This window comes from Eublepharis macularius, chromosome 3 (genome assembly GCF_028583425.1).
Source record: "Eublepharis macularius isolate TG4126 chromosome 3, MPM_Emac_v1.0, whole genome shotgun sequence".
Taxonomy (NCBI): Eukaryota; Metazoa; Chordata; class Lepidosauria; order Squamata; family Eublepharidae; genus Eublepharis; species Eublepharis macularius.
The window spans coordinates 351206-423294 of record NC_072792.1 but is presented as its reverse complement, the minus strand read 5'-3'; the positions used below and the strand labels follow the sequence as shown (position 1 = coordinate 423294).

Below are 72089 nucleotides of genomic sequence, written 5' to 3'. Positions count from 1 at the left end.
GCTGGTTCATCTGGAGTTGGCTTATTTCATGACTTTTTCTTTAGATAAAATTTTTTAAAGCCTTTCTTTCTTTTCCTTCCTTCCTTCCTTCTTTCCTTCCTTCCTTTCTTAATTACAGTCAGCGACCAGAGAAGCAGTTTGAAGGTTGTGGAAGACACAGCACCCATGCCTCTACGAGAGATTACCCAAGATGTCTTGCAAACCCGCATTCGAGATAAAAACAAAGGGCAAAGGTAAGCTTTCCTGGAAAGCCATATCTCTCTATGTTACCTAGAAATGCACGAAGCCTCTGTTGAAGGGGCAACACCTTTTCTTTCCTGGTTATTCTCATATCCTGTTGCAACAAGAGGCCTCGTTGCTCAATTGCGCAGAGCATAAAGTGCTTCTTTTTGAGAAGAATAACTTTTTTTAAAATAGATGCAGAGGAGTTAGCCGTATTAGTCTGTGGTAGCAAAATCAAAGAGTCCAGTAGCACCTTTAAGACTAACCAATTTTATTGTAGCATAAGCTTTTGACAATCAAGTTCTCTTCGTCAGATGCATGGTACAGAAATTGGTCAAATATAGAAGAGGAAGGGGGAGAAGGGGAGGAGAGAGAAGATGTAGTTAGGGGGGAAGAGAGAGGGATGTAACCAAAAAATTCCTTTGCTAGTAAATGTAAACATCTCCTCTTGGTATGGAGATTAATTGGCTTGTGTGAGGCTTCAAAGGAGTTTGCCATGTTGGTTTGTGGCAGCAAAACAACCAGACCATCCAATTCCAATGTAGTATAAGCCTTCGATAACCACAGCTCTCCCCGTCAGATGCATCTGACAAAGAGAACTGTGGTCCCCGGAAGCCCACATCAGGTGCCACTGAGATGCATCTGACAGGGAGAGCTGTGGTTATCGAAGGTTTTTTTTTCAGTATTACCGAAACTTTTTCTGAATACTGAAAAATTTCAGTAATACAGAAACAGAGATTGCCAAAACGATTCGGCCATTGTTTTCAATGAGAAAACCTTCTCCCGGATTTCCGGGAGTCGGGGGGGGGGGGGTTCTGTCCAAATCACACCAAACTTGGTGGAGACCTTCTCCTAACTCTCCTCTAACTACCTCCCAAGTTTCAGAAAGATTGGACTTTGGGGAGCCATTTTATGCCCCCCCAAACAAGGTGCCCCCATCCTCCTACATTCTCCATGGTTCTCTATGGGGAAAAACAAGTCATCTTTCCAGGTGGCTTGGGGTGGCATTTTGCAAGCAAAATGCACCCAATTTTCAGGGGACCTGCTCCCACCTGTCCTCACACCGTCCACCAAGTTTCAGGCAGATTCCACTTTGGGGGGCCATTTTGTGGCCTCCCAAAAAGGTGCCCATATCCACCTCAACTCCACTATTCCCTATGGGGGAAATAAGAGAGGCTTGTGTGGCTAGGGGTGGCATTTTGCATGCAAAATGCCCCCAACCTTCAGGGGCCCATCTCCCACCTGTCCTCCCACCCTCCACCAAAGCTCAACCAGATCCCACTTTGGGGGGCCATTTTATGCCCCCCCCAATGGTGGTTCTCCTGCCACACCACTTTGTCTTTCTACTGTGGGGAAGACACACCGCAGAAACACATGGGATTGGGGCTGCCAATGGCCACAGCTACAGTCCACCTGTACCCAAACTGCCAAATACCACACCCCTGCTCCCCAAAACCTAACCTCCCGTGTCCTGTGGCTAGCCACTTTCTATTGATTCTTGTTATGGGAAAATCTCCCACAGCAGGAACCCACGGAATGTGGCATCTATGGCCACAGGCACAGTCCCCCTTTTAAATCCACCCCCACAAGCCCCACACTGACCCAAAGACACCCTCCCCAACATTCCCACACTGGCCACTACCCCAGGAGCAGGCTTGCCAGCCGCCCCTCATTGTTCCCTGTGATGGAAACTTTTAAACTCTCTTTCCCAGGGCAATTATGCACAGCCCAGGGGTGCCACAATGGTGGGCATATTCCTGAGTGTGATCTTGTCCCTGTGAAAGAGCACCTGAACCACAGACACCCTCTCCCAAATTGCCCCACCACCTAGAGATGGCAAAAATAACACAACTCCACATCAGAGAATCACCCAAACACAATTGCTGTCAAAAAAGGAGAAGTGAGTTGTGTTATTTTGTGTAGTAGACTGCTTTCATGCCCTGTTGTGCCCTCCTACTGTGTAATCTAAAGCAGTCAAAGAAATAAAGTGTTTTTGACAGCAATTGTGTTTTTGTGATTATTTAATGTGAAGTGAGTTGTGTTATTTTTGTGTAAGATACTGCTGGCATGCCCTTTGGTGTGCTACCCTGCTGTGTAACCTAAAGCTGTTCAAGAAATAAAGTGTTTTTGACAGGAATTGTGTTTTTGTGATTCTCTGATGTTAAGTGAGTTGTGTTATTTTTCTGTGTGGGGGACTGCTGGTGTAATGTGTCACAATGCTTTGCCTACTTGTACTTTGAAAGTGAGAAAATATTTTTTTAAAAACTTTATTAAGTGTGTGTTTGTGTTTTATTCTTTGTTGTGCAGTTGGTTCCCATCATAGGGAACAATGGGGCTGGCTGGCCATCCATCTCTGTAGGTGGTGGGGGAATTTGGGGGAGGGTGTCTGTGGTTCAGGTGCTCTTTCACAGGGACAATCTCAAACTCAGGAGTGTGCCTACCATTGTGGCACCCCTTGGCTGTGCATAATTGCCCTGGGAAAGAGAGTTTAAAAGTTCCCATCACAGGGAACAATGGGGGACGGCTGGCCAGCCTGCTCCTGGGGTAGTGGCCGGTGTGGGAATGTTGGGGAGGGTGTCTTTGGGTCAGTGTGGGGCTGTGGTGGTGGATTTAAAAGGGGGACTGTGCCTGTGGCCATAGATGCCACATTCCGTGGGTTCCTGCTGTGGGAGATTTTCCCATAACAGGAATCAATAGAAAGTGGCTAGCCACAGGACACGGGAGGTTAGGTTTTGGGGAGCAGGGGTGTGGTATTTGGCAGTTTGGGTGCAGGTGGACTGTAGCTGTGGCCATTGGCAGCCCGAATCCCATGTGTTTCTGTGGTGTGTCTTCCCCACAGTAGAAAGACAAAGTGGTGTGGCAGGAGAACCACCATTGGGGGGGGCATAAAATGGTCCCCCAAAGTGGGATCTGGTTGAGCTTTGGTGGAGGGTGGGAGGACATGTGGAGATGGGCCTCTGAAGGTTGGGGGCATTTAGCATGCAAAATGCCACCCCTAGCCACACAAGCCTCTCTTATTTCCCCCATAGGAAATAATGGAGAAAGGGGGGGGAGCTAAGAGCAGCATCTTTGGGAGGCCATAAAATACCCCCCCCCCAAAGTGGGATCAGCTTGGGCCTTGGTGGAGGGTGGGAGGACATGTGGAGATGGGCCCCTGAAGGTTGGGGGCATTTAGCATGCAAAATGCCACCCCTAGCCACACAAGCCTCTCTTATTTCCCCCATAGGAAATAATGGAGAAAGGGGGGGGAGCTAAGAGCAGCATCTTTGGGAGGCCATAAAATGCCCCCCCCCAAAGTGGGATCAGCTTGGGCCTTGGTGGAGGGTGGGAGGTCAGGTGGAAAATGGGCTCTTGAAGGTTGGGGGCATTTTGAATGCAAAATGCCAACCCTAGCCACACAAGCTTCTCTTATTTCCCTCATAGGGAATAGTGGAGTGGAGGTGGATAGGGGCACCTTCTTTGGGAAGCCATAAAATGGCCCCCCAAAGTGGAATCTGCCTCAATCTTGGTGGAGGGTGGAAAGACAGGTGGGAGCAGGTCCCCGGAAAGTTGGGTGCATTTTGCTTGCAAAATGCCACCCCAAGCCACCTAGAAAGATGACTTGTTTTTCCCCATAGAGAACCATGGAGAGTATAGGAGGATTGGGGGCACCTTGTTTGGGGGGGCATAACACGCCCCCCCAAAGTCCAATCTTTCTGTAACTTGGGAGGTAGTTACTGGAGAGTTAGGAGAAGATCCCCACCAAGATTGGTGTGATTTGGACAGAAAATGCCCCCCCCAGAAATCCGGGAGGTTTTCTCATTGAAAACAATGGCCGAATCAAGCCAAAACGTGAATACAGAAACGGCTTACCGACTCGGTATTCCCTGAATACAGAAACGGTTAAAACCGGATCAGGTTTACTGAAACAGGCAGGCCTTGCACACCCCTAATCTCTAGATGTGCCTGAGTTCTTGAGGGAGAAAACAGGCAAAAAAGCCTGTCTGCTTTTTCTCTGTCCTGCATCAGAGTTTCTCCATCTACTCCCACAGCGGCCCAATTGTCTCTTTTACTTCGCGTTTGCTTCTGACATATCTGTAGAAGTTTTTCTTATTGTAGCGAGCCCTCTGGGCCAGACCCAGCTTGTACTGAGCTTTGGCCTCTCTGATGGGTGATCTGCAGTACCTAGAAACCCTCATATACTCCTCTTTAGAGATCTGTCCTTCTCTCCATTTTCTGAACATTTCCTTTTTCTCCCTTAGCTTCTTTTCATGAAACTTCATAAAACTTCATGAAACTTCTTTTCATTCATGCGTTTCTCAGCATTTATGATTTTATTCCTCTAAACAAAGAGTCATCAGTTCTGGTTTTCTATGATTTTGTTGAATTTGTGTGAAGAAAAAAGTCACTTTTAGAGCAGGAAATAGCTTATTGCTGTCATTCTCCTCTCACCCCCAATTCTGCAGTATGAAGGTAGTGGAAGTCACACCACCCATGTCTCTACGAGAGATTGCCCAAGGCATCTTGCAATCCTGCTTCCGAGATAAAATCAAAGGGCAAAGGTAAGCTTTCCTAGAAAGCCACATGTCTCTCTTTGTGACCTAGAAATGCATGCGTACAGAGGCTCAAGGGAATGTAACTTACCCAATAACGTTTATCGCTATGACATGAAAAGCGTCACCATTTCTGCACATGAAGCCTCTGTTGAAGGGGCAACAGGTTTTCCTTCCTGCTTATCCTCATATCCTGTCGCAAAACCTCATATCCTGTTGCAACAAGAGGCCCTTTTGTTCAATTGTGCAGAGCATAAAGTGCTTCTTTTTGAGAGAGAATACTTTCTTTTCATTCGTGCTCTGCTCAGCATTTATGATTTTATTCCTCTAAACAAAGTGTGTCATCAGTTCTGGTTTTCTATGACTTTGTGGAAATCAGAGGCCTGGATTGCAGAGAGGAGTAGGTGTCCTGGTTCATGTGCAGTTGGCTTATTTCATGAATTTTTCTTTAATAAAACAATGCCAAAGCCATTCTTTCACTTTAAGAAAGTCCACAATCCCTTTTGGTATCTTCTTGAGGTGTTGAGTTTTCTCTGTGTGAAGAAAAAAGTCACTTTTAGAGCAGGAAATAGCTTATTGCTGTCATTCTCCTCTCACCCCCAATTCTGCAGTATGAAGATTGTGGAAGTCACACCACCCATGTCTCTACGAGAAATTACCCAAGGCATCTTGCAATCCTGCTTCCAAGATAAAATCAAAGGGCAAAGGTAAGTTTTGCTGGAAAGCCACATGTCTCTCTATGTGACCTAGAAATGCATGTGTACAGAGGCTCAAGGGAATGTAACTTACCAAGTAATGTTTATCGCCATGACATGAAAAGTGTCACCATTTCTTCTCATGAAGCCTCTGTTGAAGGGGCAACTCCTTTTCTTTCCTGGTTATCCTCATATCATGTCGCAACAAGAAGCCCTGTTATTCAATTGCGCAGAGCATAAAGTGCTTGTTTTTGAGAGATAATAGCTACTCTTCATTCACGCTTTGCTCACTATTTATGATTTTATTTCTCTAAACAAAGTGTGTGAACAGTTCTGGTTTTCTATGATTTTGTGGAAATCAGAGGCCTGGATTGCAGAGAGGAGTAGGTGTCAGTCTATGGAGTTCAAGTTACTCTGATTTCATCTCCCACCCCTTGCAGCAAGACATCCAAGGTCTCTTGAATTGAAGTTTATTGAGAGAGTATATATTCAAAGTACAGATATCCATATATAATCCAGAGGCTAGGATAGCTTCTGGCTGAACACAAGGCTCTTGCTAAGAATGACACATTAGTTACTTGTATCAGTATATCAAACCCTCCGTTTCATCCCCCCCCCTTTTTGCCCAGTTAGTCTAGGAGCTGGGGGATGTGAATGTAGCTGCTTCAAGGTCTCTGTGGCGAGCCACCTCTGATAAGGCTGTCTTGGGAACCACAGCTGCTCCTGTGAACCTGCATACAAAACAATACAATACTGGAAAAGTACAGCAGTAAGAAAGCAATATGGCAGTACTGTGGATAACAGACCTGACATTTCTGCCCCTCCAAAGGCCTCCCTTCACCCCCCAGCCCCCACCTTGTCTGAGTACTTTTTGTGAAATTTGGCAATGAGTCTTGGGGCTTTCACAAGAGAGGACTCTTTTTTTTTTTAGAAAATTTTTATTAGGTGAGAATATTAATATACAACTTTCAAATAGCATCTCATTATCCTTTCCCCCACCCTTTCCCTCCCCCCTTTTCCAAGACTTCCAACAGTTTTCCAACCCTATAGCCTAATCTATTCCCAATCTGTCCCCTTTTTCTATAACTCCTTATCTCATGTTTACTTATTCTTTTATTCAACTAAGCCCTATCTATTAACTTCAAAAATATTGTTATAAACTTAAAATCTGTTATCTGTTACTTTATATTAGCTCCACGTATATTTAAATTTAAACTAACTAACAGTCGGATAAAGTATCTACTTTAGTAATTCTAACAATATCTGTTAACTCTAAGTCCACTTACATTTGGGCTAACAATTAGCTAATACTTCACTTCATATGGTAAAGACTCTATCTCTTCTAATAACAAATCCATTCTAATAATTTTCAAATTGCCATAATTCCCCCTTTACATGCCACTTCTTTTCTAAATATGTTTTCAATCTTCCCCAGTCCGTAAAAAATTCCACTAAATTCTGATCTCTCAGCTTCCTTGTCATTTTATCCATTTCCACCATGTGCAGCAATTTATGCATCCGATCTTCAATAGTTGGTATTTCTTGTACCTTCCATTTTTGCGCATATAAAGTCTTGCTGCCGTTGTCATATAAAATAGTAATGTTCGGTACTGAGTAGGAACATCTTCCATGCTTAAGTTCAATAGCAATAGTTCTGGGTTCTTCTTTATTTGAATCTGCAATATCTCATTTATTACTTCTATAATATCTCCCCAGAACTGTCTGGCTATTTCACATGTCCACCACATATGATACAATGATTCTTCATGCTTTTTACATTTCCAGCATTTATCTGACATGTTAGCATTTCCAAGCGCAATCTTCTTTGGCGTTAAATACCATCTATAGATCATTTTATAAACATTCTCTTTAATACTGGTACAAGTTGAAATCTTCAGTGTAGTTTTCCATAAATATTCCCGTGATTCCATTGTTATTTCTTTATGACAATTAATTGCCCACTTCACCATCTGTACTTTAACCATCTCATCCTCTGTATACCACTTCAAAAGTATTTTATAAATCTTAGATATCTTCTTTTTGCTTTCTTGTAGTATAGTCTCTTCCAACTCTGAGTTTTCGCATTTAATTCCTTCTTTTGAACAATCCGAATTATGAAGGTCTCTGATCTGTCTATATTGGAACCATCCATAACAAGAAGATAACTCTTCCTCTGATTTAATTCTTATCATTTTCTGTTCCATAATCAATATCTCTTTATATGGTAAACATTGTTCTTCATTGTAGATAGCTCTCGGATCAATCACTTCAAACGGTACCACCCAAGAGGGGATGTCTTCACCCAGATATTTTTTATATTTTTTCCAGATCGTGAAGAGGCTCCTTCTGATATAATGATGCAAAAACATAGAATCAGCTTTTATTTTATCCTGTCGCAAGTAGGCATGCCATCCGAACAGCTTCTTATAACCTTCCAATGTTAAGAGCTTACAATCTTTCAGTGACATCCACTCTTTTAACCAAACTAAACATATTGCTTCGTGGTATAGCCTAATATTTGGCAACTGCAGTCCACCTCTTTCTTTAGCGTCACACAAAACTTTCATTTTTACTCGTGGTTTTTTGCCTGCCCACGCAAAGTCAGAGATCTTCCTCTGCCATTTTTCAAATAGTTTAGTGTCTCTAACATGAGAGGACTCTATCCACTCTCTATAACTTTCATCAAAGTCTTTCTATCTGATAAGATAATATAGTTTGTGTTTACGTTTGGAGTCCAATATCTCCTCCACCTCGTAATGTATTTGTCCATCAATGAGGGTAGGGTAAGGCACTGCCTTTTCTGGATGCCACTCATCTGGTAGCGGTGCTTTCTTTAGCAGACTAAAGTGGAAAGTAGAATGCATTTGGCGTAGGTTTTTGTGTAATTCCAATTCTACTGTCACCTTGTTAATCACTCTTTTGACAGGGAAAGGACCCATGTACTTCAGTCCTAATTTTTTGCAGGCTTATTTGCTCCTAAAGTATTTGGTGGAAAACATAGACTCTGTCTCCAGGTTGTAGTTTCCATTGCTCTGCACGGTGGCAATCTGCATATTTTTTGTAGTCGTCTTTGGCCTTTTTAAAGGTTTTTTGGATGACTACCCATTGCTCTGTCAGGGAGGACCACCATTCCCCCAGATCTCCTGGCTTTTGGATTTCTGAAGTGGTTTCAAAAAGTATGGCTTGCCCTTTGTATTTTTGCACTATTTTAAAGGGGGATTCTCCAGTAGAACTGTGAACGGAGTTGTTGTATGCATATTCAGCATAATGAATAAAGTCCACCCAATTATCTTCTTGGTAGTTAATGTAGCATCTGAGAAACTGCTCCAACACCTGATTTGTCTGTTCCAACTGCCCGTCGGTTTGAGGATGGTGGATGGAGCTTAAACCCTGTTCAATGCCCACCACCTGGAGTATCTCCCACCAGAAGTTGGCAACGAATTGTACGCCTCGATCAGAGATCACCTTGGATGCAAATGAATGTAGTCTGACTATGTGCTTCATGAACAAGCTGGCCAGCTTTTTTGCGGTAGGAATAGTGGTGCATGGAATAAAATGAGCTTGTTTGTAGAATAAATCCACCACCACTAGAATACAAGTGCACTCTTTCGAGGGCAGTAAATCGGTTATAAAGTCCATTGAGATCACAGCCCAGGGTCTAGAGGGGGTTTCCAATGGTTGTAGTAGTCCCGGAGGCTTCCCCCTCCTAGTCTTGGCCATTATGCATATAGGGCAGGAGGATACGTACTGGGAGACATCCCGTCTCATAAGTGACCACCAGAATTGTCTTTGCACTAACTGGGGGGGTTTAAGGTAGCTGAAATGCCCAGCTAACTTGGCATTGCTGAAGTACTTCCTTCCTTAAGCTTAAGGGTATGTAGAGCTTAGAGCCTTTATGCCATTCACCAGGCTCCGTTTGTTTGAGTTCTGCTGTGGGCGCTTCCTCCCCCTCTTTTTCCACCTCGCTTTTCACTTTCTCCCTCCATTCACTGGTATCAGGTTTCCCTTTATTTTGGTCATTTGTTGCTTGGCTACGGGTAGTCACCACCCCTCCCAATTGGGTGGGTGAGAAGACAGTGTCAATGATCTCCCTTTTGCTGTCATGTTGGGGCATGTGTGAAAGAGCATCCGCTAGGAAGTTGGACTTCTCAGGCAAATAATTCAGAGTGAAGTTGAATTTGGAAAACAATTCTGCCCTCTGAAGTTGTTTAGCATTGAGCCGGCGGGGGGTGCGGAGAGCTTCCAAGTTTATATGATCTGTCCAAACCTCAAACGGGTGGCGGGCTCCCTCCAACCACTGTCTCCACGTTGTGAGTGCTACCTTAACCGCAAAAGCTTTTTTTCCCCATACACTCCAATTTCGTTCCACCTCTGTGAATTTTTTTGAAAGATAGGCACAGGAGTGTAATTTTTTAGCTTCGTCCTGCTGTAACAACATCCCCACCACCACCCATGGCTGTGTCGCTCGTATCAACCTGCACAACGAATTTACGGTTCTCATCTGGATGCTGTAGCACCGGCTCAGAGGTGAACCTACGCTTTATCCCTTTGAAGGCTTTCTAGCATTCTATGGTCCAGTTTAGTTTTGCATGAGGTTTGTTTGCCTGTAATTCCTTACTCTTTGTGTTTAGCAAGTCAGTTAGAGGTAAGGCAATCTGAGCAAAATTCTCTATGAACGGTCTAGAAATTTGCAAACCCCAAGAAAGATTGTAGTTGCTTTCTGGTAGAGGGGGCCACGCAACTATTAACGGCTTGGACCTTTGCAGGGTCCATCTTCAGCCCCTGGCCCGATATGCGATAGCCAAGATAATCCAGTTCCTCTTTGTGGAACTCACACTTGGACAATTTGGCAGGCAACTTGTGTTTTATTAAAGCTTTTAGCACTCTGCAGACTAGCTCCGCATGGGATGCCTTATCTTGTGTATAAATCAAAACATCATCTAGATACATGATTACTCCCTTGTACAGATACTCATGCAATACATTTATGAGCGTCATGTACACACTCGGAGTGCCTTTCAGTCCAAAAGGCATGACTAAGTACTCATATTGTCTCAGAGGTCTATTGAAAGTGGTTTTCCATTCATCCCCCTCCCATATTCTTACATGAAAGTAAGCATCCATCAGATCTAATTTAGAAAAGACTTTACCTTGGGCCACCGTGTTAAGCAAATCTCGGATCAGGAGGATGGGGTAGGCATTGGACATGGAAATTGCATTAATCCCCTGGAAATCTGTGCACAGTCTTAATCCCCCATCCTTTTTCTTTACAAATAAGACGGGTGCCGCATGGGGGGGAGCTGGCAGGGCGGATGAATCTTCTTTCAAGATTTGTCAATGAATTTCCTCAATTCTTGACATTCTGCCAGACTCATTGAATATAGTTTGCCCTTGGGCAGTTTTTCCCCTGGCACAAGTTCAATGGCGCAATCCGTGGCGCGATGTGGAGGAAGTCCATCCACTTCTTTCTCACTGAACGCTTGCGCCAAATCTTTTTTTTTAATATACATTTTTATTGGATAGGTTGAAAAACAAAATCACTTCAATATCTTTCTCCTACAAAATACATATTTCATCCCAACCCTCTGTTCCCCTCCCCTCCCTTCTGACCCCCAACAGCGCTTATACCCTTTAATTCACATAATATTCTCTCTAATTCTATTATTTCTCATACTCTTCTAAGGTAAAGTTACAGTCAATATAAAATTCAATAGATTACATAGTACTCATCAAAAGTTGTCCATGGACCACAATTTAAAGATAATCTTTAAATTTTTTCCAGTCCATCAAAAATCATTTAGGCTTTGTTCTTTTAACTTTCTGGTTAATTTGTCCATTTCCACCACGTACAAAAGTTTTTGTATCCATTCATCAACTTCTGGTATCTTATCCTGTTTCCAATATTGTGCATACAACAGTCTTGTAGCTATTATCATATACCATAATAGTGTTCTATCCTTCATATTTAGTTTCCATATTAAGTCCTAGACAAGAAGAGCTCATAGAGCACCATGATATACCAACTAGTCACAATAAACCACAAATAAGGAAATTGAATGTTCTTTAGTCCAAGCAAAACATCATAATACAGCTACAGCTGCCAATACACATCAGGCAATACACATTAAGTCCATGTGGGGACACAGTGTTAAGTTTAAAGATCCACCTAGCTTCCCTCCTAAGTAAATCTCTTTTGATGAATTCAGGATTTTCAGCTCATACAAGAAAGTAAATATCAAATCCCTTCCATCATGTCCTGCTTGAGAAAAATGAGGCACTAAAGGAGCTTCTATAACCCTCTGCCGAATACGTGAGAGGTGCTCCTGAACTCTCAACCTGATGATCCGGGTAGTACTGCCAACGTACAATAAATTGCAAGGACATTTAATATTACATAATATTACATTCGTGTTGGACTATACACCTATGTCCAATATGATTTAAAAGGCAGTGTTGAAATATTGGCCGCTTTTACATCTACCTGAGTGCTCTTCACGTCCTAGAATAGCTTTCAGAAGGACGCGTAATCTTAAAGACATCTTAGTACATTCGAACATTCGTGAATCATCCTTCCCACGGATCACTAGACCTACTGGTTGTTTTCCGTGTGGTCATTGTTCAGTTTGCAAGTTGATGATGGACAACCGTGACGTTAAAGCAGCAGGGATCCAGTTGGGTGATTTTCCTACATGTAATACTGATAAGGTAGTCTATCTCATTAAATGTTAATGATTATTAACTAAATTTGATATTTCGGCATAGATAGGGGACCAAAATTGTTTTGCCTTATCACAAGTCCACCACATATGGTAAAAAGAACCTTCATGCTCCTGACATTTCCAACACTTATTTGACATTACATTGTTCATATTTGCCAATTTTTTCAGCGTTAAATACCATCTCTACATCATTTCTTTCCTGGTTATCCTCATATCATGCCGCAACAAGAGGCCCCGTTATTTAATTGCGCAGAGCATAAAGTACTCGTTTTTTACAGAGAATAGCTACTCTTCATTCATGCTTTGTTCAGCATTTATGATTTTATTCCTCTAATCAAAGTGTGTCAACAGTTCTGGTTTTCTATGATTTTGTGGAAATCAGAGGCCTGGACTGCACAGAGGAGTAGGTGTCCTGGTTCATGTGCAATTAGCTTGTTTCATGACTTTTTCATTAGTCAAACAGTGCCAAAGCCATTCTTCCACTTGGAACTTCCACAAAGCCCTTTCAGTATCTTCTTGAAGTGTTGAGTTTTCTTTGTGTGAAGAAAAAAGTCACTTTTAGAGCAGGAAATAGCTTATTACTCTCATTCTCCTCTCACTCCCAATTCTGCAGTTTGAAGATTGAGGCAGTCACACCACCCATGTCTCTACAAAATATTACCCAGGGCGTATTGCAATCCTGCTTTTGTGATAAATGCATAGGGCAAAGGTAAGCTTTGCTGGAAAGCCACATGTCTCTCTTTGTGACCTAGAAATGCATGTGTACGGAGGCTCAGTGGAAAGTAACTTACTATGTAACATTTATTGCCATGACCTGAAAAGCGTCACCATTTCTTGTCATGAAGCCTCTGTAGAAGGGACAACACCGTTTCTTTCCTGATTATCCTCATATCATGCTGCAACAAGAGGCCCCATTATTTAATTGCACAGAGCATAAAGTGCTTGATTTTGAGAGAGAATAGCTACTCTTCATTCACACATTGCTCAGCATTTATGATTTTATTCCTCTAAACAAAGTGTGTCAACACTTCTGGTTTTCTATGATTTTGTGGAAATCAGAGGCCTGGACTGCACAGAGGAGTAGGTGTCCTGGTTCATGTGCAGTTGGTTTGTTTCATGACTTTTTCGTTAGTCAAACAATGCCAAAGGCATTCTTCCACTTGGAACTTCCACAAAGCCCTTTTGGTATCTTCTTGAAGTGTTGAGTTTTCTCTGTGTGAAGAAAAAGTCATTTTTAGTGCAGGAAATATCTTATTACTCTCATTCTCCTCTCACCCCCAATTCTGCAGTTTGAAGGTTGTGGAATTTATGCTACCCATGTCTCTACGAAATATTATCCATGGCATATTGCAATCCTGCTTTTGGGATACATTCAAAGGGCAAAGGTAAGCTTTGCTGGAAAGGCACATGTCTCTCTTTGTGACCTAGAAATGCATGTGAACGGAGGCTCAGTGGAAAGTAACTTACCAAGTAACATTTATTACCATGACATGAAAAGCATCACCCTTTTTTGTCATGAAGCCTCTGTAGAAGGGACAACACCGTTTCTTTCCTGGTTATCCTCATATCCTGTCGCAACAAGAGGCCCCGTTATTTAATTGTGCAGAGCATAAATTGCTAGTTTTTTAGAGAGAATAGCTACTCTTCATTCACGCTTTGCTCACTATTTATGATTTTATTCCTCTAAACAAAGTTTGTCACCAGTTCTGGTTTTCTATGATTTTGTATAAATCAGAGGTCTGGACTGCAGAGAGGATTTCATGTCCCAGTTCCGGTGCAGTTGGCTTGTTTCATGACTTTTTCTTTAGTCGAACACTGCCAAAGCCATTCTTTCACTTGGAAAGTCCACAAAGCCCTTTTGGTATCTTCTTGAGGTGTTGAGTTTTCTCTGTGTGAAGAAAAAAGTCACTTTTAGAGCAGGAAATAACTTATTGTTCCCCTAGTGGGAATGAAGAGACAGACAACGATGTTGGATCTAAGGGCCACTTTATTAAATTAACCTCAACATTAACATTAACCAAAACTGCGGCAAGGTTAAAGCGGTACAGGTCAAGCCACGTGGTCATTCTAAGACCCCCGCCTTGACCTGCCTTGGCAAGCCTTGAAGCCCTGGGTGCGAGCCATTCCAATATATGGCTAGTATACCCGGACAGCCAGGCAAGGTGGTTCTCCCTTCCAAGCTCCTAATCCTCAGCCGTACAGCAGTGAAGCCGGACTTGCACACGGGTTTAACCTAGGCAGCCTGCCCACGCGCGCTGGCAGTCATGACAAGCAGTACCAGCCGCTCCTAGCAGGCCCCTCTTCCCCACACATAGGGAAGCGCCAAGAGTGCTCACCGGCCCACTGCCTAAAGCCCAACTCTATCCCGCCAACGCGAGGGCCAAGCCTCTGCTTAGGCCCTTGCGCCCCACTATTGGCCCAGCGCTAACCTGAGACCTTGCCTCAAGTCGTTGAGGAAAATCTCGTTGCCAGCCTCCAACAGGTGAACCCCATCAATACGATAGAGGCCTGCAACTTCAGCCCTGATCCTGGGGTGGGGTAGATAAACACCCAAACCCTCCCCAAGAGCCTTCTGAATGGCCCTATTGGCCTTCATCCTAGCCCTTTCAGTAGCATGCTGGTCCATAGCCTCACGCCACACCTTACGAGGTAACATGGCGGACCACGTTATAAGGATCCCAGGCCATTGCTGTAAAATCTCCTGCATGTCCCACTTGGCCTGCAGAGACAAAGCCCTACCATGAATGAACCCCAAATCGTTCCCCCCTAAGTGAATAACCAAAATGTGAGGAGTACGCCCCCAACGCTGCCCAAACAACAATGGCAACAAACCCGGCCAACGCAGGCGTCGGCGGCCCTGCCATTCAACTGAAGCCCATTTGCTTAAGCCAGGCTGGGACGCCACAGCAGACTGCCTGGCGTGATGAGCCACTCAGAACACCATACTGTGCCCGCTGATCAAAAATCTTCGTTTCTCTCGGCAAGACACAGAACCTAGGAAACATCAATTAGTAAACTCTCAAAAACGTTCAAACGAACGAACATAGGACCGATAAGCAGAGGACCTCCACCTGCCCACTACCTGAATGGCCTGTGCTAAATACCCCATTGCCGTGTCTGTAGATGCTGCCCCAATTCTAAATGAATGGGTTCCAAACTTAACCCCCGAGAACCTCAATTTCGCCAGTGCCCTCTGAGGGCCAAGCTACAAGTGACGAATGACACTTGAATGGCTAGTGGATTGAGTGGAGGGCAAGTGAACAGGGAGAAATACACTTGCCATTCAGGTGTCATTCGTCACTTGTAGCTTGGCCCTCAGTCACTGCCCAAAATTGGTAGCATGTCAGAGGGGAACCATCCTCATGACAAAATAAAACCCCTGTGTCAGCCTTCCTAACTCGCATATATCTACGTAGGGCACGAACCGGACACAAGTCCTGGTCTGTGCAAGTCCCTAGAATAACAGTCACCCCCTTCTGCTGCTGATCGGTTTTGGACTTTCTAATCAAAAGGGAGACCCCTGCTTCCACAAACTCCACATTCCTGACCATGAGAGCCCACTCAGACCTATCAGCCTTGGACTGGACCACCAACTCACTAATGCTCAATGCCCCCCAAAAGGCTGTAAGAGCAGCTGCGTGAAACAACCTAACCTCAAACTCCGAGCTACACACCGAAGCCCAGGTAGATATAAGCCCCTTTAAAACCGACAGTGATATAGGTTCCCTAGGATCCATGCGAGGGCCAACCTCGCGCAACCAACCCTCTAACATCTTCCTGACTCGGAAGTCCCCCGTGGCCTCCGAGAACCCCCGAGCCTTGCTAATAAAAGCTAACGCAGCAATCTGGCTCCGAGTGGACCTAACCACCAGTCCACGCCCCTTCTGGTACACGCAAAAGCGTATCAGATGCTAAACAGGTGTGGGCCAAGCCTGCTGCAGTCCCTCATTCTTTCTAAACCCCACGAACTGCCCTACTGCTCTGTCGTAGCTGCACCGTGTGCTGGGAGCCACCGCAAGCCTTATGGCCCTGAAGGCTTCGGCCTCCCAAGAAGCCATATGTCCGGGGGCATCCGTGCTGGTACCTGGCCGCCTCCGGCACAAGCTGCCAAAACCGCCCCATCTGTTGGCGAGACAAAGCGTCTGCCGCACCTTTGCTAACCCCTGGAACATGTTTAGCTTTAAATCAAATGTTCCTCTGTGGGCACAGCAACGTAAAGGCACGGACCAGCCTCATAACCCGCTCAGATTTAGAGGTTAAAGAGTTGGCAACCTGCACCACAGCCATGTTGTCACACCAGAAGTGAACAACATGGCTGGCCAACTCTTCCCCCCAGAGATGCCCTGCCACAAGAATGGGAAAAAACTCTAGAAAGGTCAGGTCTTTATCCAACCCCATGGCATGCCAATCAGGAGGCCATTGCTCGGCGCACCAGTGCCTACGGAAATACACCCCAAAACCCGTAGATCCAGATGCATCCGACATGATCTAAAGGTCTGCCTCTAAAAGCAGGTCCTCCTTCCAAAATGTAACCGCATTATTGCCCTCCAGGAAGTCAGACCGTAATGCCAAATCCTCCTGCATCCCCTTAGAAATCCTAAGGCGATGATGCGGAGCCCACAGAGCCGACATGGGCATCGCACAGCTGCCGCAAGAAAGCCCTTCCTGGAGCCACTGCCTTACATGCAAAGTTCAGGTGTCCCACGAGCTGCTGGAGCTCTACCAGGGACACCTTACATTTTGCCCTAAAGTCCTGAAGCCTAAGCTTGAGGTCCGAAACCTTGTCCGGGGGAAGACGGAAACACTGCTGCAGAGTGTCTATCTCAATACACAAAAACATTAATACTGGAGAGGGACCCTCCATTTTCTCACTTGCCAAAGGAACACCCAGCTCCTCGGCCAGTTGAGTGAAAATGCTCAGCAACCGGGCACACTGCCCAGTCCCAGCCTCCCCAGTGAACATAAAGTCACCTAAATAATGACAGGAATTGCGGCTACATGCCCTGTGTTGCAGTTCCCACTCCAAAAAGGAGCTGAAACACTCAAACGTTGCACAGGAAATGGAACAACCCATAGGCAGGGCACGATCCATATAATACTTCCCTTCAAAATAAAATCCTAGCAACTCAAAATCGTCGGGGTGCACTGGGAAAAGGCAAAAGGCCGACTTAATGTCGCATTTTGCCAACTCCGCTCCCAAGCCACAACAGCGTATCACCTTGACCGCCTTATCAAAAGATGTGTAACGAACCGAGCACAAGTGCTCAGGAATAGCATCGTTCACAGACTCACCTCTGGGAAAGGAGAGGTGATGAATCAGGCGGAACTCGCCAGCCGCCTTCTTAGGCACCACGCCTAATGGGGAAACCCTCAAATTTGGAACCGGGGGGGGGTGTCAAAGGGGCCCAACACACGGCCCTCAGCGCACTCCCTAACTATCTCACTTCTCACTACGTCCTCCATCCCCAACACTGAGCGCAAGTTTGAACACATGTCAGGGGAACGTATTCCCTGAACTGGGATTCTAAAACCGACAGAAAAACCTTGCAACAAAGACAACGCACCCTGTTTACGCGGGTGAGCCAGCCAAAGCCTCCTAAGGACCTCCAGCTCTATCGGGGGCTGGGTCCCTTTACCAGGAGCCTGCTGCTTACCGGCTCCGCCGCCTCCAAATCCCCTGCCGGCACCCCCTTGCCTTGCCTTAGGGCGGGAGCTGTAGGGGTGAAAACCAGCACAAGAGGGGCACTCGTGCTTGAGCCTGCAAGGCTTTCGGGAACATGCTCCCTTAAAAGCAAATTCCCAACATAACGGCCGGGGCTGAACTGGCTGCCCCGCTGCTGAGCGGGTATTAGACGATGTCACAGACGCCGACTGCTGCACTACATGCCTGCTGTCGGAACGATCCCCCAGGTTGGGTTTAGATGGTGACATCGCCGACAGCCACAGCTGCTGGTGAAGCCTATCCCAAGGTAAGCTGGGGTTAAGGGCCGCCCTCATCCTGAACTCCTCATCATAATGCATCCAAGCAGCACCTGAGAAGCCAGTGTAACCCTTGTATATAATGTCCAAATATTGGAAGAGAGCTGCCGCCCTATGCAGCTGAGCCCTCACTAACACCCCAGCGTAAATCAAGAAGCCCGGGAGCCAATTGTGCCAGGTCGTATCCACACGCCTCTTCTTAAGCCTCTCCTTATCCCTATTATCTAAGTCATCTTTGTCCTTCTTTTCCAACTCCTGGAAAAGAAGGGAAAAGATGTCAACATGCTCACCCTTAACTATCTTGTCACGTGTTGCTTGGGTTAAATGATCGCCCAGTGGCAGAGCCATGTCCCCAAAGGGAAGAGCATTAAAGGGGACATTGCCATATGCCAATGGGGCATAAGGATAAAAAACCCCAAGGACCCCCTTGGAACCCTGGCCATAACCCAGCCTGAGGCTGTCCCCGTGCAACATTCATTCCTCCTCAAGCCGGCTGCACCGAGGCACTCTGCTGAGCACCAGCCAAACCTGACCCAGGCCCTGCACCTGGGCATTGGGTACCTGACGCCCATGGCACAGGCAACTGCGGGTAACCTGGAGATGACTTTTGATTCCCAAGTGCCTCCGTGTGCCGCCAAGGCCCCCAAGGCCAAGGGAAAGTGTTCTGTGGTGTGACATCTTTACCAGTACCTTCCATGGGCTCCACTACCAAAGCAACTGGCGCAGGGTCCACCACAGCCTCGTACTCAAGATCCACCACCTGTTGTGCCGCACCATCACTCTGGCCCACTGACCCGCTGGTTCCACTGGACTCCCCGGCAGCCGTTCCTGTAGTACCTTATAAGGCAGAAAGTCGTCTTAGAATTTCTCTATTAACAGCATCCCTAGCTGCCCCTCTCACAGGCCTGGAGCGATCCCTACCAACCACAACCCCAGTAGAGACACCTTTACGCTGATCTAAGGCCGCCAGCCTCCTCAAGATCTCCTGCTAGCAAAAAGCCTCATTCTCGTCCTCTGAAGAGGACCCTGCAGTGACAGGCCTCTTCGCTGGGGCCTCTGCAGCTGGCCACTTGCCCTTTGAAGGGCCACCCCCTTTTTTGCGAGGCATCCCAGGCCTATAGCCAATACTTCCAAGCCCTTAAAACGGCCACCCGTATGCAGCCCAATGCAGCCCCAAAATGGCCGCTGGCTAATTATAATCAGAAAATTGGGGCCCAAGGGCCCACTAAGACACCTGCAACAACTTCTCCCCCAATATGCAGATTCACAAACCACCGTACCCCACGGCTCCCACATGTCTCTCTTTGTGACCTAGAAATGCACGTGTACAGAGGCTCAAGGGAAAGTAACTTACCAAGTAACGTTTACCGCCATGACTTGAAAAGCATCACCCTTTTTTGTCATGAAGACTCTGTTGAAGGGGCAACAGTTTTTGCTTCCTGCTTATCCTCATATCATGTCGCAACAAGAGGCCCCGTTATTCAATTGCACAGAGCATCAAGAGCTTCTTTTTGAGACAGAATAGCTAATCTTCATTCACACTTTGCTCAGCATTTATGATTTTATTCCTCTAAACAAAGTGTGTCAACACTTCTGGTTTTCTATGATTTTGTGGAAATCAGAGGGCTGGACTGCAGAGAGGAGTAGGTGTCCTGATTCATGTGCAGTTGGCTTGTTTCGTGACTTTTTCTTTTCTCAAATAATACAAAAGCCATTCTTTCACTTGGAAACTCCACAAAGCCCTTTTGGCATCTTCTTGAGATGTTGAGTTTTCTCTGTGTGAAGAAAAAAGTCACTTTTAGAGCAGGAAATAGCTTATTACTCTCATTCTCCTCTCACCCCCAATTCTGCAGTTTGAAGATTGAGGCAGTCACGCCAACCATATCCGAACGAAAAGTTACCCAGGGCGTCTTGCAATCCCGCTGTAGGAATAAAATCCAAGGGCAAAGGTAAGCATTCCTGGAAAGCCAAATGTCTCTCTTGCTGACCTAGAAATGCATGCGTACAGAGGCTCAAGGGAATGTAACTTACCCAATAACGTTTATCGCTATGACATGAAAAGCGTCACCAATTCTGCACATGAAGCATCTGTTGAAGGGGCAACAGGTTTTGCTTCCTGCTTATCCTCATATCCTGTCGCAGAACCTCATATCCTGTTGCAACAAGAGGCCCCATTGTTCAACTGCGCGGAGCATAAAGTGCTTCTTTTTGAGAGAGAATACTTTCTTTTCATTCAGGCTTTGCTCAGCATTTATGATTTTATTCCTCTCAAAAAGTGTGTCGTCACTTCTGCTTTTCTATGATTTTGTGGAAATCAGAGGCCTGAATTGCAGAGAGGAGTGGATGTCCTGGTTTATCTGCAGTTGGCCTCTTTCATGCCTTTTTCTTTAGTCAAATAATGCCAAAGCCATTCTTTGACTTCCAAAGTCCACAATCCCTTTTGGCACCTTCTTGAGGTGTTGAGATTTCTCTGTGTGAAGAAAAACGTCACTTTTAGAGCAGGAAATAGCTTATTACTCTCATTCTCCTCTCACCCCCAATTCTGCAGTTTGAAGATTGAGGCAGTCACGCCAACCATATCTGAACGAAAAGTTACCCAGGGCGTCTTGCAATCCCGCTGTAGGAATAAAATCCAAGGGCAAAGGTAAGCTTTCCTGGAAAGCCACATGTCTCTCTTTGTGACCTAGAAATGCATGCGTACAGAGGCTCAAGGGAATGTAACTTACCCAAAAACGTTTATCGCTATGACATGAAAAGCGTCACCATTTCTGCACATGAAGCCTCTGTTGAAGGGGCAACAGGATTTGCTTCCTGCTTATCCTCATATCCTGTCGCAGAACCTCATATCCTGTTGCAACAAGAGGCTCCATTGTTCAACGGCGCAGAGCATAAAGTGCTTCTTTTTGAGAGAGAATACTTTCTTTTCATTCAGGCTTTGCTCAGCATTTTTGAGTTTATTCCTCTAAACAAAGTGTATCAACAGTTCTGCTTATCTATGATTTTGTGGAAATCGGAGGCCTGAATTGCAGAGAGGACTGGATGTCCTGGTTTATCTGCAGTTGGCCTCTTTCATGCCTTTTTCTTTTGTCAAATAATGCCAAAGCCATTCTTTGACTTGGAAAGTCCACAATCCCTTTTGGCACCTTCTTGAGGTGTTGAGATTTCTCTGTGTGAAGAAAAAAGTCACTTTTAGAGCAGGAAATAGCTTATTACTCTCATTCTCCTCTCACCCCCAATTCTGCAGTTTGAAGATGGAGGCAGTCACGCCAACCATATCTGACCGAAAAGTTACCCAGGGCGTCTTGCAATACTGCTGTAGGAATAAAATCCAAGGGCAAAGGTAAGCTTTCCTGGAAAGCCACATGTCTCTCTTTGTGTCCTAGAAATGCATGCGTACAGAGGCTCAAGGGAATGTAACTTACCCAATAACGTTTATCGCTATGACATGAAAAGCGTCACCATTTCTGCACATGAAGCCTCTGTTGAAGGGGCAACAGGATTTGCTTCCTGCTTATCCTCATATCCTGTCGCAGAACCTCATATCCTGTTGCAACAAGAGGCCCCATTGTTCAACTGCGCAGAGCATAAAGTGCTTCTTTTTGAGAGAGAATACTTTCTTTTCATTCAGGCTTTGCTCAGCATTTTTGAGTTTATTCCTCTAAACCAAGTGTATCAACAGGTCTGCTTTTCTATGATTTTGTGGAAATCAGAGGCCTGAATTGCAGAGAGGAGTGGATGTCCTGGTTTATCTGCAGTTGGCCTCTTTCATGCCTTTTTCTTTAGTCAAATAATGCCAAAGCCATTCTTTGACTTGCAAAGTCCACAATCCCTTTTGGCACCTTCTTGAGGTGTTGAGATTTCTCTGTGTGAAGAAAAAAGTCACTTTTAGAGCAGGAAATAGCTTATTACTCTCATCCTCCTCTCACCCCCAATTCTGCAGTTTGAAGATTGAGGCAGTCACACCAACCATATCTGTACGAAAAGTTACCCAGGGCGTCTTGCAATCCCGCTGTAGGAATAATATCCAAGCGCAAAGGTAAGCTTTCCTGGAAAGCCACATGTCTCCCTTTGTGACCTAGAAATGCATGCGTACAGAGGCTCAAGGGAATGTAACTTACCCAATAACGTTTACCGCCATGACATGAAAAGCGTCACCATTTCTGCGCATGAAGCCTCTGTTGAAGGGGCAACACCTTTTCATTCCTGGTCATCCTCATATCATGTCGCAACGAGAGGCCCCATTATTCAATTACTTAGAGCTTAATGTGCTTGTTTTTGAGAGAGAATAGTTACACTTCGTCCACACTTTGCTCAGCATTTCTGATTTTATCCCTCTAAAAAACTGTGTCCACAAAGCCCTTTTGGTATCTTCTTGAGGTGTTGAGTGTTCTCTGTGTGAAGAAAAAACTCACTTTTAGAGCAGGAAATAGCTTATTACTGTCATTCTCCTCTCACCCCCAATTCTGCAGTTTGAAGATTGTGGAAGTCACGCCATGCAAGTCTCTATGGAAGATTACCCAAGGCGTCTTCCTATCCCGCTTTCGGGATAAAACTGAAGGGCAAAGGTAAGCTTTCCTGGAAAGCCAAATGTCTCTCTTTGTGACCTAGAAATGCATGTGTTCACCTTCTCAATGGATTCTTACTTACCCAGTAACGTTTACTGACATGTCATGAAAAGCGTCACCATTTCTGCGCATGAAGCCTCTGTTGAAGGGGCAACACCTTTTCATTCCTGGTCATCCTCATATCATGTCGCAACGAGAGGCCCCATTATTCAATTACTTAGAGCTTAATGTGCTTGTTTTTGAGAGAGAATAGTTACTCTTCATCCACACTTTGCTCAGCATTTATGATTTTATCCCTCTGAAAAACTGTGTCCACAAAGCCCTTTTGGTATCTTCTTGAGGTGTTGAGTTTTCTCTGTGTGAAGAAAAAAGTCTCTTTTAGAGCAGGAAATAGCATATTACTCTCATTCTCCTCTCACCCCCAATTCTGCAGTTTGAAGATTGAGGCAGTCACGCTACCCATATCTGTACAAAAGATAACCCGAGGCATCTTGCAATCCCGCTTTGGGAATAATATCCAAGGGCAAAGTTAAGCTTTCCTGGAAAGCCACATGTCTCTCTTTGTGTCCTAGAAATGCATGCGTACAGAGGCTCAAGGGAATGTATCTTACCCAATAACGTTTATCGCTATGACATGAAAAGCGTCACCATTTCTGCACATGAAGCCTCTGTTGAAGGGGCAACAGGTTTTGCTTCCTGCTTATCCTCATATCCTGTCGCAGAACCTCATATCCTGTTGCAACAAGAGGCCCCATTGTTCAACTGCGCAGAGCATAAAGTGCTTCTTTTTGAGAGAGAATACTTTCTTTTCATTCAGGCTTTGCTCAGCATTTTTGAGTTTATTCCTCTAAACAAAGTGTATCAACAGGTCTGCTTTTCTATGATTTTGTGGAAATCAGAGGCCTGAATTGCAGAGAGGAGTGGATGTCCTGGTTTATCTGCAGTTGGCCTCTTTCATGCCTTTTTCTTTAGTCAAATAATGCCAAAGCCATTCTTTGACTTGCAAAGTCCACAATCCCTTTTGGCACCTTCTTGAGGTGTTGAGATTTCTCTGTGTGAAGAAAAAAGTCACTTTTAGAGCAGGAAATAGCTTATTACTCTCATCCTCCTCTCACCCCCAATTCTGCAGTTTGAAGATTGAGGCAGTCACACCAACCATATCTGTACGAAAAGTTACCCAGGGCGTCTTGCAATCCCGCTGTAGGAATAATATCCAAGCGCAAAGGTAAGCTTTCCTGGAAAGCCACATGTCTCTCTTTGTGACCTAGAAATGCATGTATACAGAGGTTCAAGGGAATGTAACTTACCCAATAACGTTTATCGCTATGACATGAAAAGCGTCACTATTTCTGCACATGAAGCCTCTGTTGAAGGGGCAACTCCTTTTCATTCCTGGTCATCCTCATATCATGTAGCAACGAGAGGCCCCAGTATTCAATTGCTTAGAGCTTAAAGTGCTTGTTTTTGAGAGAGAATGGTTACTCTTCATTCACACTTTGCTCAGCATTTATGATTTTATCCCTCTAAAAAACTTTTTCAGCAGTTCTGGTTTTCTATGATTTTGTGGAAATCAGAGGTCTTGACTGCACAGAGGTGTAGGTGTCCTGATTCATGTGCAGTTTGCTTGTTTCATGACTTTTTCTTTAGACGAACACTGCCAAAGCCATTCTTTCACTTGGAATGTCCACAAAGCCCTTCTGGAATCTTCTTGAGGTGTTGAGTTTTCTCTGTGTGAAGAAAAAAGTCACTTTTAGAGCAGGAAATAGCTTATTACTGTCATTCTCCTCTCACCCCCAATTCTGCAGTTTGAAGATTGTGGAAGTCACGCCATGCAAGTCTCTATGGAAGATTACCCAAGGCGTCTTCCTATCCCGCTTTCGGGATAAAACTGAAGGGCAAAGGTAAGCTTTCCTGGAAAGCCAAATGTCTCTCTTTGTGACCTAGAAATGCATGTGTTCACCTTCTCAATGGATTCTTACTTACCCAGTAACGTTTACCGCCATGACATGAAAAGCGTCACCATTTCTGCGCATGAAGCCTCTGTTGAAGGGGCAACACCTTTTCATTCCTGGTCATCCTCATATCATGTCGCAAAGAGAGGCCCCATTATTCAATTACTTAGAGCTTAATGTGCTTGTTTTTGAGAGAGAATAGTTACTCTTCATCCACACTTTGCTCAGCATTTATGATTTTATCCCTCTGAAAAACTGTGTCCACAAAGCCCTTTTGGTATCTTCTTGAGGTGTTGAGTGTTCTCTGTGTGAAGAAAAAACTCACTTTTAGAGCAGGAAATAGCATATTACTCTCATTCTCCTCTCACCCCCAATTCTGCAGTTTGAAGATTGAGGCAGTCACGCTACCCATATCTGTACAAAAGATAACCCGAGGCATCTTGCAATCCCGCTTTGGGAATAATATCCAAGGGCAAAGGTAAGCTTTCCTGGAAAGCCACATGTCTCTCTTTGTGTCCTAGAAATGCATGCGTACAGAGGCTCAAGGGAATGTAACTTACCCAATAACGTTTATCGCTATGACATGAAAAGCGTCACCATTTCTGCACATGAAGCCTCTGTTGAAGGGGCAACAGGTTTTGCTTCCTGCTTATCCTCATATCCTGTCGCAGAACCTCATATCCTGTTGCAACAAGAGGCCCCATTGTTCAACTGCGCAGAGCATGAAGTGCTTCTTTTTGAGAGAGAATACTTTCTTTTCATTCAGGCTTTGCTCAGCATTTTTGAGTTTATTCCTCTAAACAAAGTGTACCAACAGGTCTGCTTTTCTATGATTTTGTGGAAATCAGAGGCCTGAATTGCAGAGAGGAGTGGATGTCCTGGTTTATCTGCAGTTGGCCTCTTTCATGCCTTTTTCTTTAGTCAAATAATGCCAAAGCCATTCTTTGACTTGCAAAGTCCACAATCCCTTTTGGCACCTTCTTGAGGTGTTGAGATTTCTCTGTGTGAAGAAAAAAGTCACTTTTAGAGCAGGAAATAGCTTATTACTCTCATCCTCCTCTCACCCCCAATTCTGCAGTTTGAAGATTGAGGCAGTCACACCAACCATATCTGACCGAAAAGTTACCCAGGGCGTCTTGCAATCCCGCTGTAGGAATAATATCCAAGAGCAAAGGTAAGCTTTCCTGGAAAGCCACATGTCTCTCTTTGTGACCTAGAAATGCATGTATACAGAGGTTCAAGGGAATGTAACTTACCCAATAACGTTTAACGCTATGACATGAAAAGCGTCACCATTTCTGCGCATGAAGCCTCTGTTGAAGGGGCAACACCTTTTCATTCCTGGTCATCCTCACATCATGTCGCAACGAGAGGCCCCATTATTCAATTACTTAGAGCTTAATGTGCTTGTTTTTGAGAGAGAATAGTTACTCTTCATCCACATTTTGCTCAGCATTTCTGATTTTATTCCTCTAAAAAACTGTGTCCACAAAGCCCTTTTGGTATCTTCTTGAGGTGTTGAGTGTTCTCTGTGTGAAGAAAAAACTCACTTTTAGAGCAGGAAATAGCATATTACTCTCATTCTCCTCTCACCCCCAATTCTGCAGTTTGAAGATTGAGGCAGTCACGCTACCCATATCTGTACAAAAGATAACCCGAGGCATCTTGCAATCCCGCTTTGGGAATAATATCCAAGGGCAAAGTTAAGCTTTCCTGGAAAGCCACATGTCTCTCTTTGTGTCCTAGAAATGCATGCGTACAGAGGCTCAAGGGAATGTAACTTACCCAATAACGTTTATCGCTATGACATGAAAAGCGTCACCATTTCTGCACATGAAGCCTCTGTTGAAGGGGCAACAGGTTTTGCTTCCTGCTTATCCTCATATCCTGTCGCAGAACCTCATATCCTGTTGCAACAAGAGGCCCCATTGTTCAACTGCGCAGAGCATGAAGTGCTTCTTTTTGAGAGAGAATACTTTCTTTTCATTCATGCTTTGCTCAGCATTTATGATTTTATTCCTCTCAAAAAGTGTGTCGTCACTTCTGCTTTTCTATGATTTTGTGGAAATCAGAGGCCTGAATTGCAGAGAGGAGTGGATGTCCTGGTTTATCTGCAGTTGGCCTCTTTCATGCCTTTTTCTTTAGTCAAATAATGCCAAAGCCATTCTTTGACTTCCAAAGTCCACAATCCCTTTTGGCACCTTCTTGAGGTGTTGAGATTTCTCTGTGTGAAGAAAAAAGTCACTTTTAGAGCAGGAAATAGCTTATTACTCTCATTCTCCTCTCACCCCCAATTCTGCAGTTTGAAGACTGAGGCAGTCACGCCAACCATATCTGAACGAAAAGTTACCCAGGGCGTCTTGCAATCCCGCTGTAGGAATAAAATCCAAGGGCAAAGGTAAGCTTTCCTGGAAAGCCACATGTCTCTCTTTGTGACCTAGAAATGCATGCGTACAGAGGCTCAAGGGAATGTAACTTACCCAAAAACGTTTATCGCTATGACATGAAAAGCGTCACCATTTCTGCACATGAAGCCTCTGTTGAAGGGGCAACAGGATTTGCTTCCTGCTTATCCTCATATCCTGTCGCAGAACCTCATATCCTGTTGCAACAAGAGGCTCCATTGTTCAACGGCGCAGAGCATAAAGTGCTTCTTTTTGAGAGAGAATACTTTCTTTTCATTCAGGCTTTGCTCAGCATTTTTGAGTTTATTCCTCTAAACAAAGTGTATCAACAGTTCTGCTTATCTATGATTTTGTGGAAATCGGAGGCCTGAATTGCAGAGAGGACTGGATGTCCTGGTTTATCTGCAGTTGGCCTCTTTCATGCCTTTTTCTTTTGTCAAATAATGCCAAAGCCATTCTTTGACTTGGAAAGTCCACAATCCCTTTTGGCACCTTCTTGAGGTGTTGAGATTTCTCTGTGTGAAGAAAAAAGTCACTTTTAGAGCAGGAAATAGCTTATTACTCTCATTCTCCTCTCACCCCCAATTCTGCAGTTTGAAGATGGAGGCAGTCACGCCAACCATATCTGACCGAAAAGTTACCCAGGGCGTCTTGCAATACTGCTGTAGGAATAAAATCCAAGGGCAAAGGTAAGCTTTCCTGGAAAGCCACATGTCTCTCTTTGTGACCTAGAAATGCATGCGTACAGAGGCTCAAGGGAATGTAACTTACCCAATAACGTTTATCGCTATGACATGAAAAGCGTCACCATTTCTGCACATGAAGCCTCTGTTGAAGGGGCAACAGGTTTTGCTTCCTGCTTATCCTCATATCCTGTCGCAGAACCTCATATCCTGTTGCAACAAGAGGCCCCATTGTTCAACTGCGCAGAGCATGAAGTGCTTCTTTTTGAGAGAGAATACTTTCTTTTCATTCAGGCTTTGCTCAGCATTTTTGAGTTTATTCCTCTAAACCAAGTGTATCAACAGGTCTGCTTTTCTATGATTTTGTGGAAATCAGAGGCCTGAATTGCAGAGAGGAGTGGATGTCCTGGTTTATCTGCAGTTGGCCTCTTTCATGCCTTTTTCTTTAGTCAAATAATGCCAAAGCCATTCTTTGACTTGCAAAGTCCACAATCCCTTTTGGCACCTTCTTGAGGTGTTGAGATTTCTCTGTGTGAAGAAAAAAGTCACTTTTAGAGCAGGAAATAGCTTATTACTCTCATTCTCCTCTCACCCCCAATTCTGCAGTTTGAAGATGGAGGCAGTCACGCCAACCATATCTGACCGAAAAGTTACCCAGGGCGTCTTGCAATACTGCTGTAGGAATAAAATCCAAGGGCAAAGGTAAGCTTTCCTGGAAAGCCACATGTCTCTCTTTGTGACCTAGAAATGCATGCGTACAGAGGCTCAAGGGAATGTAACTTACCCAATAACGTTTATCGCTATGACATGAAAAGCGTCACCATTTCTGCACATGAAGCCTCTGTTGAAGGGGCAACAGGTTTTGCTTCCTGCTTATCCTCATATCCTGTCGCAGAACCTCATATCCTGTTGCAACAAGAGGCCCCATTGTTCAACTGCGCAGAGCATGAAGTGCTTCTTTTTGAGAGAGAATACTTTCTTTTCATTCAGGCTTTGCTCAGCATTTTTGAGTTTATTCCTCTAAACCAAGTGTATCAACAGGTCTGCTTTTCTATGATTTTGTGGAAATCAGAGGCCTGAATTGCAGAGAGGAGTGGATGTCCTGGTTTATCTGCAGTTGGCCTCTTTCATGCCTTTTTCTTTAGTCAAATAATGCCAAAGCCATTCTTTGACTTGCAAAGTCCACAATCCCTTTTGGCACCTTCTTGAGGTGTTGAGATTTCTCTGTGTGAAGAAAAAAGTCACTTTTAGAGCAGGAAATAGCTTATTACTCTCATCCTCCTCTCACCCCCAATTCTGCAGTTTGAAGATTGAGGCAGTCACACCAACCATATCTGTACGAAAAGTTACCCAGGGCGTCTTGCAATCCCGCTGTAGGAATAATATCCAAGCGCAAAGGTAAGCTTTCCTGGAAAGCCACATGTCTCCCTTTGTGACCTAGAAATGCATGCGTACAGAGGCTCAAGGGAATGTATCTTACCCAATAACGTTTATCGCTATGACATGAAAAGCGTCACCATTTCTGCGCATGAAGCCTCTGTTGAAGGGGCTACAGGTTTTGCTTCCTGCTTATCCTCATATTCTGTCACAGAACCTCATATCCTGTTGCAACAAGAGGCCCCATTGTTCAACTGCGCAGAGCATAAAGTGCTTCTTTTTGAGAGAGAATACTTTCTTTTCATTCAGGCTTTGCTCAGCATTTTTGAGTTTATTCCTCTAAACAAAGTGTATCAACAGGTCTGCTTTTCTATGATTTTGTGGAAATCAGAGGCCTGAATTGCAGAGAGGAGTGGATGTCCTGGTTTATCTGCAGTTGGCCTCTTTCATGCCTTTTTCTTTAGTCAAATAATGCCAAAGCCATTCTTTGACTTGCAAAGTCCACAATCCCTTTTGGCACCTTCTTGAGGTGTTGAGATTTCTCTGTGTGAAGAAAAAAGTCACTTTTAGAGCAGGAAATAGCTTATTACTCTCATCCTCCTCTCACCCCCAATTCTGCAGTTTGAAGATTGAGGCAGTCACACCAAACCATATCTGTACGAAAAGTTACCCAGGGCGTCTTGCAATCCCGCTGTAGGAATAATATCCAAGGGCAAAGGTAAGCTTTCCTGGAAAGCCACATGTCTCTCTTTGTGACCTAGAAATGCATGTATACAGAGGTTCAAGGGAATGTAACTTACCCAATAACGTTTAACGCTATGACATGAAAAGCGTCACTATTTCTGCACATGAAGCCTCTGTTGAAGGGGCAACTCCTTTTCATTCCTGATCATCCTCATATCATGTAGCAACGAGAGGCCCCAGTATTCAATTGCTTAGAGCTTAAAGTGCTTGTTTTTGAGAGAGAATGGTTACTCTTCATTCACACTTTGCTCAGCATTTATGATTTTATCCCTCTAAAAAACTTTTTCAGCAGTTCTGGTTTTCTATGATTTTGTGGAAATCAGAGGTCTTGACTGCACAGAGGTGTAGGTGTCCTGATTCATGTGCAGTTTGCTTGTTTCATGACTTTTTCTTTAGACGAACACTGCCAAAGCCATTCTTTCACTTGGAATGTCCACAAAGCCCTTCTGGAATCTTCTTGAGGTGTTGAGTTTTCTCTGTGTGAAGAAAAAAGTCTCTTTTAGAGCAGGAAATAGCTTATTACTGTCATTCTCCTCTCACCCCCAATTCTGCAGTTTGAAGATTGTGGAAGTCACGCCATGCAAGTCTCTATGGAAGATTACCCAAGGCGTCTTCCTATCCCGCTTTCGGGATAAAACTGAAGGGCAAAGGTAAGCTTTCCTGGAAAGCCAAATGTCTCTCTTTGTGACCTAGAAATGCATGTGTTCACCTTCTCAATGGATTCTTACTTACCCAGTAACGTTTACCGCCATGACATGAAAAGCGTCACCATTTCTGCGCATGAAGCCTCTGTTGAAGGGGCAACACCTTTTCATTCCTGGTCATCCTCATATCATGTCGCAACGAGAGGCCCCATTATTCAATTACTTAGAGCTTAATGTGCTTGTTTTTGAGAGAGAATAGTTACTCTTCATCCACACTTTGCTCAGCATTTATGATTTTATCCCTCTGAAAAACTGTGTCCACAAAGCCCTTTTGGTATCTTCTTGAGGTGTTGAGTGTTCTCTGTGTGAAGAAAAAACTCACTTTTAGAGCAGGAAATAGCTTATTACTCTCATTCTCCTCTCACCCCCAATTCTGCAGTTTGAAGATTGAGGCAGTCACGCTACCCATATCTGTACAAAAGATAACCCGAGGCATCTTGCAATCCCGCTTTGGGAATAATATCCAAGGGCAAAGGTAAGCTTTCCTGGAAAGCCACATGTCTCTCTTTGTGTCCTAGAAATGCATGCGTACAGAGGCTCAAGGGAATGTAACTTACCCAATAACGTTTATCGCTATGACATGAAAAGCGTCACCATTTCTGCACATGAAGCCTCTGTTGAAGGGGCAACAGGTTTTGCTTCCTGCTTATCCTCATATCCTGTCGCAGAACCTCATATCCTGTTGCAACAAGAGGCCCCATTGTTCAACTGCGCAGAGCATGAAGTGCTTCTTTTTGAGAGAGAATACTTTCTTTTCATTCAGGCTTTGCTCAGCATTTTTGAGTTTATTCCTCTAAACAAAGTGTACCAACAGGTCTGCTTTTCTATGATTTTGTGGAAATCAGAGGCCTGAATTGCAGAGAGGAGTGGATGTCCTGGTTTATCTGCAGTTGGCCTCTTTCATGCCTTTTTCTTTAGTCAAATAATGCCAAAGCCATTCTTTGACTTGCAAAGTCCACAATCCCTTTTGGCACCTTCTTGAGGTGTTGAGATTTCTCTGTGTGAAGAAAAAAGTCACTTTTAGAGCAGGAAATAGCTTATTACTCTCATCCTCCTCTCACCCCCAATTCTGCAGTTTGAAGATTGAGGCAGTCACACCAACCATATCTGTACGAAAAGTTACCCAGGGCGTCTTGCAATCCCGCTGTAGGAATAATATCCAAGAGCAAAGGTAAGCTTTCCTGGAAAGCCACATGTCTCTCTTTGTGACCTAGAAATGCATGTATACAGAGGTTCAAGGGAATGTAACTTACCCAATAACGTTTAAGGCTATGACATGAAAAGCGTCACCATTTCTGCGCATGAAGCCTCTGTTGAAGGGGCAACACCTTTTCATTCCTGGTCATCCTCACATCATGTCGCAACGAGAGGCCCCATTATTCAATTACTTAGAGCTTAATGTGCTTGTTTTTGAGAGAGAATAGTTACTCTTCATCCACACTTTGCTCAGCATTTATGATTTTATCCCTCTGAAAAACTGTGTCCACAAAGCCCTTTTGGTATCTTCATGAGGTGTTGAGTGTTCTCTGTGTGAAGAAAAAACTCACTTTTAGAGCAGGAAATAGCATATTACTCTCATTCTCCTCTCACCCCCAATTCTGCAGTTTGAAGATTGAGGCAGTCACGCTACCCATATCTGTACAAAAGATAACCCGAGGCATCTTGCAATCCCGCTTTGGGAATAATATCCAAGGGCAAAGTTAAGCTTTCCTGGAAAGCCACGTCTCTCTTTGTGTCCTAGAAATGCATGCGTACAGAGGCTCAAGGGAATGTATCTTACCCAATAACGTTTATCGCTATGACATGAAAAGCGTCACCATTTCTGCACATGAAGCCTCTGTTGAAGGGGCAACAGGTTTTGCTTCCTGCTTATCCTCATATCCTGTCGCAGAACCTCATATCCTGTTGCAACAAGAGGCCCCATTGTTCAACTGCGCAGAGCATGAAGTGCTTCTTTTTGAGAGAGAATACTTTCTTTTCATTCAGGCTTTGCTCAGCATTTTTGAGTTTATTCCTCTAAACAAAGTGTACCAACAGGTCTGCTTTTCTATGATTTTGTGGAAATCAGAGGCCTGAATTGCAGAGAGGAGTGGATGTCCTGGTTTATCTGCAGTTGGCCTCTTTCATGCCTTTTTCTTTAGTCAAATAATGCCAAAGCCATTCTTTGACTTGCAAAGTCCACAATCCCTTTTGGCACCTTCTTGAGGTGTTGAGATTTCTCTGTGTGAAGAAAAAAGTCACTTTTAGAGCAGGAAATAGCTTATTACTCTCATCCTCCTCTCACCCCCAATTCTGCAGTTTGAAGATTGAGGCAGTCACACCAACCATATCTGTACGAAAAGTTACCCAGGGCGTCTTGCAATCCCGCTGTAGGAATAATATCCAAGAGCAAAGGTAAGCCTTTTCCTGGAAAGCCACATGTCTCTCTTTGTGACCTAGAAATGCATGTATACAGAGGTTCAAGGGAATGTAACTTACCCAATAACGTTTAACGCTATGACATGAAAGCGTCACCATTTCTGCGCATGAAGCCTCTGTTGAAGGGGCAACACCTTTTCATTCCTGGTCATCCTCACATCATGTCGCAACGAGAGGCCCCATTATTCAATTACTTAGAGCTTAATGTGCTTGTTTTTGAGAGAGAATAGTTACTCTTCATCCACACTTTGCTCAGCATTTATGATTTTATCCCTCTGAAAAAACTGTGTCCACAAAGCCCTTTTGGTATCTTCATGAGGTGTTGAGTGTTCTCTGTGTGAAGAAAAAACTCACTTTTAGAGCAGGAAATAGCATATTACTCTCATTCTCCTCTCACCCCCAATTCTGCAGTTTGAAGATTGAGGCAGTCACGCTACCCATATCTGTACAAAAGATAACCCGAGGCATCTTGCAATCCCGCTTTGGGAATAATATCCAAGGGCAAAGTTAAGCTTTCCTGGAAAGCCACGTCTCTCTTTGTGTCCTAGAAATGCATGCGTACAGAGGCTCAAGGGAATGTATCTTACCCAATAACGTTTATCGCTATGACATGAAAAGCGTCACCATTTCTGCACATGAAGCCTCTGTTGAAGGGGCAACAGGTTTTGCTTCCTGCTTATCCTCATATCCTGTCGCAGAACCTCATATCCTGTTGCAACAAGAGGCCCCATTGTTCAACTGCGCAGAGGCATGAAGTGCTTCTTTTGAGAGAGAATACTTTCTTTTCATTCAGGCTTTGCTCAGCATTTTTGAGTTTATTCCTCTAAACAAAGTGTACCAACAGGTCTGCTTTTCTATGATTTTGTGGAAATCAGAGGCCTGAATTGCAGAGAGGAGTGGATGTCCTGGTTTATCTGCAGTTGGGCCTCTTTCATGCCTTTTTCTTTAGTCAAATAATGCCAAAGCCATTCTTTGACTTGCAAAGTCCACAATCCCTTTTGGCACCTTCTTGAGGTGTTGAGATTTCTCTGTGTGAAGAAAAAAGTCACTTTTAGAGCAGGAAATAGCTTATTACTCTCATCCTCCTCTCACCCCCAATTCTGCAGTTTGAAGATTGAGGCAGTCACACCAACCATATCTGTACGAAAAGTTACCCAGGGCGTCTTGCAATCCCGCTGTAGGAATAATATCCAAGAGCAAAGGTAAGCTTTCCTGGAAAGCCACATGTCTCTCTTTGTGACCTAGAAATGCATGTATACAGAGGTTCAAGGGAATGTAACTTACCCAATAACGTTTAACGCTATGACATGAAAAGCGTCACTATTTCTGCACATGAAGCCTCTGTTGAAGGGGCAACTCCTTTTCATTCCTGATCATCCTCATATCATGTAGCAACGAGAGGCCCCAGTATTCAATTGCTTAGAGCTTAAAGTGCTTGTTTTTGAGAGAGAATGGTTACTCTTCATTCACACTTTGCTCAGCATTTATGATTTTATCCCTCTAAAAAACTTTTTCAGCAGTTCTGGTTTTCTATGATTTTGTGGAAATCAGAGGTCTTGACTGCACAGAGGTGTAGGTGTCCTGATTCATGTGCAGTTTGCTTGTTTCATGACTTTTTCTTTAGACGAACACTGCCAAAGCCATTCTTTCACTTGGAATGTCCACAAAGCCCTTCTGGAATCTTCTTGAGGTGTTGAGTTTTCTCTGTGTGAAGAAAAAAGTCTCTTTTAGAGCAGGAAATAGCTTATTACTGTCATTCTCCTCTCACCCCCAATTCTGCAGTTTGAAGATTGTGGAAGTCACGCCATGCAAGTCTCTATGGAAGATTACCCAAGGCGTCTTCCTATCCCGCTTTCGGGATAAAACTGAAGGGCAAAGGTAAGCTTTCCTGGAAAGCCAAATGTCTCTCTTTGTGACCTAGAAATGCATGTGTTCACCTTCTCAATGGATTCTTACTTACCCAGTAACGTTTACCGCCATGACATGAAAAGCGTCACCATTTCTGCGCATGAAGCCTCTGTTGAAGGGGCAACACCTTTTCATTCCTGGTCATCCTCATATCATGTCGCAACGAGAGGCCCCATTATTCAATTACTTAGAGCTTAATGTGCTTGTTTTTGAGAGAGAATAGTTACTCTTCATCCACACTTTGCTCAGCATTTATGATTTTATCCCTCTGAAAAACTGTGTCCACAAAGCCCTTTTGGTATCTTCTTGAGGTGTTGAGTGTTCTCTGTGTGAAGAAAAAACTCACTTTTAGAGCAGGAAATAGCTTATTACTCTCATTCTCCTCTCACCCCCAATTCTGCAGTTTGAAGATTGAGGCAGTCACGCTACCCATATCTGTACAAAAGATAACCCGAGGCATCTTGCAATCCCGCTTTGGGAATAATATCCAAGGGCAAAGGTAAGCTTTCCTGGAAAGCCACATGTCTCTCTTTGTGTCCTAGAAATGCATGCGTACAGAGGCTCAAGGGAATGTAACTTACCCAATAACGTTTATCGCTATGACATGAAAAGCGTCACCATTTCTGCACATGAAGCCTCTGTTGAAGGGGCAACAGGTTTTGCTTCCTGCTTATCCTCATATCCTGTCGCAGAACCTCATATCCTGTTGCAACAAGAGGCCCCATTGTTCAACTGCGCAGAGCATGAAGTGCTTCTTTTTGAGAGAGAATACTTTCTTTTCATTCAGGCTTTGCTCAGCATTTTTGAGTTTATTCCTCTAAACAAAGTGTACCAACAGGTCTGCTTTTCTATGATTTTGTGGAAATCAGAGGCCTGAATTGCAGAGAGGAGTGGATGTCCTGGTTTATCTGCAGTTGGCCTCTTTCATGCCTTTTTCTTTAGTCAAATAATGCCAAAGCCATTCTTTGACTTGCAAAGTCCACAATCCCTTTTGGCACCTTCTTGAGGTGTTGAGATTTCTCTGTGTGAAGAAAAAAGTCACTTTTAGAGCAGGAAATAGCTTATTACTCTCATCCTCCTCTCACCCCCCAATTCTGCAGTTTGAAGATTGAGGCAGTCACACCAACCATATCTGTACGAAAAGTTACCCAGGGCGTCTTGCAATCCCGCTGTAGGAATAATATCCAAGAGCAAAGGTAAGCTTTCCTGGAAAGCCACATGTCTCTCTTTGTGACCTAGAAATGCATGTATACAGAGGTTCAAGGGAATGTAACTTACCCAATAACGTTTAAGGCTATGACATGAAAAGCGTCACCATTTCTGCGCATGAAGCCTCTGTTGAAGGGGCAACACCTTTTCATTCCTGGTCATCCTCACATCATGTCGCAACGAGAGGCCCCATTATTCAATTACTTAGAGCTTAATGTGCTTGTTTTTGAGAGAGAATAGTTACTCTTCATCCACACTTTGCTCAGCATTTATGATTTTATCCCTCTGAAAAACTGTGTCCACAAAGCCCTTTTGGTATCTTCATGAGGTGTTGAGTGTTCTCTGTGTGAAGAAAAAACTCACTTTTAGAGCAGGAAATAGCATATTACTCTCATTCTCCTCTCACCCCCAATTCTGCAGTTTGAAGATTGAGGCAGTCACGCTACCCATATCTGTACAAAAGATAACCCGAGGCATCTTGCAATCCCGCTTTGGGAATAATATCCAAGGGCAAAGTTAAGCTTTCCTGGAAAGCCACGTCTCTCTTTGTGTCCTAGAAATGCATGCGTACAGAGGCTCAAGGGAATGTATCTTACCCAATAACGTTTATCGCTATGACATGAAAAGCGTCACCATTTCTGCACATGAAGCCTCTGTTGAAGGGGCAACAGGTTTTGCTTCCTGCTTATCCTCATATCCTGTCGCAGAACCTCATATCCTGTTGCAACAAGAGGCCCCATTGTTCAACTGCGCAGAGCATGAAGTGCTTCTTTTTGAGAGAGAATACTTTCTTTTCATTCAGGCTTTGCTCAGCATTTTTGAGTTTATTCCTCTAAACAAAGTGTACCAACAGGTCTGCTTTTCTATGATTTTGTGGAAATCAGAGGCCTGAATTGCAGAGAGGAGTGGATGTCCTGGTTTATCTGCAGTTGGCCTCTTTCATGCCTTTTTCTTTAGTCAAATAATGCCAAAGCCATTCTTTGACTTGCAAAGTCCACAATCCCTTTTGGCACCTTCTTGAGGTGTTGAGATTTCTCTGTGTGAAGAAAAAAGTCACTTTTAGAGCAGGAAATAGCTTATTACTCTCATCCTCCTCTCACCCCCAATTCTGCAGTTTGAAGATTGAGGCAGTCACACCAACCATATCTGTACGAAAAGTTACCCAGGGCGTCTTGCAATCCCGCTGTAGGAATAATATCCAAGAGCAAAGGTAAGCTTTCCTGGAAAGCCACATGTCTCTCTTTGTGACCTAGAAATGCATGTATACAGAGGTTCAAGGGAATGTAACTTACCCAATAACGTTTAACGCTATGACATGAAAAGCGTCACCATTTCTGCGCATGAAGCCTCTGTTGAAGGGGCAACACCTTTTCATTCCTGGTCATCCTCACATCATGTCGCAACGAGAGGCCCCATTATTCAATTACTTAGAGCTTAATGTGCTTGTTTTTGAGAGAGAATAGTTACTCTTCATCCACACTTTGCTCAGCATTTATGATTTTATCCCTCTGAAAAACTGTGTCCACAAAGCCCTTTTGGTATCTTCATGAGGTGTTGAGTGTTCTCTGTGTGAAGAAAAAACTCACTTTTAGAGCAGGAAATAGCATATTACTCTCATTCTCCTCTCACCCCCAATTCTGCAGTTTGAAGATTGAGGCAGTCACGCTACCCATATCTGTACAAAAGATAACCCGAGGCATCTTGCAATCCCGCTTTGGGAATAATATCCAAGGGCAAAGTTAAGCTTTCCTGGAAAGCCACGTCTCTCTTTGTGTCCTAGAAATGCATGCGTACAGAGGCTCAAGGGAATGTATCTTACCCAATAACGTTTATCGCTATGACATGAAAAGCGTCACCATTTCTGCACATGAAGCCTCTGTTGAAGGGGCAACAGGTTTTGCTTCCTGCTTATCCTCATATCCTGTCGCAGAACCTCATATCCTGTTGCAACAAGAGGCCCCATTGTTCAACTGCGCAGAGCATGAAGTGCTTCTTTTTGAGAGAGAATACTTTCTTTTCATTCAGGCTTTGCTCAGCATTTTTGAGTTTATTCCTCTAAACAAAGTGTACCAACAGGTCTGCTTTTCTATGATTTTGTGGAAATCAGAGGCCTGAATTGCAGAGAGGAGTGGATGTCCTGGTTTATCTGCAGTTGGCCTCTTTCATGCCTTTTTCTTTAGTCAAATAATGCCAAAGCCATTCTTTGACTTGCAAAGTCCACAATCCCTTTTGGCACCTTCTTGAGGTGTTGAGATTTCTCTGTGTGAAGAAAAAAGTCACTTTTAGAGCAGGAAATAGCTTATTACTCTCATCCTCCTCTCACCCCCAATTCTGCAGTTTGAAGATTGAGGCAGTCACACCAACCATATCTGTACGAAAAGTTACCCAGGGCGTCTTGCAATCCCGCTGTAGGAATAATATCCAAGAGCAAAGGTAAGCTTTCCTGGAAAGCCACATGTCTCTCTTTGTGACCTAGAAATGCATGTATACAGAGGTTCAAGGGAATGTAACTTACCCAATAACGTTTAACGCTATGACATGAAAAGCGTCACCATTTCTGCGCATGAAGCCTCTGTTGAAGGGGCAACACCTTTTCATTCCTGGTCATCCTCACATCATGTCGCAACGAGAGGCCCCATTATTCAATTACTTAGAGCTTAATGTGCTTGTTTTTGAGAGAGAATAGTTACTCTTCATCCACATTTTGCTCAGCATTTCTGATTTTATTCCTCTGAAAAACTGTGTCCACAAAGCCCTTTTGGTATCTTCTTGAGGTGTTGAGTGTTCTCTGTGTGAAGAAAAAACTCACTTTTAGAGCAGGAAATAGCATATTACTCTCATTCTCCTCTCACCCCCCAATTCTGCAGTTTGAAGATTGAGGCAGTCACGCTACCCATATCTGTACAAAAGATAACCCGAGGCATCTTGCAATCCCGCTTTGGGAATAATATCCAAGGGCAAAGTTAAGCTTTCCTGGAAAGCCACATGTCTCTCTTTGTGTCCTAGAAATGCATGCGTACAGAGGCTCAAGGGAATGTAACTTACCCAATAACGTTTATCGCTATGACATGAAAAGCGTCACCATTTCTGCACATGAAGCCTCTGTTGAAGGGGCAACAGGTTTTGCTTCCTGCTTATCCTCATATCCTGTCGCAGAACCTCATATCCTGTTGCAACAAGAGGCCCCATTGTTCAACTGCGCAGAGCATGAAGTGCTTCTTTTTGAGAGAGAATACTTTCTTTTCATTCAGGCTTTGCTCAGCATTTTTGAGTTTATTCCTCTAAACAAAGTGTACCAACAGGTCTGCTTTTCTATGATTTTGTGGAAATCAGAGGCCTGAATTGCAGAGAGGAGTGGATGTCCTGGTTTATCTGCAGTTGGCCTCTTTCATGCCTTTTTCTTTAGTCAAATAATGCCAAAGCCATTCTTTGACTTGCAAAGTCCACAATCCCTTTTGGCACCTTCTTGAGGTGTTGAGATTTCTCTGTGTGAAGAAAAAAGTCACTTTTAGAGCAGGAAATAGCTTATTACTCTCATCCTCCTCTCACCCCCAATTCTGCAGTTTGAAGATTGAGGCAGTCACACCAACCATATCTGTACGAAAAGTTACCCAGGGCGTCTTGCAATCCCGCTGTAGGAATAATATCCAAGAGCAAAGGTAAGCTTTCCTGGAAAGCCACATGTCTCTCTTTGTGACCTAGAAATGCATGTATACAGAGGTTCAAGGGAATGTAACTTACCCAATAACGTTTAACGCTATGACATGAAAAGCGTCACCATTTCTGCGCATGAAGCCTCTGTTGAAGGGGCAACACCTTTTCATTCCTGGTCATCCTCACATCATGTCGCAACGAGAGGCCCCATTATTCAATTACTTAGAGCTTAATGTGCTTGTTTTTGAGAGAGAATAGTTACTCTTCATCCACACTTTGCTCAGCATTTATGATTTTATCCCTCTGAAAAACTGTGTCCACAAAGCCCTTTTGGTATCTTCTTGAGGTGTTGAGTGTTCTCTGTGTGAAGAAAAAACTCACTTTTAGAGCAGGAAATAGCTTATTACTCTCATTCTCCTCTCACCCCCAATTCTGCAGTTTGAAGATTGAGGCAGTCACGCTACCCATATCTGTACAAAAGATAACCCGAGGCATCTTGCAATCCCGCTTTGGGAATAATATCCAAGGGCAAAGGTAAGCTTTCCTGGAAAGCCACATGTCTCTCTTTGTGTCCTAGAAATGCATGCGTACAGAGGCTCAAGGGAATGTAACTTACCCAATAACGTTTATCGCTATGACATGAAAAGCGTCACCATTTCTGCACATGAAGCCTCTGTTGAAGGGGCAACAGGTTTTGCTTCCTGCTTATCCTCATATCCTGTCGCAGAACCTCATATCCTGTTGCAACAAGAGGCCCCATTGTTCAACTGCGCAGAGCATGAAGTGCTTCTTTTTGAGAGAGAATACTTTCTTTTCATTCAGGCTTTGCTCAGCATTTTTGAGTTTATTCCTCTAAACAAAGTGTACCAACAGGTCTGCTTTTCTATGATTTTGTGGAAATCAGAGGCCTGAATTGCAGAGAGGAGTGGATGTCCTGGTTTATCTGCAGTTGGCCTCTTTCATGCCTTTTTCTTTAGTCAAATAATGCCAAAGCCATTCTTTGACTTGCAAAGTCCACAATCCCTTTTGGCACCTTCTTGAGGTGTTGAGATTTCTCTGTGTGAAGAAAAAAGTCACTTTTAGAGCAGGAAATAGCTTATTACTCTCATCCTCCTCTCACCCCCAATTCTGCAGTTTGAAGATTGAGGCAGTCACACCAACCATATCTGTACGAAAAGTTACCCAGGGCGTCTTGCAATCCCGCTGTAGGAATAATATCCAAGAGCAAAGGTAAGCTTTCCTGGAAAGCCACATGTCTCTCTTTGTGACCTAGAAATGCATGTATACAGAGGTTCAAGGGAATGTAACTTACCCAATAACGTTTAACGCTATGACATGAAAAGCGTCACCATTTCTGCGCATGAAGCCTCTGTTGAAGGGGCAACACCTTTTCATTCCTGGTCATCCTCACATCATGTCGCAACGAGAGGCCCCATTATTCAATTACTTAGAGCTTAATGTGCTTGTTTTTGAGAGAGAATAGTTACTCTTCATCCACACTTTGCTCAGCATTTATGATTTTATCCCTCTGAAAAACTGTGTCCACAAAGCCCTTTTGGTATCTTCATGAGGTGTTGAGTGTTCTCTGTGTGAAGAAAAAACTCACTTTTAGAGCAGGAAATAGCATATTACTCTCATTCTCCTCTCACCCCCAATTCTGCAGTTTGAAGATTGAGGCAGTCACGCTACCCATATCTGTACAAAAGATAACCCGAGGCATCTTGCAATCCCGCTTTGGGAATAATATCCAAGGGCAAAGTTAAGCTTTCCTGGAAAGCCACGTCTCTCTTCGTGTCCTAGAAATGCATGCGTACAGAGGCTCAAGGGAATGTATCTTACCCAATAACGTTTATCGCTATGACATGAAAAGCGTCACCATTTCTGCACATGAAGCCTCTGTTGAAGGGGCAACAGGTTTTGCTTCCTGCTTATCCTCATATCCTGTCGCAGAACCTCATATCCTGTTGCAACAAGAGGCCCCATTGTTCAACTGCGCAGAGCATGAAGTGCTTCTTTTTGAGAGAGAATACTTTCTTTTCATTCAGGCTTTGCTCAGCATTTTTGAGTTTATTCCTCTAAACAAAGTGTACCAACAGGTCTGCTTTTCTATGATTTTGTGGAAATCAGAGGCCTGAATTGCAGAGAGGAGTGGATGTCCTGGTTTATCTGCAGTTGGCCTCTTTCATGCCTTTTTCTTTAGTCAAATAATGCCAAAGCCATTCTTTGACTTGCAAAGTCCACAATCCCTTTTGGCACCTTCTTGAGGTGTTGAGATTTCTCTGTGTGAAGAAAAAAGTCACTTTTAGAGCAGGAAATAGCTTATTACTCTCATCCTCCTCTCACCCCCAATTCTGCAGTTTGAAGATTGAGGCAGTCACACCAACCATATCTGTACGAAAAGTTACCCAGGGCGTCTTGCAATCCCGCTGTAGGAATAATATCCAAGAGCAAAGGTAAGCTTTCCTGGAAAGCCACATGTCTCTCTTTGTGACCTAGAAATGCATGTATACAGAGGTTCAAGGGAATGTAACTTACCCAATAACGTTTAACGCTATGACATGAAAAGCGTCACCATTTCTGCGCATGAAGCCTCTGTTGAAGGGGCAACACCTTTTCATTCCTGGTCATCCTCACATCATGTCGCAACGAGAGGCCCCATTATTCAATTACTTAGAGCTTAATGTGCTTGTTTTTGAGAGAGAATAGTTACTCTTCATCCACACTTTGCTCAGCATTTATGATTTTATCCCTCTGAAAAACTGTGTCCACAAAGCCCTTTTGGTATCTTCTTGAGGTGTTGAGTGTTCTCTGTGTGAAGAAAAAACTCACTTTTAGAGCAGGAAATAGCTTATTACTCTCATTCTCCTCTCACCCCCAATTCTGCAGTTTGAAGATTGAGGCAGTCACGCTACCCATATCTGTACAAAAGATAACCCGAGGCATCTTGCAATCCCGCTTTGGGAATAATATCCAAGGGCAAAGGTAAGCTTTCCTGGAAAGCCACATGTCTCTCTTTGTGTCCTAGAAATGCATGCGTACAGAGGCTCAAGGGAATGTAACTTACCCAATAACGTTTATCGCTATGACATGAAAAGCGTCACCATTTCTGCACATGAAGCCTCTGTTGAAGGGGCAACAGGTTTTGCTTCCTGCTTATCCTCATATCCTGTCGCAGAACCTCATATCCTGTTGCAACAAGAGGCCCCATTGTTCAACTGCGCAGAGCATGAAGTGCTTCTTTTTGAGAGAGAATACTTTCTTTTCATTCAGGCTTTGCTCAGCATTTTTGAGTTTATTCCTCTAAACAAAGTGTACCAACAGGTCTGCTTTTCTATGATTTTGTGGAAATCAGAGGCCTGAATTGCAGAGAGGAGTGGATGTCCTGGTTTATCTGCAGTTGGCCTCTTTCATGCCTTTTTCTTTAGTCAAATAATGCCAAAGCCATTCTTTGACTTGCAAAGTCCACAATCCCTTTTGGCACCTTCTTGAGGTGTTGAGATTTCTCTGTGTGAAGAAAAAAGTCACTTTTAGAGCAGGAAATAGCTTATTACTCTCATCCTCCTCTCACCCCCAATTCTGCAGTTTGAAGATTGAGGCAGTCACACCAACCATATCTGTACGAAAAGTTACCCAGGGCGTCTTGCAATCCCGCTGTAGGAATAATATCCAAGAGCAAAGGTAAGCTTTCCTGGAAAGGCCACATGTCTCTCTTTGTGACCTAGAAATGCATGTATACAGAGGTTCAAGGGAATGTAACTTACCCAATAACGTTTAACGCTATGACATGAAAAGCGTCACCATTTCTGCGCATGAAGCCTCTGTTGAAGGGGCAACACCTTTTCATTCCTGGTCATCCTCACATCATGTCGCAACGAGAGGCCCCATTATTCAATTACTTAGAGCTTAATGTGCTTGTTTTTGAGAGAGAATAGTTACTCTTCATCCACACTTTGCTCAGCATTTATGATTTTATCCCTCTGAAAAACTGTGTCCACAAAGCCCTTTTGGTATCTTCTTGAGGTGTTGAGTGTTCTCTGTGTGAAGAAAAAACTCACTTTTAGAGCAGGAAATAGCTTATTACTCTCATTCTCCTCTCACCCCCAATTCTGCAGTTTGAAGATTGAGGCAGTCACGCTACCCATATCTGTACAAAAGATAACCCGAGGCATCTTGCAATCCCGCTTTGGGAATAATATCCAAGGGCAAAGGTAAGCTTTCCTGGAAAGCCACATGTCTCTCTTTGTGTCCTAGAAATGCATGCGTACAGAGGCTCAAGGGAATGTAACTTACCCAATAACGTTTATCGCTATGACATGAAAAGCGTCACCATTTCTGCACATGAAGCCTCTGTTGAAGGGGCAACAGGTTTTGCTTCCTGCTTATCCTCATATCCTGTCGCAGAACCTCATATCCTGTTGCAACAAGAGGCCCCATTGTTCAACTGCGCAGAGCATGAAGTGCTTCTTTTTGAGAGAGAATACTTTCTTTTCATTCAGGCTTTGCTCAGCATTTTTGAGTTTATTCCTCTAAACAAAGTGTACCAACAGGTCTGCTTTTCTATGATTTTGTGGAAATCAGAGGCCTGAATTGCAGAGAGGAGTGGATGTCCTGGTTTATCTGCAGTTGGCCTCTTTCATGCCTTTTTCTTTAGTCAAATAATGCCAAAGCCATTCTTTGACTTGCAAAGTCCACAATCCCTTTTGGCACCTTCTTGAGGTGTTGAGATTTCTCTGTGTGAAGAAAAAAGTCACTTTTAGAGCAGGAAATAGCTTATTACTCTCATCCTCCTCTCACCCCCAATTCTGCAGTTTGAAGATTGAGGCAGTCACACCAACCATATCTGTACGAAAAGTTACCCAGGGCGTCTTGCAATCCCGCTGTAGGAATAATATCCAAGAGCAAAGGTAAGCTTTCCTGGAAAGCCACATGTCTCTCTTTGTGACCTAGAAATGCATGTATACAGAGGTTCAAGGGAATGTAACTTACCCAATAACGTTTAACGCTATGACATGAAAAGCGTCACCATTTCTGCGCATGAAGCCTCTGTTGAAGGGGCAACACCTTTTCATTCCTGGTCATCCTCACATCATGTCGCAACGAGAGGCCCCATTATTCAATTACTTAGAGCTTAATGTGCTTGTTTTTGAGAGAGAATAGTTACTCTTCATCCACATTTTGCTCAGCATTTCTGATTTTATTCCTCTAAAAAACTGTGTCCACAAAGCCCTTTTGGTATCTTCTTGAGGTGTTGAGTGTTCTCTGTGTGAAGAAAAAACTCACTTTTAGAGCAGGAAATAGCATATTACTCTCATTCTCCTCTCACCCCCAATTCTGCAGTTTGAAGATTGAGGCAGTCACGCTACCCATATCTGTACAAAAGATAACCCGAGGCATCTTGCAATCCCGCTTTGGGAATAATATCCAAGGGCAAAGGTAAGCTTTCCTGGAAAGCCACATGTCTCTCTTTGTGTCCTAGAAATGCATGCGTACAGAGGCTCAAGGGAATGTAACTTACCCAATAACGTTTATCGCTATGACATGAAAAGCGTCACCATTTCTGCACATGAAGCCTCTGTTGAAGGGGCAACAGGTTTTGCTTCCTGCTTATCCTCATATCCTGTCGCAGAACCTCATATCCTGTTGCAACAAGAGGCCCCATTGTTCAACTGCGCAGAGCATGAAGTGCTTCTTTTTGAGAGAGAATACTTTCTTTTCATTCAGGCTTTGCTCAGCATTTTTGAGTTTATTCCTCTAAACAAAGTGTACCAACAGGTCTGCTTTTCTATGATTTTGTGGAAATCAGAGGCCTGAATTGCAGAGAGGAGTGGATGTCCTGGTTTATCTGCAGTTGGCCTCTTTCATGCCTTTTTCTTTAGTCAAATAATGCCAAAGCCATTCTTTGACTTGCAAAGTCCACAATCCCTTTTGGCACCTTCTTGAGGTGTTGAGATTTCTCTGTGTGAAGAAAAAAGTCACTTTTAGAGCAGGAAATAGCTTATTACTCTCATCCTCCTCTCACCCCCAATTCTGCAGTTTGAAGATTGAGGCAGTCACACCAACCATATCTGTACGAAAAGTTACCCAGGGCGTCTTGCAATCCCGCTGTAGGAATAATATCCAAGAGCAAAGGTAAGCTTTCCTGGAAAGCCACATGTCTCTCTTTGTGACCTAGAAATGCATGTATACAGAGGTTCAAGGGAATGTAACTTACCCAATAACGTTTAACGCTATGACATGAAAAGCGTCACCATTTCTGCGCATGAAGCCTCTGTTGAAGGGGCAACACCTTTTCATTCCTGGTCATCCTCACATCATGTCGCAACGAGAGGCCCCATTATTCAATTACTTAGAGCTTAATGTGCTTGTTTTTGAGAGAGAATAGTTACTCTTCATCCACACTTTGCTCAGCATTTATGATTTTATCCCTCTGAAAAACTGTGTCCACAAAGCCCTTTTGGTATCTTCTTGAGGTGTTGAGTGTTCTCTGTGTGAAGAAAAAACTCACTTTTAGAGCAGGAAATAGCTTATTACTCTCATTCTCCTCTCACCCCCAATTCTGCAGTTTGAAGATTGAGGCAGTCACGCTACCCATATCTGTACAAAAGATAACCCGAGGCATCTTGCAATCCCGCTTTGGGAATAATATCCAAGGGCAAAGGTAAGCTTTCCTGGAAAGCCACATGTCTCTCTTTGTGTCCTAGAAATGCATGCGTACAGAGGCTCAAGGGAATGTAACTTACCCAATAACGTTTATCGCTATGACATGAAAAGCGTCACCATTTCTGCACATGAAGCCTCTGTTGAAGGGGCAACAGGTTTTGCTTCCTGCTTATCCTCATATCCTGTCGCAGAACCTCATATCCTGTTGCAACAAGAGGCCCCATTGTTCAACTGCGCAGAGCATGAAGTGCTTCTTTTTGAGAGAGAATACTTTCTTTTCATTCAGGCTTTGCTCAGCATTTTTGAGTTTATTCCTCTAAACAAAGTGTACCAACAGGTCTGCTTTTCTATGATTTTGTGGAAATCAGAGGCCTGAATTGCAGAGAGGAGTGGATGTCCTGGTTTATCTGCAGTTGGCCTCTTTCATGCCTTTTTCTTTAGTCAAATAATGCCAAAGCCATTCTTTGACTTGCAAAGTCCACAATCCCTTTTGGCACCTTCTTGAGGTGTTGAGATTTCTCTGTGTGAAGAAAAAAGTCACTTTTAGAGCAGGAAATAGCTTATTACTCTCATCCTCCTCTCACCCCCAATTCTGCAGTTTGAAGATTGAGGCAGTCACACCAACCATATCTGTACGAAAAGTTACCCAGGGCGTCTTGCAATCCCGCTGTAGGAATAATATCCAAGAGCAAAGGTAAGCTTTCCTGGAAAGCCACATGTCTCTCTTTGTGACCTAGAAATGCATGTATACAGAGGTTCAAGGGAATGTAACTTACCCAATAACGTTTAACGCTATGACATGAAAAGCGTCACCATTTCTGCGCATGAAGCCTCTGTTGAAGGGGCAACACCTTTTCATTCCTGGTCATCCTCACATCATGTCGCAACGAGAGGCCCCAGTATTCAATTACTTAGAGCTTAATGTGCTTGTTTTTGAGAGAGAATAGTTACTCTTCATCCACACTTTGCTCAGCATTTATGATTTTATCCCTCTGAAAAACTGTGTCCACAAAGCCCTTTTGGTATCTTCTTGAGGTGTTGAGTGTTCTCTGTGTGAAGAAAAAACTCACTTTTAGAGCAGGAAATAGCTTATTACTCTCATTCTCCTCTCACCCCCAATTCTGCAGTTTGAAGATTGAGGCAGTCACGCTACCCATATCTGTACAAAAGATAACCCGAGGCATCTTGCAATCCCGCTTTGGGAATAATATCCAAGGGCAAAGGTAAGCTTTCCTGGAAAGCCACATGTCTCTCTTTGTGTCCTAGAAATGCATGCGTACAGAGGCTCAAGGGAATGTAACTTACCCAATAACGTTTATCGCTATGACATGAAAAGCGTCACCATTTCTGCACATGAAGCCTCTGTTGAAGGGGCAACAGGTTTTGCTTCCTGCTTATCCTCATATCCTGTCGCAGAACCTCATATTCTGTTGCAACAAGAGGCCCCATTATTCAATTGTTTAGAGCTTAAAATGCTTGTTTTTGAGAGTGCATAGCTACTTTTCATTCACACTTTGCTCAGCATTTATGATTTTATCCCTCTAAAAAACTGTGTCCACAAAGCCCTTTTGGTATCTTCTTGAGGTTTTGAGTTTTCTCTGTGTGAAGAAAAAAGTCACTTTTAGAGCAGAAAATAGCTTATTACCGTCATTCTCCTCTCACCCCCAATTCTGCAGTTTGAAGATTGTGGAAGTCACGCCACGCATGTCTCTGTGGAAGATTACCCAAGGCGTCTTCCTATCCCGCTTTCGGGATAAAACTGAAGGGCAAAGGTAAGCTTTCCTGGAAAGCCAAATGTCTCTCTTTGTGACCTAGAAATGCATGTGTTTACCTTCTCAATGGATTCTTACTTACCCAGTAACGTTTACTGCCATGACATGAAAAGCGTCACCATTTCTGCGCATGAAGCCTCTGTTGAAGGGGCAACTCCTTTTCATTCCTGGTCATCCTCATATCATGTCGCAATGAGAGGCCCCATTATTCAATTGCGCAGAGCTTAATGTGCTTGTTTTTGAGAGAGAATAATTACTCTTCATTCACACATTGCTCAGCAATTATGATTTAATCTCTCTAAGAAAGAGTGTCACCAGTTCTGGTTTTCTATGATTTTGTGGAAATCAGAGGTCTGGACTGCAGAGAGGATTTCATGTCCCAGTTCCGGTGCAGTTGGCTTGTTTCATAACTTTTTCATTAGTCGAACACTGCCAAAGCCATTCTTTCAATTGAAATGTCCACAAAGCCCTTTTGGTATCTTCTTGAGGTGTTGAGTTTTCTCTGTGTGAAGAAAAAAGTCACTTTTAGAGCAGGAAATAGCTTATTACTGTCATTCTCCTCTCACCCCCAATTCTGCAGTTTGAAGACTGTGGAAGTCACGCCACACAAGTCTCTAGGGAAGATTACCCAAGGCGTCTTCCTATCCCGCTTTCGGGAAAAAACTGAAGGGCAAAGGTAAGCTTTCCTGGAAAGCCAAATGTCTCTCTTTGTGACCTAGAAATGCATGTGTTCACCTTCTCAATGGATTCTTACTTACCCAGTAATGTTTACCGCCATGACATGAAAAGCGTCACCATTTCTGCGCATGAAGCCTCTGTTGAAGGGGCAACTCCTTTTCATTCCTGGTCATCCTCATATCATGTCGCAACGAGAGGCCCCATTATTCAATTGCGCAGAGCTTAATGTGCTTGTTTTTGAGAGTTAATAGTTACTCTTCATTCACACATTGCTCAGCAATTATGATTTTATCTCTCTAAGAAAGAGTGTCATCAGTTCTGGTTTTCTATGATTTTGTGGAAATCAGAGGTCTGGACTGCAGAGAGGATTTCATGTCCCAGTTGCAGTTGGCTTGTTTCATAACTTTTTCATTAGTCGAACACTGCCAAAGCCATTCTTTCAATTGGAATGTCCACAAAGCCCTTTTAGTATCTTCTTGAGGTGTTGAGTTTTCTCTGTGCGAAGAAAAAAGTCACTTTTAGAGCAGGAAATAGCTTATTACTGTCATTCTCCTCTCACCCCCAATTCTGCAGTTTGAAGACTGTGGAAGTCACGCCACACAAGTCTCTAGGGAAGATTACCCAAGGCGTCTTCCTATCCCGCTTTCGGGATAAAACTGAAGGGCAAAGGTAAGCTTTCCTGGAAAGCCTCTTGTGTATAGAGGCTCAATGGAATATAACTTACCAGATATAGATTATTGCCATGACATGAAAACCGTCAACATTTCTGCACATGAAGCCTCTGCTGAAGGGGCAACACCTTTTCCTTCCTGCTTATCCTCATATCCTTATATCCTTTTGCAGCAAGAGGCCCCATTGCTCAATTGCACAGAGCACAAAGTGCTTCTTTTTGAGAGAGAACAACTACTTTTCATTCATGCTTTGCTCAGCATTTATGATTTTATTCCTCTCAAAAAGTGTGTCGTCAGTTCTGATTTTCTATGATTTTGTGGAAATCAGAGGCCTGAATTGCAGAGAGGAGTGGATGTCCTGGTTTATCTGCAGTTGGCCTCTTTCATGCCTTTTTCTTTAGTCAAATAATACCAAAGCCATTCTTTCACTTGACAAGTCCACAATTCCTTTTGGTACCTTCTTGAGGTGTTAAGTTTTCTCTGTGTGAAGAAAAAAGTCACTTTTAGAGCAGTAAATAGCTTATTGCTGTCATTCTCCTCCTACCCCCAATTCTGAAGTTTGAAGGTTGTAGAAGTCACGCCACCCGTGTCTCTACGAAAGATTACCCAAAACGTGTCTCTACGAAGTATCATGGTTTACATGTAAATACAGTTACAACGTCCAGTCCCAAGACTTGTATATTTGTCCTTTGTGTCTCCAGCATAATAATTGCTAGAAGACTGAATCCAAAAAAAGTTTACTGGAAGGAATTAGGTATTGGCCAGAGGAAGACTTTTCTCAGAACAAGCTGAAAGAGACTGGTCCGGCAAGCCTCGTAGTCTATTGTCAACTTCTTTAAAATGCCACCTCCATCTCACCCTTTCAGAGGAAAGGAAAAGGCCGCTTCAGAGTTCTTGCCAAAGAACTCTGTTTGTTCTGCAAAGGCTACCTACAAAATAAGAAAGAACAAATATACATAAATAAGTCTTGGGACTGGACTTTGTAACTGTATTTACATGTAAACCATAATAATACTTGGTATATGTTGATTTTGATGCATGACTAATATTATAAGTCATATACACGGCATAGGCTTTTTGATTATAACCCCATTTTCTGCCTCCTTGAGCTTAGGCTCCTTACTTCCTGGTTAAGATATCTGACATACAGCTGAAAGTGCTCAATCGGGGTTTGGGTTATGTTCCCATCCCCCATTACAATAGTTTTCAAACAAGGTTAGGTCTATTTAAATTAATCAAACAACTCAAACTTAAAGTCTTCTTGAGTAATAGAGATCCTTCGAATAGTGGCCATTTCCACACCTCTTTCCCCCCACACAAAATTCCACAAAACTCATGGAACGATGGTGTCTTCATGGTGCAATTTCCCATCATGACTCTGTTTCGTGGTGTGATGACATCAGAAATCACACCATGAAATGGAATCATGATGGGAAATCATGCCATGAAGACGTGTCGCTCTGTGAGTTTTGTGCGATTTTGCGTGAAGAAAAGATGTATGGAAACAACTAGTGATCTTGCGCCCTAAATCTTCCTTTGTACCCAATATTAGTCATCCCAATATAACAACTTTTGAAGTGATGGTTTTAAAAAACAATAAAAAATTAGAATCACAACCAGTGAGTTCCCGCTAATGTGAGCATGTGAGCAATCGCTTACAGATTCTGACTCCTCCGCTCACAGCTTCTCAGATGTAGCTCACAGATACTAACCCTCAGGTGGCCCCGCCCTCCCAGTCAGCCAGCATCTGCAGGTGGGCCCTATATGGATGAAGCCTCATCCCACTTCTCTCCTCCCTTCCTGGCTGTGGTTGGTTTGGCCCCCAGGGTGGTGCCAGAGAGCGCCTCCAGCCACTGCTGGCTCTCTAGCTGGGGAACAGAGCAGAGCTGAGTGATCGAGTCTGGCCTGACTCATGCAGCCTGAAATCACTAGGATCCCCTCAGCCCCAGAGAGCTGAGGAGAGGAGGTAGCGTCTCAGCCACCACCATGGTGAAGGCATCATTTAACTTGGCCTTGGCGCAGAAAGAGGCTGAAGCATTGACTCACAAAAGCTCATCTTGAAATGAATTTGCTAGTCTTTAAGGTGCCATTGCGTGTCTGCTTTATTTTGTAGCAACAGACTAATACAACTACCCCTTTGTAATCAGCATGGACATATCCATTTTTATACAGAAGTATACTCTGATTTTTGTGGCCCTTTCACCTAATGGCTTTTGTTGTTAAATTGATTTGATTGTAATCAAAACAATTTGATTTTAATTTTTTTTTAAAGGAGGTGCACTCAAAACTTTAATGAAAGTTGTTTCAGCTCACAAAGCAGATTTTTAGCTCACAACACTGGAAAGCTTAGAGGGACAACCACAACCTACATGGAACAATTTATCCCAAGAGGAACAGAGAGCCCTGGATAATTTTCCAAAGGATCCAAATATAACTATCAAAGACGTGGACAAAGGGGGTGCAGTTGTAACCATAGAGTTGCGTACGGATTTGGAGGTTGACTAATAGTGTATTTTCACAGAAGTCTATTTTGGACATTGTACCCATACAAAAGACATGTTTTTGTAGTAATAATTTTATTGAAGATTAAGCGGCATTGATTTAGACATCTTGGTAAGCTTTCACGATTGTTATTTTTCCTTTGATAAGCTCTTAATTATGATTCTCTCTGAATATTCATGCTGGACTGGGCAAGTTGTGTAGTGGAACTACAGTGAACCTTTCATCTATAGTCATCGATCCAGAGGAGTTAGCCATGTTAGTCCGTAGTACCAAAATAGTAAAGAGTCCAGTAGCACCTTTAAGACTAACCAACTTTATTGTCGCATAAGCTTTTGAGAACCACAGCTCTCTTCGTCAGATGCATCGTCAGCTTTCGAGAACCACAGCTCTCTTCGTCAGATGCATCTGACAGACAGGCTCAGGAGGAAATTACAACATTTCCAAGCCTGGCTGCAGAGCTTGTTTGCCACAGAGGAGACTAGGAGGGGGTGAGACAGGAACATCATTCCCACTCCTGCGTTGCTCCTACAGTCCTGAAGAGCTGAGATGGGCAACAGCTGAAAGTGTCGTCTGCTGCCCAGCCCTGCAAAAATGCAAGCCCGCTACTACAACCAAGTTCTCTTTTCTCCTTTCAGGAATAGCCCTCTGCTCATATACGTCGTGTGGATGAACATGGTAAGAATGTTGTGAGCCACTCAGGAAACTCAATGCAAGCGCTTCCTCTCCCCACCTTGCAAAGATTGTACTCCTTTTTTATCTTACCACCATGGTTGCAGGACATGTTGTCCTGCATCTCTCAGCATCCTAGATTAGATAGCTAGAAACAATCCTATCTGAAGGGAGAACTGTCCGTGCTGCTTTGAGGAAGGGTGGGCTAAAAGTGAGAGAGAAATTGAGGAGTTTGTAAAAAAAACCTACTCAACGTGTACGTTCTAATATTGTATTTACAAATTCCCACTACAAGGCCAGCCTACCCTTTCCATTATCTAATCTTCCCAGGAAGGAAGACGACGTTTGACAAGGTTCTCTTTGAAGCCACTTCCACCTCCCCAGCTGCAGCTAAACCAACCCATTTTGGGTCTGTCGGCTGTATTTCAAGTGGGTCTTGTAGGGTGAAACTTGTCTCACTTGCTTGAGTCACCTGGAATGTTTGGTCAGTGACCATGTTTTGGAGTACTCCTGCTCTACTCTAGTGGCCAACACAGAGGTCCGTCTGTGGGCTGTGATCCTGTGGCCTGGACTTGTTGATGTGGCGATTCCCTTTTTTATTCTGCAGGTGCCATTCCTCCAGTATCCCCCAAAGGGTTCTTCTGCCCTCCCACACAGTAGCTGGGGACTTTGTTTTTTGTTCCACCTCATTGTTCACTTAATCAGCTTGGATCCCCAATCAAGAATTAGATTAAGTCACAATGAACAAATGCAAAAAAAAACCCTATGGTTTCTCCTTGTGGTTTCACAAGTGTTTAGTTTCCCCTGCATCTCCTTTCAGATCATGGTTCAAAGATCAAACGGCAGCTGCACACTGCTTGGTGGCCCACCTCCCTTCCTGCCTCCACAAGGCACTGGTGTGGACATGGCTGTGAGTGGCAGCATCCCCTCGGCCATCCTGTCAGCAATCACCCCTCGCAACCGCTCTGCAATGGTATGGAGGCAGTGCAGCAAAATTCTTGAAGTTTACCAGGGGTGGGGTGGGAAGAGGAACGCTGCAGCATCTGCCACCAAACATTTTACAAGTACAGGTCCAGTTCTCATGCAAAGGGACTGGCTATTGAGATACCAGCTAGCCCTCATCTGGGCACAGCCAGACAAAATGCTAGGGTTTCTTTGAGCTCTTCTGCCCTCCTGGGATGTGCATGATGACCTAGTCTGATCAGGATGGTGGCATCCAGGGAAGAGGGATTAAGCCTGACTCTTCACACTATTTTCCTGATCAGAAATGGCCCCAAGGAGCTACTGATCGTCCCTTCAGGTTAAGGATACACTGATTCCTTGCAATCAGAAGTGATCAGCTTCAGGGGAAAGTAGTCAAATATTTGATTGTCTGGAAGCCCCTTATAGACTTTTTGCAAGAAACAGAAAGAGATGAACTAATAATCTGTGCTTGTGAATATTAAGGAGAGGGAAAAATATATAAATGGAAAGGAAAAGTAGCTACTTAATGATTATTTTAGAATTAGTATATAATATGTATTAATGTTAGAATCTTTCAAATGGAAAATGGGTACCTACTCCTATTTATATAAGTATATTCTTATCTCCTTTTTTTCTTTTTGTAGGTTTTAGAATTTTAAAATTTTAATGAAACTCTATTTTTAAAAAAAGACCAGCTGAGGTTTCCTTGATAAAAGCCAGACACTGGAGATGTTCCCTGATTGCTAGGAGCCACTCTGCAGCGCCTGAAGGTGTAATGCACAGCATTACGTTGGGCCACAGGGGCGCTGCGTGTTATGGGGGTTTTGTTACCAGTTTTATCTGTTTTAATTTTGCACTGTCCATTTAATTGTTATATTGTATATTATATTGCATTTTAATTTGGTTGTGATCCACTCTGAGCATGTGCAGGGAGAATGGATTATAAACAAAGGAACAAAAGACTGAACGAACGAAATGAAGAAAGGAAGAAATGAAGAAAGAAAAAGAAAGAAAAAGAAAGAGAGAAAGATGGGGAAGGCGGCACCTGTGGGAGGGAGCCAGAGAAACGTTTTGAAGAGATTAAGCAAAAACAGGCTTACATAGGAAGGGGGAGGAGGTTAGGAGGGGAGCACAGTTTGACGCAGGGGTGGCTTCTTGAAGAGCCATCTTGCTTTGAAGAGGCGCTGCTTAAATAAAGGCAAAAGCACATGTTGCAAAGATAGCATAGGTCCCCCACCTCCACCATGTTCTTTCTTCTGAAGGAAGCCAGACCTCGTAGCACTGATCTGGAACTTCAGTGTTGAGGTGACCCTGTATATGGCACAGCAGTTATCACTGTTTGCTGAAAGAGTGGCTGTAATTGCCGCATCTTTTTGTGCCTGCTTGAATTCAAACAGAAAGGCATGTGAGTAATGTGCTGGGTAGAACGTATTTTGGGCAATGGTAGTTATAAGACCTTAGTGTTCACCTGTTTTGGATTTTGTCTACTGAAACTACATTTGACTTCCTTGGGGTAAGTGGCATATCAACTAAATAAATCACACGGGACAGACTTCAGGGCAGGTTGCCTTGAAAGTGAGGGGGTGGCACTGAGGAGGTACTCACGCTTTCACATCTTCTGGCAGGTTTGGGACAACAGTGTATTGGCAGCAGAGGAACAGAGAGGGATACCCAAGGTCAGCAATTTCTGCATTGCCTTTCATTGGAGGAGGCTGGCAGCTGAGGATAAGACCAGTGGCGGACATCAGAAGGACCACGAAGACAGCGCCTGCTCTTCCAGGTCTACGACACACACCAATTTCATTCTGTGCAATGATTGCAAGTATGTTGAATCAGGAATCTGATTTCTTTCTTCTTAATTGCAACATGTCATTTATAGAGGCATGGTAGGGAATCTGCTGCTGTAACATAGTGGTTAAGTGGCTGAGCTCCGAGCAAGCACTCTGCTGGTCTGACTCTCACTCCTGCCATGAGCTCAGCTGGTGGCCTTGGGTGAGCCCCTCCTCTCAGCCCAGCTCTCCACCTCTATTGTGGAGATAATATTAACGCTAACATTGTTCACCACTCTTAGTTGGCACTGATTTGTCTAGAAGAGCAGTATATAAGCATACTTATTATAAAAGCTGTTGTAGCATAGTGGTTGAATGGTTGGGCTGCAAATCAGCACTCTGCTAGTTTGATTCCAACTACTGCCATGAGCTCTGCAGGTAGCCTTGAGTAATTCACTCCTCTCAGGCCCAGCCACCCCAGCTGTATTGTGGGGTTAATAATAAATTTACTTGGTTAACCATTCTGAGTGTGGCACTAACCTGTCCAGAAGAGCGGTATGTAAGTACATGGTTGTTGTTGTTGTTGTTATAATCATCATCATTGTTGCTGTGGTCATTATCATTATTTTATTATTATTATTAAAAGAGCATAAATTCAACTGTTAGGAAGTAAATGGAAGTCAGGATTATTTTCTTGAGTGCTTCCACCCCACTCGCCCAAGGACCATAACTGACATATAAAAAGCCTCACAGGCTGGGCACATCTGGAGTTGGTAGATTGCCTTTTGCTTCTATTCCATGAAGCCCCTCCCTCACTGATTCTCCTGTACTCTTTCAGGCTGCTGAAGAAGGGGATGTAAAGGCTAAGTTTGTTGGCATCAGAGGTCCATTGATTTATTACACTGCCAATCAAGCCAATGCAACACTGGACTTGATTGTCAAATCTGGTGGAAGACCTGCCAGCAATTTACTTTCTCTAAAGATTGTGAATGCAGATTTCAGCCTGCCACCACCGAGCCTTTGCAGACATTGCTTGCCAAGAGGGCCAGGGCTACCACTTACCCTGCATTGACTTGCCATCTAAGGCCCTGCCTTGTGCCAAAGTCTCCTGTCATCACTGCATTGTCTGCACCCAGGCAAGGTATCAGCATCTCAAAAGGACTGACAGGGTGTGGCTGGAGAGCAATCAACTTGCCCTCCCTCCTCTTGCCTGTTCTTAGCCAAGAGAAACTTTTTAAACTAGGAAAATAGATTTCGATGCAGTCTAAACCTCCAAAATAAAAAGCAATTGTCTATTCCCTCATTCAAACTCACCCCCTCCTTCCCCAGCCAGCCATTGCACCTCACCAGCTCTTACAAAAGGTGTTGGATCTTAACATCTGAGCATGGAAAATCTTTGGAAACATTTTCTTTGCTTGTGGCAATTTGTCCTGTACAGTTCTGGTATGAAACTGTGTGAAATGGTGAAATGGATACGGTTGTTGCTAAAGAAGCAGTGCTTTTCTAAGGGGTTACCACATTAACTGGCAAGGAGCTCTGATTATCAAAAGCTCATTTCCTGGCAATCTAGTTGGTCTTTAAGGTGCAACTGGACACAAATCTTGCTCAGCTTGAAGCAATTACAGTCAGGGAGCACCTTTGTAGTAGCACAAGTTGGCGGCCATACTGGGTATCTAACAGCAGACCAAACTGTCCAAGAGATGCAAGATGGCAACTAATGTGCCTAGCCCATCTGCAATGCTTGCACCCTGACTAAGTTACTCTGGGGAGCTCATGGACTTCTCCTGAAGAGCATTTCCTTGATTTTGTCACTGGAGCCTGATCTTCCTTGATGGCATGCTGGCACCTTTGGAAACCAAGCCTGGCCTAGTCCAGAAGCCAAATGCCAACTAGCTCATTGCCCTTTGGATACCTGTATACCCAGTTAGCTAGTGGATCTACTGAAGAGCCCACTTGCTTTATTACTGCAGTTATTTTGCATAAGCAGGCTAGACTAGTTTTAGGACTGGCAGTGAGACATTCGGCAGGTTGACCCCTATTCAAATTACCCAGTTTCTTCCTTTGTTTTACAGCCCTGATGACCTTTTAATTTCTTCACCTGTGGCTGGGACACATGTAAGTACATATCCATTGCTTTGCTCTTCTTCAGAGAAGGGGGGAAGGGGAAATACAGCAATGCAAGTGGGGCTGGTCTCCAAAGGAATGTAAGCTGCTTTGAATTCATTCTGCTCTGCTGCTTTATTTTCATTTGTGACTCGTGAGAGAGAGGGAGAGAGAGAGAGAGGGAGTGAGTGAGTGAGTGAGTGAGTGAGTGAGTGAGTGCAAGCCGAGTGGGGCTGGTCTCCAAAGGAACGTAAGCTGCTTTGAATTCATTCTGCTCTGCTGCTTTATTTTCATTTGTGATTCGTGAGAGAGAGGGAGAGAGAGAGAGAGTGAATGAGTGAGTGAGTGAGTGCAAGCCGAGTGGGGCTGGTCTCCAAAGGAACGTAAGCTGCTTTGAATTCATTCTGCTCTGCTGCTTTATTTTCATTTGTGATTCGTGAGAGAGAGGGAGAGAGAGAGAGAGTGAATGAGTGAGTGAGTGAGTGAGTGCAAGCCAAGTGGGGCTGGTCTCCAAAGGAACGTAAGCTGCTTTGAATTCATTCTGCTCTGCTGCTTTATTTTCATTTGTGTCTCAGGAGAGAATGAGTGAGTGAGTTCATAGCTTATATATCAGTCCAAAACAGACTAAGATAGCAAAGTCCTATTCCATTCACTTTCCAGGAACAGGGCAAAGACTCCAGGTTCATGGAGGAAGACAGTAAGTGTGTGTCTATTCAAAAGATAAATGTTGTTTCTTTCCTTTTCCTTCAGGTGTCTACCAAGATGCAATGTAGATGGTACAACATGACTCAGCCCTAGCTGTGGCCGGCTGGCAGCAGATGTCGTTGGATAACTTCCTCAGGGGATGTAGGATCCCTGTATCAATTATATAAGCAAGATATAATCATCTTCAATAACGCGCATACTCAAACCACTTCATATAATGGTGCATACTCGAACCACTTATTCAAATAAACAGTTACTCACCTTGAAACAGTGCAATTCTTTCTTGAAACCTAGAGAGTGATGCAGGCACCCTTGCTCACGCGTCCCTCCCAAGGTTAACAACAGTTTATATACTAACATACACCTTCCTCCCATGCATGAAGCAATCTCATTCAAAGATACAGTAACCATGACTTGGCTCAAATACAAAAACCATTTCATTTAAAGGTACAGTAACTTTCACCCAACTCCAAAGGTCCAGTGTCTAACCCAGAAAGCATTGAAGTGAAAGCTCATTATTTAGCCCATGGGGTTTAAGGCTATTCAGAGAAAAAAATCCATTGGGCTTCTCTTCTCAGTAACTCCTTGTTAGTGCACTGAGAAGAAGTTGGCCATGCCACAAATAACACTGACACCTTCATATCGGTCGGTGTGTGCTGTGTTTCAAGGAAATGATGAGTTAGAGAGGCTTCCTCCACTTTGTTCTTAACTCTGGAAATACGTTCCAGAATCCTGACTCTCAGAGGTCTGATTGTATAGCCCACATATAATTTAGGGTAAGGGCAAATCAACAGGTACACCACTCTGGAAGTCTGGCATGTGATGAAATGTCGGATGGTGATTTTCTTTTGTGGTACAGGTATGTCCAAAGAGTCACCCTCTATCATTAATGGACACATGGCACAATGGCCACACCTAAAGTTGCCTGTAGGTCTATCCATACCCAGTGGTCTGGTTATATCTGTATGGGACACAATATCCTTCATATTTCTTGTTCTCCTGTAGCTGATACATGGTGGTGATGCACACCCATGGATGTCAGACACTAAATTCCAATGGCTATGGACTATGGTTTGTACAAATTTAGATAGAGGTGAATAATCTAGAGCCCAATGTAGTCTATCCTTTTTAGCTCTAGCTTTATTCTCAAAAAGGCTATTCCTAGAGACCCGTGAGGCTCTAGTTAATGCCCTTTGTATGGTCTTGTTAGGGTAGCCTCTATTAATGAATGACTTCTGCATAACAGCACACCCATAATCATAGTCCTCTTGTCGTATGGAATTCCATTTTAATCTCAGAAACTGTCCGTATGGGATATTGTGTCTGAGATGGATGAGATGGTGGGACTCAAAGTTTAAGTAGGCATTCCTGTCTGTAATCTTAGGGCATATCTTCAATCTATCATCACTCCCCCTGAAGACAGTCACATCTAAGTAATTGATTTTGTGCTGATCACTATTCCAAGTGAATTTGATATTCTCATCTAGCGTGTTCAGCCAAGAGCAGAAATGTTCCACAATGGAATAATCACGGATCAAAAAGAATAAATCATCAATGTACCTTTTAAAGATGACTATGTACTCAAAGTAGGGATTGGTATGATTCATGATGTATTTCGCCTCCCATTGTGCCATAAAAATATTGGCAATGCTGGGGGCAGCCGCACACCCCATTGCGATGCCCCTCACCTGAAAGAAGAAACTGTTCAAAAATATGAAATAATTTTTTTCCAGTATCAAATCAAGAAGTTGGAGTAAAAATTCAGAGCTTGGTCTACAGATGTGTCTTGCATTCAGCACATCAGACACCACCCTCCTGGCCATGTCATGTGGTATGGACATATACAAGGAGTTAACGTCCATAGTCAATAAAGTGAAACCCTCCTCAACTGGAAAATTTTCTATTGTCTGTATGAAGCTCCTAGTGTCCTTTATGTAGAAGGGAATGGTGGGAACCTCCGTCTGTAGGAAAGAATCCAGGTAAAACAATCTGGCTCTCAAATTCATCTGTAGGGACTGTGCTCTGTAAGAGATCTTTCACTCTATCAGCTTCTTTAGTAACCGTAACCGCGTCTTGTTGACACGTGGCTATAATGAGTACCATAAGATCGAAAGAACATTTATTGAGAATAGATGCCCACTTGGTTTTGAACTCCTCCCTGTCAGCAAACATGCCCGGGGGCTTCTGAATTCTTAAACCTCTTGGTATCTGTTGAGTTTGATAATATTCGTATAAAGTAGAAGCATGAAGCTCCAATTTCATTGATTTGGATTGCAAAAATTGTAGGGTTTCCCAGTCCTCTGGGGGGGGGGAGTAATGTCCCACTTCCTAGGTTTGAGACTAGAAAAAATCCTAGACTTTTCTTCTGAGTAAGTGAACGTATCCTGATAACTAGACATGGCTTCCCAATATTCCCTTCCCTCAGTTTTCTTCTTGCCACCGCTAGGAGAAGGATGTCTGCTTCATAGGTCCGTGTTTGGATTCCATCTTACTTGATTTTGGTTGTGATTTGGACTGTTTACTGGACTAACACTTCTTCTGGCTGATTTGGACTTCGTTTTGGACTTGGTGTGTATTGATCCAGTTTGTTTTGACGACGCATATCTTCCTACCCCTCGATGATGACTTCTAAGGCCTTCTTTAAGCACTGTACTCAGTGCCAGATGAAGATGATCCGTATGGATGGACATGATCTATGTTTGATCTGCCTCGGGGAGGGCCACAACATGCCTGCATGTCAGAACTTCACTCTGAAGGTGAGGCATGAGAGGGCCCAATGGTTGAGGGTGTTGTTATGGCAAAAGGTGTTAGATGGAGATGAAGTGCCTAAGTCCCCTTCTGTGATAGAAAAAACACCATTGTCTGCCCCAAAGGCGGGTCACAGTTCAGGTTCTGTGGTTTCATTGAAGTTGATCCCGAGATCGGATCCGACAGGTAAGTCGACTCCAAAGTCCGATCCGAAGGGGAAGATGACTCCGAGATCAGATATGACAGGGAAGAAGTCGAGCTCAAAGAGGTCTTCAGATCCAAGAGCCAGTTCGGAACCGCCTCCAAAGAAGCCAAAGAAGTAAAAACATCGGTCAGCTTCATGGTCTAAGCATCATTCTTGGTCTCCACGGCCGGAGTCTAATGATGTTGGTTTCACCATGTACGCCATCACCCCATTTGTGCTCCCCGGACCATTCTGTCTCTGATGGTGAAGTGCCGGATCCAGTTATTGACCATCCAGCTGAAACAGGTGCTGTCGGCACCGGGAGGGAGGCGGTCTCTGATTCCAGGACCGGGTTCAACTGACCATCATCGGATCCAAGAGCACTCTTCAAGGCGACCATGTCCCACGTCTTCCCTTTGGAGTCAACATCATTCATCTAATAGGGAGGGCTCAGGTTCAAGACGCTCGCCATACAGCACCATCATGCCTGCTGCATTCCAGCCCCGTATCATTGTCAATGGAAGGGAGCGCCCTCGGGATATGAGCCATCAGATCTGAGGCCCTCAGCATCCAGGGAATGTGGGTAGTTGCCTCCACCGTTTCCGGATGAGGTCCTGTCAACTCCTGCTTCTGAGGTGGAGGAGAGTACTCTGAATTGGGGTCCAAGTCACTGTCAGGTTCGTCACCAGATGAGAACGTGGGACCTAGTGCGAGTTCTCCTTTTGAGGATCTATGTATATACAGACGACCCGAATGGCAAAGGCACTGGATATTGACATGTCATCTGCCATCCCAAAAACTAAAGATAAGTTGCTTTGTTGTATTTATGGTGATTCTCCAGCAACAGTGGGTTTTCCAATGCTAGAAGGCCTGGAGGAGATAGTGCAGAAGGTTTGGAAGGTGCCCTCAGGGTTGCCAGCTACGTCGAAATGCATTGAACAGATGTACAAGATCAAACAGGGTACATGGCAAGCATTGATAAAACACCCTCCACTGTCATCCTTGGTAGCTGAGGAAATTCAGCATCGCAGTTCTGGCTCCCTCTCTGCTCCTCCAGATAAAGAGGGAAGAAAAATTGATGGTTTGGGGAGACACCAATATTCTATCTCTGCTTTAGGCCTTCACATTGCCAATTATCAAACAATTATGGCAGGATATCAACTATATCTGTGGGAGAAGCTGTCCTCTTATGTCGCTGACTTGCCAGAGGATAAGAAAGCTGTCATTTCTCTCCTGCAAACGGAGGCCGTTCACTTCTCAAAGTAGCAAATGAATGCTGGGAGCCATGCTGCTGATACTGGGGCTCGTGGGATGTCCACTGCAGTGCTTTTGAGGAGGCATTCCTAGTGCCGTTCAACAGCTCTTCCAATGGAAACAAGAACCAAAATAGAGAACTTACCATTTGAGGGAGATTCCTTGTTTTCCAGCACCACAGATGAGGCGCTGAAGAAAAAGAAAGAGAATAGGCAGATGGCCAGATCATTGGGAGTGACTTCGATAGGTAGGTCTAGATATAAACCACGGTACTCATTTAGATACAACCCATACCAGTATCACGGGAGATATCAGCAATGCCCTTATTTTCAGCAAAATCCCACAGCTCAACGCCACTACAATGTTTCACAGTAGTCAAGAAGGCGTAGACATTACAAACCCCATCCATCACAAGCCCCTGTTCACCAGAAAGATTCTCAGGGTGCAGGGAAGCAGTTCTGATAGGACATAGTGACCTCTGCACAGAGTTTTTCTGACAGACTGATGCCTTTCTTTTCTAAATGGGAGATGATAACAACTGACTCATGGGTCTTTTTTTAAAAAATAAAATTTTTATTAAGTATATTGAAGGAATGTTACATATAAGTTTTTCCAATTATTCTCTACATATCAATATCAATTACCTTATAATTATCCAGTAAAATGTACATTCCCCACCCTCCCTCCCTCTTTTCTCTAGACCCCCAACAGCGCTTAAACCCTTTAAATTCTTTAAATTTCCCCTCTATTCTATTACTGTTATTCATTCTCAAAGGTAAAGTTCTTAGATAAAACATAACCCCATCATTATACCCCCATCAATAATTATCCATAGACCACAATTGGCCTTTTACATCCCACCTGAGTTCCACATAATCTTTGAATTTTTCCCAGTCTTTTAGAAATTCATTTGAACTTTGTTCCTTCAGTTTTCTAGTCAGCTTGTCCATTTCCACCATGTACAGTAATTTTTGTATCCGTTCTTCAACATCTGGTATCTCCTCTTGTTTCCAATATTGTGCATACAGTAATCTTGCTGCCACAATCATGTACCACATTAATGTTCTATCCGTTACATTAACATTTTCCATATTCAGTCCTAACAGAAACATTTCAGGATCTTTCAACAAATTACCCTTCATAATTTTCAACATTTCTGTATATATCTTAGACCAATATTGTTTTGCCTTATCACAAGACCACCACATATGGTAGAAGGAGCCTTCATGTTGTTTACATTTCCAGCATTTGTTTGACATAGCATTACTCATATTAGCTAATTTTTTCGGTGTTAAGTACCATCTATACATCATCTTATATCCATTTTCTTTTAAATTAACACATGTAGATATTTTCATAACATTTTTCCACAAATATTCCCATGCATCCATTGTGATCTGTTTGTTAAAATGTAAAGCCCATTTCACCATTTGGACCTTAACCACCTCATCTTCTATATATCATTTCAATAGCAGTTTATAAAGCTTAGAAACTATCTTTGTTTCATTCCCTAGCAGAAGTTCTTCTAATTCTGAGTTCCTAGTTCTGAAACCCACTTTCCTTTTATCTGATTCAAATAAGTCTTTAACTTGTCTATATTGTAGCCATCCATATTTCAAAGGTATCTCTTCTTCTTCCTTCGTTTTGACTGTATCTCCTTCCATCTGCAACAAGCCCTTGTACGTTATCCAATCTTCTCCTTGATATTCTGTCTATGGTTTTATCACCTCTGCTGGAATTATCCATAGAGGTCTTTTCTCCTCTATATATTTTTTATATTTTTGCCAAACCGAGAATACATTTTTCCTTACGTAGTGATGCAGAAACAGACCATCCATTTTATATTTCTCATACCATAAATATGCATGCCAACCAAAAAGATTATTATGACCCTCCAATGTTAACTATTTACGATTAGTTAAGTTAACCCAATCTCTCAACCATGTCAAACATATCACTTCATGATATAGTCTCAGATTTGGTAGTTGTAGGCCACCTCTTTCTTTTGCATCACACAGCACTTTCATCTTAACTCTTGGTTTTTCCCCAGCCCATACAAAGTTTAATAATTTCCTTTGCCATTTGTCAAATTGCTTTTTCTCTTTTACAATTGGGATTCTTTGTAATAAGAACATCACTCTTGGCAATACATTCATTTTCACAACTGTTATATGACCCAACGACAGATTCAATCTGTTCCACTTTGTCAAGTCTTTTTCCAGTTGAGCCCATAATTTTTCATAGTTATTCTTAAATAAGTCTATGTTTTTCATTGTTAATTCTGCTCCCAAATATTTTGTTTTTTGGACCACTTCACACTCCGTGAGATTCATTAGTTCAACCTGTTTCGCTTTCGTCATATTTTTACAGAGCAATTTAGATTTTGATTTGTTAATATAAAAACCTGCCAGATCCCCAAACTCTTTAATCCTGTTTAATAATAATGGTAATGTCTGGACAGGTTCCTCAATAATAAACATCGTCTGCAAATGCTCTGAATTGATAAGAGAAGCCTTTAAGTTTTATACCTTTAATACTTTGATCTTCTCTTATCTGTCTTAACAATATTTCCAGTACCATAACAAACAACAATGGTGAAAGTGGGCATCCTTGACGCGTACCTTTTCTTACCTCGAACTTTGTTGTCAAATCATAATTTATACACAATGTTGCTTGCTGGTCCTGATAAATTGCCTTTATAGCTTCTATAAACTCTTGACCCAGACTCATCTTTTCCATTACTAAAGACATGAAATCCCAATTTAAATTGTCGAAGGCCTTCTCTGCATCCGCAAACAGAAAGGCTACCTCTTTTTCAGGGTGTTTATCGTAATATTATATAGCATCAATAACAACTCTCAAATTATCCCTTATTTGTCTGGTAGGTAAAAACCCTGCTTGTTCTTCTCCAATAAAATCCATTAAAAATATTTTCAGTCTTTCCGCCAAAACTCTTGCAAAAATCTTATAGACATTATTTAACAAAGATGTAGGCCTGTAATTTTTAACATCTGTTAAATCCTGCGCTTCCTTTGGGATCAGCGAGATATTAGCTTCATTCCATGTTTTTGGTACTCCCTTTTTCCTCATTATCTCATTCATCAAATTTTGTAAAACTTGCACCAAGTCTTTTTTCAAAATTTTGTAAAATTTAGCTGAAATTCCATCTGGACCTGGTGCTTTACCCAGTTTCATCGAATCTATAGATTTTAAAATTTCTTCTTCAGTTATTGGAGTGTTCAAAGTTGTCCTCATGGAATCCAAGATTTTTGGTAACTTTCTCTTGTCCAAATATTGATCTGTTTCTTCTTTACTAATTAGCTGTTTTTGGAACAGGTCATGGGTCTTAATGATTGTTAATAAAGGTTATGGGTTGGAGTTCGCTTAGTTGCCTGTGTGTATTGGGCCTTCAATGGCAGTAAATAATAACTTGGTTGAACTAGAGGATGAAATCATATCTCTTCTGGCCAAGAGTGCTATTGAAAAAGTGTCATATGAGGAGTCTGGGAAGGGCTTCTTTTCTCGTTTCTTCCTGGTCCCCAAGAAAGACGGGGGTTTACGTCCTATTCTAGATTTAAGGGGCCTTAATGCTTTCCTTAAGGTTACAAAATTTTAGATGGTCACCTTATCTTCAGTTATTTCCTTACTGAAGGAAGGTAATTGGTTTGCTGTCCTTGACCTGAAGGGCACTTATTTTCATATAGGAATACGAAAGGAGCATAGGAAGTACTTAGGTTTTGTTTACCAACAAAGGGTATTCCGTTATAGAGTACTCCCCTTTGGCCTGTCCACAGCACCATGGCTGTTCACAAAGTGTGTAGCACCTGTGGTGTCTTCAACAACAGGGCTGTACCATTTTTCCGTACTTGGATGATTGGCTTATTGTGGCAGGCTCAGAGGCTAAACTACTGCAAGATGTAGACTTAGTAGTAAGCACTTGCAGGCGCTTAGGTCTGCTTATAAATTTTGAAAAATCAAAGCTTGTGCCCTGTCAAACGGTGTCTTACATTGGTGCAGTATTGGACTCTATGGTGGCAAAAGCATTGTTGCCCCATGAAAGAGCTAAGTCAATTAAGGGCATAATTTCTATCTTAAAGAAGAATCGTTTCCAGTCTGTGCGCACAATTCAATGTTTGTTGGGGCATATGGCTGCTACAACCTCAGTGGTGCCATTTGCACGACTTCACATGAGGTCACTTCAGAATTGGTTTGTACGTAGATATAATCCTATGCAGCACTCTCCCTGCTTGAGGTTTTCAGTGCCTAGGACCATACTGTCATCCCTTAACTGGTGGTTAGAGGATGAAAATTTGCTTAAGGAAATCCCATTTGGGCATTTGCACCCTGACATCACAGTGACTACAGATGCATCATTGCAAGGCTGGGGGGCCCATTGTGGGTCTTTGTTTGTTCAGGATGTATGGTCAGAGAGAGAAAGAAGGCTACACATTAATTCATTAGAATTAAGAGCGATACATTTTGCACTTGTGTCCTTTGCAGCGCTTCTCCGGAATCGTCATGTTTTGGTGCAGACGGACAACACAACTGCAATGTATTACATAAACCTACAAGGTGGTACTGCATCAATGACTCTCTGCAAGGAGGCCACACTCATCTGGCAATGGGCGATTCTGAATGATGTAACAATTCAGGCTATACACATAGCAGGATCCAACAATGTTCGGGTGGATGTGCTCAGCAGGGTACTGATGTTGGACCATGAATGAGCATTAAACGAAGAATACATTGATTTGATTTTTTGGATCTGGGGTTCACCAGACAGAGATGTCTTTGCTACATCAAAAAATGCCAAGGCTCAAGTGTTTTGTTCAAGAGCAGGGAGCGACCCCCTGTCCATTGGGGATGCTTTCCAGTTTGTGTGGACCCACAAGCTACATTATATATTCCCCCCATTCCCATTAGTGGCAAGGGTTTTGTGCAAAATAGAGAAAGACAATACCAATTGCATTCTGGTGGCACTGTTTTGGCCGAGGCAGGTATGGTTTCCAAAACTGTTAGAGCTGTCCAGACGGACATATGTGCACTTACCTCCTCGGCTGAGAGGAAGCGAGGGTGAGGTATACCGCCCCTCCTTCCACAGAGCAGGGTCCTGCAGTATCCCTGACACCCCCTGAAGTCAGAGCCAGGCACGCCGGTGCCCCGCTTAGCAGTGTCCAGGGCGAGCCTTGACACTTACAACATTCCCACACCTGCGCTTTCTCAAAGTGTGAGGAGACAGCACCTTGTGGGTTTTTTCCTCTTCTTAACCCTCTCTCCCCTTGCATTCACAGCCCTACCTCAGCCCCCATCTTTTCCCCCAACGCCAGCCCCTTCCCCCCCTTGTTGGGCAGGGGCCAGTCTTCAGACGGCCTGTGCCTGAGAGAACTACTGCCTGGCCCATGTGAGTACTGAGAGGCCTGTGCCCATACTCTCTACAGCACTCGTGGGAGGGAGGGAGGCATGGCAATTGCACCTCCAGGCTTCATCTGGGCTCTCTAGGACTCTCCCACACAACCACCAGATCCCGCATCTCGCCTTTGAGGCCATGGTGAGCCCAGCTCTTGGTAAGGGGAGGGGGGAAATCACCTCTTCCATGAGAGATGTGAGAGGGTCCCACCACCACCGTGCCTGTTCTCACTTGGTCCAGTCTGGCCCAGTCTCACTATGGCAAGAGGCCATCCCACCTAGCCCTGCTTCTCTGGGGGAAGGGTGGGGTGGGCACCCCCTTTCCTGCCCCCTTTCTCCTGGTGAGGGACGGGATGGGATGGGGCCTCTGCAACTGGCTTCACCTAAGCTGGCAAGAGGAGGCCATCCTCCTGCCCCAGCTCTTCTGGCAAGCTGGGCACTGCCAGAGGGCAGTATTGGGCAGTGACGTCAAGTGGATCCAGTCAGATGGACTCAAAGCAAAGAAAACAAAAGTTAGACACTGAAAGAGCTCCATCTTTTGGTGCTACACCGCTGAAGATGCCAGTCACAGCTGCTGGCGAAATGTCAGGAACTACAATGCCAAGACCTCGGCGATACAACCTGGAAAATCCACAACCACCATCATTCTCCGGCCGTGAAAGCCTTCGTCAATAAATCCAATAGCATCTTTAAGACTAACCAACTTTATTGTAGCATTAGCTTTTGAGAGCCACAGCTCTCTTCGTCAGATTTTTACTCAACAAAAGTTTACTCAACAAAGAGAATTGTGGCTCTCAAAAGCTTATACTACAATCAAGTTGGTTCGTCTTAAAGGTGCTACTGGACTCTTTGCTATTTTGCTACTACGTGCTAACACGGCTAACTCCTCTGGACCTGCCTCACTGTGTAGTTGTGAATACTGTATGGTGAGAAAAGTGCACTTGTTGTAGGGGTGCAATAAAACTTATTTAAAGTGAGGGGCAGCCTCTATAAGATATTTTGAAGTGTAAGGCATGAAAATGGTCTTTAGGAATATATCTGTAAAGACCTCGTGCACACAGCAGAGTGTCAAGGATAAGATTCAGGTCTGGTTACATCTTAAAGGCCAACAAGGTTTCCCGTGTATAAGCTTCCCAGCTTTGACTCTGGAAATCTTGTTGATCTTCAAGGTGCTAATGGGCACAAACCTTGCTATTCTAATGCAGACCAAAAGGGCTGCCCACCAGAAACTTGGTTGTGAGGCAAATTACTTCAGGCCTCAACAAGACACGTAAAGTCTCCTTCCTGCAGATGGGCTTGTGACACAGCAACTCACCAATTTGACAGAGAAGTAAAGCACTGCGGCTCAAATTGAATGGAAACTTTTACTCAGATCAGCACTGGAACTTCCATTTTGTGTCTAACAATGGTTTAAAAAATGTTATAGGAAATACACACTCAGTGGTTCCTGTAGCCTTAACAATTTTGATCCATGTAAAAATGAGGATAAAAATGAGGATAAAAATATCTTGCATAAACAATAAATAATGGAATAAGGTGGCTCCCTCAACGGAGACAATTAAACCAAAAAACTCTTTTTCCCAAATGGACTGCATTAACGGTACATTGCTGGAGTTCTTTTCCTGTGCACAGCCACACAACTACAAAAAATCCTTCCACATATATTTCCTGGAGGTACCACAAGGCTTCTTGTGATCCACAGGAGGCATTTTTACTGGGTGCCGTTCAAGGGTCTGTGGCCAGTCAGCATCTCCCTAGTACCATAAGCCCTCAAGGGGAACCTCATTGGCTGCTAAGTGTTGTTTAATTTTTTGTCGTAGCTGAAGAGGTGAAACAGGCTCCTGTAAAGGTGCTTGCCTAGATAGCGCTTCGGCAAAGAATAGCACAAAAACACCACAGTCACTTGTGTTCTTCTGCTGGGGGGTTGTGTCAGGACAGCTCAAAACAATATCTAAAGGCATAAGCTGTCGTGAGCCCATGGTTGTGTCCTTGTGCCTTGTTGTGAGATAACTAATAATCTCATTGCAGGCTTCCTTTTTCCCTTTCCCAAGAGAATTGAAATGGGATAAAGTTTGAGATTTGAGGTCAAGAACAGCGAGCGTCCAATGATGGGACTGATAGTATGGGAAAAATATAATCTCACACTGACACGCCTTGTGGTTTTGGAACCAAGTCTTTACTGCATCATAGCCATGACGTGTGTAGGTTTGCATGAAATGGACACCCATGTTGAACACCAGGGGTAAATTTGGCTGGTTCTTCTCTGACCGTTCACACAACAGTTCCAGGTAACGATCTATCACTAGATCATTTAGCCAACCACCAATCTCTAAGCAGTCCAAGTCATATTTTCCCAGCCTTGTGACAGAAGCCTTTCTTTTTGTTTTCAGTCCGAACTTCTCACTACTTAGTCTTTCATTCACTGGTTCGAGCACCTTAGTTGTTACTCCTGTGCCAGCCATGTCACATCTCACTCTTTCCAGTTTCTTTTTGAATGCGTTGAATGTCCGTGAGGGAAGACCGTTGTCTCTCCATATACGCAGCATGTCCTGGTATTTCTCTCTCTCCGTGGAATGCCTCCAGAGCAGAGTGAACAGGAATTCCATCTCCAGGGGCTGCCACCGACTTTTCACATTGGCGGGTCTGTGCATTGTTGGGGCATGGACCACCATAGTGAGCTCCTCTTCCTCCTCTACTGTTCCTGGGTCATCGTTTTCTGGTTCACAGTCACTCTCTCCATCCCCTGGGGGAACATTTGGCTTATATACCTCTGGTCCCGTTGGCAAGTCTAGTTTCGTAGGGATAGAATTGTGCAAGTTGTGCATTTTGAAAGGGCGAAACTGCAAGAGTAAACCTTTAGATAATATTTCCAGTGCGATGAGCTTCTGAATGAGAGTCGATAACTGGGTTGCAATGCTTCTAAGGCTCTGGAAGGCCACGTACCAATTGTTTTTCATGAGTGCCACACCAGAGACATAAATGAACACCCAAGAGCGCCTTCTGGCATCAAGTGGCTGGCCCTCCAGTTTCCTGAGTGACCCAGGGTAGAACTTCAAAGTGACGGGAGATCTTTGCGATTTTTGACTCAAAGACCATCTCCCTGTCTTTAAGACCCTGATAGATTTTGGCAGTTATCAGACATGCATGAGCTGTTTCACACAACTGGTCTTCAGAGGAATCATACACTTGGACAATTCTTTTACTTATCCAAGTAGCCTTTCTTTTATTCTCAAGGAATTCTACCGAAGGGAAAAAATACAGTTTTAACTCTCTGAAGCCTGCAAGGAGAACCTGTTCCAAGTCATATTGTTTATCATGGATAAGTTGTAGAGCTCTCCCAAACACATATGGGTATCTAAATGAAGATCGTTTGGTCAGCTTTGTCAATAATTCTTTGATTGCGATGGCACCGACAAGGGGAAAGAATGAGGGTGCTGAGGCCTTTTGAAGTTCAAGAAGAAGAGCACTCCCATCCCACCGTTTCAGCCTGGGGTTTTCATTTACCAAATCTTGCAATAATAGGAAGATTGCCTTCCTGCCAATCTCAGGTAAGGATGCCTCCAGGCAGTTTGAAAAGCCAAAAAAAGCCAAAACGCGCCCCTTCTGCTTCTCGGAAGAAGTCCAGTATTGAAGGGAAGGAGGTTTATTGTACTCCTCATTGGTCACAGCAGCAAGATTGGGGCTGAAGCTTAAAAATCCTCTCTGGTGAGTGAGACAGTCTGAGGGCAAACCAACTCCAGGTCCCAAAACAATGCTGTCATCTCTGTTGGCTGAACCATGCAGCTTTCCAAAAATGAGCACTTCATACCCACATTCAAGTTGGAAGGCTTTCCAAGTTGCTTGATGGCTCCCATGCTCTCTGTACTGGATTGTCACTTGCTGGAGCTTGGTGTGAAGGTGCAAGACAGTAAGTCTAATGGATTCTGTGAACGTATGAGAAGTGGTGGAAATCCTTTCCTTAATTGGTAATAACATAGGCTTGACGGCCAAAAGCTCTTGAAGTGCATCCAGGTTGAGCAACTCATCTGGATGGCTGTTTGCAAAAAATCTCAGAATACTGCCTGGGCTCAGAGCAAGAACCACTTCTGTCCTTGCTCCAATGTATGGGGCCATTTTTATTGCATTTTCTTCCATCCTGTGCTGATACTCTTTGGCATTTTTGGAGAGGCGTCTCAGTGATTGTGGGTGTAGCCACATGTCCCAATTAATCCACTACATGGGTGAGACTGCATGGACACC

The 72089-nt window shown here is 43.7% G+C and overlaps 1 protein-coding gene across 1 annotated transcript; it reads left to right on the top strand.

The window, feature by feature from the left end:
• The first annotated feature begins 47584 nt into the window (after positions 1-47584).
• On the top strand, positions 47585-58515 carry LOC129325482 (uncharacterized). The gene is made up of 9 exons (XM_054973155.1): positions 47585-47649; positions 48103-48198; positions 48779-48874; positions 49450-49545; positions 52685-52724; positions 53539-53691; positions 55307-55503; positions 57523-57565; positions 58304-58515. The coding sequence occupies exons 2-9, from the start codon at positions 48131-48133 to the stop codon at positions 58349-58351; spliced, it is 741 nt and encodes a 246-aa protein (XP_054829130.1). The 5' UTR covers positions 47585-47649; positions 48103-48130; the 3' UTR covers positions 58352-58515.
• The last annotated feature ends 13574 nt before the right edge of the window (positions 58516-72089 follow it).

What these genes read in the sequence shown, in the direction of transcription:
- LOC129325482 (XM_054973155.1), top strand. Translation starts at nt 48,131, where the DNA reads ATGTCTCTGTGGAAGATTACCCAAGGCGTCTTCCTATCCCGCTTTCGG. An exon ending in GAAAAAACTGAAGGGCAAAG is followed by an intron (nt 48,875 to 49,449) that starts GTAAGCTTTCCT and finishes CCAATTCTGCAG; the next exon opens with TTTGAAGACTGTGGAAGTCA. An exon ending in CTCGCAACCGCTCTGCAATG is followed by an intron (nt 53,692 to 55,306) that starts GTATGGAGGCAG and finishes ATCTTCTGGCAG; the next exon opens with GTTTGGGACAACAGTGTATT.